The sequence below is a fragment of the Sus scrofa genome, chromosome 2 (genome assembly GCF_000003025.6).
Source record: "Sus scrofa isolate TJ Tabasco breed Duroc chromosome 2, Sscrofa11.1, whole genome shotgun sequence".
NCBI lineage: Eukaryota > Metazoa > Chordata > Mammalia > Artiodactyla > Suidae > Sus > Sus scrofa.
Genome location: NC_010444.4, coordinates 149,119,203 through 149,191,291, shown reverse-complemented (window position 1 = coordinate 149,191,291; position 72,089 = coordinate 149,119,203). Strand labels below are relative to the sequence as shown.

General features: G+C 42.1%; 2 protein-coding genes across 2 annotated transcripts; one reads left to right on the top strand and one right to left on the bottom strand.

The window, feature by feature from the left end:
- On the top strand, positions 39,754–53,423 carry C2H5orf46 (chromosome 2 C5orf46 homolog). The gene is made up of 4 exons (XM_003354349.2): positions 39,754–39,973; positions 44,296–44,431; positions 49,276–49,333; positions 52,721–53,423. The coding sequence occupies exons 1-3, from the start codon at positions 39,886–39,888 to the stop codon at positions 49,322–49,324; spliced, it is 273 nt and encodes a 90-aa protein (XP_003354397.2). The 5' UTR covers positions 39,754–39,885; the 3' UTR covers positions 49,325–49,333; positions 52,721–53,423.
- Positions 66,678–70,640, bottom strand: SCGB3A2 (secretoglobin family 3A member 2). Its single transcript, XM_003354348.3, has 3 exons — positions 70,489–70,640; positions 67,439–67,641; positions 66,678–67,090 (listed from the first exon to the last, which is right to left on the bottom strand). Exons 1-3 carry the CDS (start codon positions 70,541–70,543, stop codon positions 67,067–67,069), a joined length of 282 nt encoding a protein of 93 aa, XP_003354396.1. The 5' UTR covers positions 70,544–70,640; the 3' UTR covers positions 66,678–67,066.

Below are 72,089 nucleotides of genomic sequence, written 5' to 3'. Positions count from 1 at the left end.
ACTCAATCCGGTCAACAGACAGAAAACCGAATCAAAAAACTGGAAAGCAATATAAGAGACCTATGGGATAATATAAAGCGGGCCAATCTATGCATAATAGGAATTCCAGAAGGAGTAGAAAAAGATAAGGGGATGGAAAATATATTTGAAGAAATTATTGCTGGAAACTTTCCAAATCTAAAGGATACTGGGTTCAAGATACAAGAAGCACAGAGGGCCCCAAACAAACTGAACCCAAACAGACCCACACCAAGACACATCATAATAAAAATGGCAAAAGTTAGTGATAAAGAGAGGATCCTAAAGGCAGCAAGAGAAAAACAGAATGTTACCTACAAGGGAACCCCCATAAGAATATCAGCTGATTTCTCTACAGAAACACTACAGGCCAGGAGGGAATGGCAAGAGATATGTAAAGTGCTAAAAGGAAAAAATATGCAACCTAGAATACTCTATCCAGCAAGAATATCATTTAAAATAGAAGGGGAAAAATTTTTTTTTCCAACAAACAAAAACTTAAAGAATACAGCAACACAAAACCCAGGTTAAAGGAAATATTGAAAGGGCTTCTCTAAACCAAAAAGAAAGGAAGGAAAGGGAAGAAAAAAGAAAAGAAAAAAAAAAAGAAGAAGAAGAAGAGGAAGAACTAGGACTGAGGAAACCGCAATCAGAGAGCAGTCACTCAAATAAGCCAGCATACAGATTTAATCATGAACATGCTTCAAACAAAATAAAATTAAAAAGAAAAAAATAAAAAAGAGTCATCAAAACCATAAAATGTGGGTAAGGGATGTTAGGAAGTAAATAACCCTTTTTGTTTGTTTGTTTGTATGTTTCTCTTCTTTGTTTTATAGTAATGAAGTGTTTGAACTTACAGGACCATCAGGCTAAAACACACAATTATGGGAAGGGGTTATCATACTTAAAAAACAGGGCAACCACAAGCCAAAACCAAATATTACATTTGCAAAAAATGAAAAAAAAAATACACTCAAGCAGATAATAACAGGAGACCACCGAACCAAAAAAAAAAAAAAGAAAAAAGAAAAAGAAAGGAAGAATGGAGAACCATAGAATCAACTGGAACACGAGGTTCAAATGGCAATAAATAATCATCTATCAATTATCACCTTAAATGTCAATGGACTGAACGCCCCAATCAAAAGACACAGAGTGGCTGAGTGGATAAAAAGGCAAAAACCTTCAATATGCTGCCTACAAGAAACTCACCTTAGGACAAAAGATACATATAGATTGAAAGTGAAAGGGTGGGGAAAATATTTCACGCCAATAGACATGACAGAAAAGCAGGAGTCGCAACGCTCATATCAGACAAAATAGACTTTAAAACAAAAGACATAAAGAAAGACAAAGAAAGACACTATTTAATGATTAAGGGATCCATCCAAGGAGAGGATGTTACTATCATCAACATATATGCCCCAAATATAGGAGCACCCAGATACATACAACAAATATTAACAGACATAAAGGGAGATATTGATGAGAATACAATCATAGTAGGAGACCTAAATACCCCCCTCACATCAATGGACAGATCCTCTAGACAGAAAACCAATAAAGCAACAGAGATCCTAAAGGAAACAATAGAAAAGTTAGACTTAATTGATATCTTCAGGACACTACATCCAAAAAAATCAGAATACACATTCTTCTCAAATGCTCATGGAACATTCTCAAGAATCGACCACATATTGGGACACAAAGCTAACCTCAATAAATTTAGGAGCATATAAATTATCTCAAGTATCTTCTCTGACCACAATGCCATGAAATTAGAAACCAACCATGGGAAAAGCAGAGAGAAAAAACCTACTACATGGAAACTCAACAATATGCTACTAAAAAACCAATGGGTCAATGAGGAAATCAAGAAGGAAATTAAAAACTACCTTGAAACAAATGATAATGAAGACACAACTTCTCAAAATCTATGGGATGCTGCGAAAGCAGTGCTCAGAGGGAAATTTATAGCAATCCAGGCCTTTCTCAAAAAAGAAGAAAGATCCCAAATTGACAACTTAACCCTCCACCTAAATGAATTACAAAAAGAAGAACAAAAAAGTCCTAAAGTCAGCAGAAGGAAGGAAATTATAAAGATCAAAGAAGAAATCAATAAAATAGAGACTCAAAAAACAATAGAGAAAATGAATAAAACCAAGAGCTGGTTCTTTGAAAAGGTAAACAAAATTGACAAACCCCTGGCCAGACTCACTAAAAAGAGGAGAGAAAGAACCCAAATCACCAAAATTATAAATGAAAAAGGAGAAATCACAACGGATACAGCAGAAATACAAAAAACCATAAGAGAATACTATGAACAACTATATGGCAACAAGTTTGAGAATCTGGAAGAAGTGGACAATTTTCTAGAATCTTACAGCCTGCCAAAACTGAAACAAGTAGAAACAGACCAACTGAACAGACCGATCACTAGAAATGAAATTGAAGAGGTCATAAAATCACTCCCTACAAATAAAAGTCCAGGACCAGATGGCTTCACAGGTGAATTGTATCAAAAATATAAAGAGAAATTGGTGCCCATCCTCCTTAAACTCTTTCAAAAGGTTGAAGAAGAAGGAATACTCCCAAAGACATTCTATGATGCCACCATCACCCTCATTCCAAAACCAGACAGAGATACCACCAAAAAAGAAAACTATCGCCCAATATCATTGATGAATATAGATGCAAAAATTCTCAACAAAATCTTAGCCAACCGAATCCAAGAACATACCAAAAAAATTATACACCATGACCAGGTTGGGTTCATCCCAGGTTCACAAGGATGGTTCAACATACGCAAATCAATCAGCATCATACACCACATTAACAAAAAAAAAATTCAAAAATCATAGGATCATCTCAATAGACGCAGAAAAAGCATTTGACAAAGTCCAACATCCACTCATGATCAAGACCCTCGCCAAAGTGGGTATAGAGGGAACATTCCTGAATATAATCAAAGCCATTTATGATAAACCCACAGCAAATATAATACTCAATGGGGAAAAACTGAAAGCCTTCTCACTCAAATCTGGAACAAGACAGGGATGCCCACTCTCACCACTGCTCTTCAACATAGTTTTGGAAATCCTAGCCACAGCAGTTAGACAAACAAAAGAAATAAAAGGCATCCATATAGGAAGAGAAGAGATCAAACTGTCACTGTATGCAGACGACATGATACTATACATAGAAAACCCCAAGGACTCAACCCCAAAACTACTTGAACTGATTAATAAATTCAGCAAAGTAGCAGGATATAAGATTAACATTCAGAAGTCAGTTGCATTTCTGTATACCAGAAATGAAATATTAGAAAAGGAATACAAAAATATAATACCTTTTAAAATTGCACCTCACAAAATCAAATACCTCAGAATACACCTGACCAAGGAGGTAAAGGACCTATATGCCGAGAACTATAAAACTTTAATCAAAGAAATCAAAGAAGATGTAAAGAAATGGAAAGATATCCCATGTTCCTGGATTGGGAAAATCAATATTGTGAAAATGGCCATACTACCCAAAGCAATCTACAGATTCAATGCAATCCCTATCAAATTACCCAGGACATTTTTCACAGAACTAGAACAAACAATCCAAACATTTATATGGAACCAGAAAAGACCCAGATTCGCCAAAGCAATCCTGAGAAACAAAAACCAAGCAGGAGGCATAACTCTCCCAGACTTCAAGAAATACTACAAAGCCACAGTCATCAAAACAGTGTGGTACTGGTATCAAAACAGACAGACAGACCAATGGAACAGAACAGAGAACCTGGACATAAACCCTGACACCTATGGTCAATTAATCTTTGACAAGTGAGGCAAGAACATAAAATGGGAAAAGGAAAGTCTATTCAGCAAGCATTGCTGGGAAACCTGGACAGCAGCATGCAAAGCAATGAAACTAGAACACACTCTCACACCATGCACAAAAATAAACTCCAAATGGCTGAAAGACTTAAATATACGACAGGACACCATCAAACTCCTAGAAGAGAACATAGGCAAAACACTCTCTGACATCAACATCATGAATATTTTCTCAGGTCAGTCTCCCAAAGCAATAGAAATTAGAGCAAAAATAAACCCATGGGACCTCATCAAACTGAAAAGCTTTTGCACAGCAAAGGAAACCCAAAAGAAAACAAAAAGACAGCTTACAGAATGGGAGAAAATAGTTTCAAATGATGCAACCGACAGGGGCTTAATCTCTAGAATATATAAACAACTTATACAACCCAAGAGCAAAAAAGCCAATCAATCAATGGAAAAATGGGCAAAAGACCTGAATAGACATTTCTCCAAAGAAGATATACAGATGGCCAACAAACACATGAAACAATGCTCAACATCGCTGATTATAAGAGAAATGCAAATCAAAACTACCATGAGATACCACCTCACACCAGTCAGAATGGCCATCATTCATAAATCCACAAATAACAAGTGCTGGAGGGGCTGTGGAGAAAAGGGAACCCTCCTGCACTGCTGGTGGGAATGTAAACTGGTACAGCCACTATGGAGAACAGTTTGGAGATACCTTAGAAATCTATACATAGAACTTCCATATGACCCCGCAATCCCACTCTTGGGCATCTATCCGGACAAAACTCTACTTAAAAGAGACACATGCACCCGCATGTTCATTGCAGCACTATTCACAATAGCAAGGACATGGAAACAACCTAAATGTCCATCGACAGATGATTGGATTCGGAAGAAGTGGTATATACACACAATGGAATACTACTCAGCCATAAAAAAGAATGACATAATGCCATTTGCAGCAACATGGATGGAACTAGAGACTCTCATACTGAGTGAAATGAGCCAGAAAGACAAAGACAAATACCATATGATATCACTTATAACTGGAATCTAATATCCAGCACAAATGAACATCTCCTCAGAAAAGAAAATCATGGACTTGGAGAAGAGACTTGTGGCTGCCTGGTGGGAGGGGGAGGGAATGGGAGCGATCGGGAGCTTGGGCTTATCAGACACAACTTAGAATAGATTTACAAGGAGATCCTGCTGAATAGCACTGAGAACTTTGTCTAGATACTCATGTTGCAACAGAAGAAAGCCTGGGGGGAAAATTTAATTGTAATATACACATGTAAGGATAACCTGACCCCCTTGCTGTACAGTGGGAAAATTAAAAAAAATATTAAAAAAAAGCAATGAATCAATGTGTTAAAAAAGACTCAACAAAAACCTCATGTAAGTACAGCTGGGGACCAGAAGGGGGAGCTCTCACGCCCTGAGCAACAGCAGAGCCCGTGACCCAGAAGAAAGATGCCCTTCCCTGCAAAAGGTCAGTCAGTGTCTAACTGCATCACTTTGCTGTACAGCAGAAATGGACAGAACATTGTAAACCAACTCCAATAAAACATTTTTAATACAATAATTGCAAAAGAAGAAAAGCCATGGACTCTGTTTACTACAGGTCTCCCACCTCCCCTTTCCCCTCTTAAATCATTCTCTCCTTGCTGTGCACAGATTACAAGCAGCTTGTCAGCTGTGCTTGAGCCCCCCCCCCAGTGCAATCCTAATCCAAAATTAAACCAAATAAACCCACATTTGCTGGAGAAATAGCTGGTACGTATTTATTTATTTATTTATCTTTTTGTCTTTTCTAAGGCCGCTCCCGCGGCATATGGAGGTTCCCAGGCTAGGGGTCTAATCGGAGCTGTAGCCACTGGCCTACCCCAGAGCTACAGTAACGCCAGATCCGAGCTGCGTCTGCGACCTACACCACAGCTCAGGGCAACGCCGGATCCTTAACCCACTGAGCAAGGCAACCTCATGGTTCCTAGTTGGATTCGTTAACCACTGAGCCACGACAGGAACTCTGTCTATTTATTTTTGGCCAATATTTTGTTGGCACAAATGAGGATTTAGAGAAGACCCCCAGTGACTTCAGGACTAGTGAGAAACAAGTGTAACACCCACACTGAGCCCAGTGTTGCTCACTGCTTTTCTCCCCACCCCTGGAGTTGAAAGTTTCTCCTGGATCCAAGCTTCCCCTCTCCGCATTTTGAAGCCCCTCAGTTTTTTGAGGTCTTTTTAAACGTTTCCTCTTTCTAGTTAAGGCCTTGTTCTATGTGCAAGTGCTGAGTTGGCACTTCCATCTGATTTGAAATCAGAGTGTTCCAATTAGACTTGGTTCAGCCTTCGGGCCCTTCCTTTGGAACGAAGTCTCTTGTACAGAGACTGAGCTGAGAAGCATTCAGTGAGCTCCTCCAGGACCAGATGGGTGGGTCGCTTAGGAGTGGCTGGTATTAGGCCTACAGGATGATGCAGATACTTGAACTGTTTGAGCTGTAAGCTATCTAGGTGGCTTGAAATCGTTCTATTACTCTAGAGAAATCCTCTGAGGATGGGGCCCCCTCCTCTGTATTTTGAGGGCACTCCCCCTACGGGCACTTTAGCTGATTTTATGTTTAAAAACCACAGTCTTTCCTTACATGGGTTCCTGCCAAAATAGACGAAACTAACCAAAGGCAATTTAGACTATCAGTGGCCTTTAAGGGGAACTTTCGAAATCTCCAAACTTACTTTCCTTAAAACTAATTTGGACTACTGTAGCTCTCCAACTCCCCAAACCAGGCAGAATGTCTATTTCGATTTGTATGTTGAGGATTCCAAACAGTGTCAGGAGCCTCAAATTGTTTCTCTACCAAATGAGATGAACTGAGGCAAACACAGGTTTTGAAAGGGTGAAAGCGGCTCCAGAAGTTCGGGCTTCCCTCCACATCGTCTTTGTCCCTGGTTCCTCGTCCAGGGCCATCTTGTCTCTCTGCCCCACTCCTTGGGCTCAACACCCACCCCCCACCCGGGGCCTCTCTCCTCCTTTCCTTCTGGGCCATGCGCACCTGCACACCGTCTGTTTCCCCACACTCGTTCTCTCACCAAACCCCCCTTTTTCTCAGACACTTGGCTCAGTCTCTTTTCCTCTGAACTTCGCAGAATGCGTCCCTTTAAAATTAAGCATTCTGATGCCAACCACTGCGTTTGGAATGGAAAAGCAATGAGGTCCCACTGTATAGCACAGGATTCTACATCCAATTTCTTGGGATGGACCGCGAAGAAAAACTCAGAAAGGGAATGTGTTATATATGTATGACTGGGCTGTTTTGCTGTACGGCAGAAATGAGCACAACATTTTAAATCAACTGTACCTGAATTTAAAAAAATCAACTAAATATAAAATAAAATAAAATTAAGGTCTCAAAGGATCCAGAGGCTAGCTAACCTTTAATTTCTTCTTTTCCCTGGACTAAAGCTAAACAGTGAGCCACAGTCAAAGATTTTCCCCAGCATAACAGAAGAGCCTCAGAGACTTGCTGAGAAATTGAATAGTCACTCAAACTTGTCAGCTAGGTTTCCCAGCCTTCTATCAGCCATTTCCTATGCATGTCAGTTTTCAGCACAGGATGAAAAGTATGATGGAGAACATTCTGAAAGGGCTCTCCAATTACAACTGGGAGAACAACCCACTAATGTAGCTTATGATTAGGCTCAGGCAATGGCTGGGTGACTCCATCGGATAATTTTTAGGGCTCTTCCAAAGCCTCTTGATTGGAAGAAAATTCAGTCTTGCGTATACAAATCTGATGAATCTTGTCATGACTATTACAATAAACTTCAAATTATTTTAAAAGAGATTTCTGTTCTTCCTTCAGCTGTTGACTCCACCCAGGTAGTTTTCAACTCTGTGTTAAAATGGGTTATTTATGGGCTGAACGGGGGCCTCTCCCTTTTAGTCAAAAGAACAGGATGGAATGGGAAGCTATGTCTATTCTAGATTGAGTTAATCTGACACCCCAACTCTCTCACCCTGGATGAACCACCTCAGAGGAAGACAACGAAAATTCTGAATTGTCAAGTCCAGCAAATCCAAATCCCTAAACAAAACTGACATCTGCCTGGCTTCTCCTATTATTGCAAAGATCCAGGGCACTGGAAAAAAAAGGTTGTTATAAATTTAAGCCCTTCAGGTGGCTCCAGCCTTTCTAACATCCTCCCCATTTTAAATGATGGGGCTTCTCCTGTTTCTTCTTCCTAATCAGCTTGGAGAAAAATGTGTTTCCAGAATACGCATGCCTCTCTCCCCGTTTCGACACCAAAGCCACACTCCCTGTGCTCACCTCCGGGACAATAATGCAGTCCCTCCCCTGGAGTAAAATAACTCAGACACTGGGGGTCTCTAGGGACCCTCCAGGGGGTCCTGTCTCTGAACCTGTTTTCTTTGGTTTGGACCCTTGAGATACACATACCTTTCCTCTCTCATTCCTTTGGCTCCTCCATGTATCAGACCAAGACGTCTTCGAGAAGTATCATGCTGGAATTCCTCTCTCCCAAAATGGGGAAATCAAAGCAGCCCACCGGGTGAATTAAATGATGCTGTCTCATCTTTATTTGTTCCTTCTCTGACTGTACTGGAGTTGATTCTGGCAACACTGATCATGTCTGCTGAATCAGCTACTGCCTTTCTTACGTGCAAAGTCTCTGATGGTGGCGAAATTCACAGCACATCGTCCATCAAGGTTCACAGAGATCCCTCAAAATCTCCCCAGAATAAATCAATACCTGTAAGTGAAGATGCTCTCCAAAGCATAAAGCCCACAGGAGAGTATCACAGGGCTCATTACCTTTGGTACCGATCCCTGTGACACCCTGATAGCAATGATACAACCTAAGGGCCACAGGGGGAGGTCTGATCAGGACCTCTGAGCTATACTCAGCATGGTTATCCCTTGAGAGCCCTCTGTCCCTAACCTTTGTATGCTGTTACCATCCATTCCCACTGGGAGGAAACACCTTACTCTCACTGACGCAGGCGGCGCATCCACTGGTCTTTCTGTTGACAAAGCCAGTCAATACCTTTCTGCCCTCACTTGGGAGGAAAAACAGTGCACCTGGGCAGTAATGCCTCAAGGTTCTGTTGCAGATCCCGCTTGTTTCTCACCAACCCGGAGGCTGATTCAGATGAAATTAAATTCCCTAGCGCTTCTACCTTTTGCAAGAAGTGGATGATTTGTTTCTTCACTCTCATTCTCAAGCCGTCGCATGGAGACGGGATCTAGCAGCTGAAGCATTCAGCCCCGAAGGGACCTAAGCGCACCAAGGAAAGCTGCAGTTGGCCCAAACCCACGCTTGATGTTGACGGCACCTAGATCCAGCTCTCACGACCTCCTAAGTTCCCAAACCCCCAGACTAAGCACTGCCAGTGAGGTTTTCTCAGACTAGTTGGTTATGGCGGAAACTGGATTCCTAATTTCTCTCTGATGGCCAGACTTCAGTGTGTTTTACTAGAACATAACAGCACCAACCCAGCTTTATGGAAAGAACCAGATGACACAGCCTTTAAGGCTTTCAAGAGAGTTTGACGAGCCCACTGGCCCTTGGGCATGCCGATGATCCAATTCCATTTTTCCTTTTTGTATATAAAAAGAGAATGCCCTTGGGATACTCACCAACAAACGCGGGGGCCACCATCGCCCACAGCCAGCAATGGACCCTGTGGCATGTGCAAAACCCACTTGCCCTCCAGCCATCACTGCCGCTGCCCTTCGGTCAAGGCCACTGAGAAAATCGTTGTGTGATCTCCCTTAGCTGCTTTTGTACCTCATGCAGAAGAAGCCCTGCTAAACCCTGACCACGTTCAACATCCCTCAGCTCCTGTGAAGTCCTTCTCATTAACAGCTCTTCGCCTAACTCTTACACTTAAATAACACGAACCCCACTACTCTTCTTACCTCCGTCCCTGACAAAGTCCCTCTAAGTGTTTAACACCAACGGGTCACTTTTCACTCCTGATGATCATTTGCAGTCGATTCCTTTCTGTAACACTGACTTCTCAAGTTTCCTCGTGGTTCTTATTTAAAAGGTGACAATGGTCGTTATTGTGGTGGGTATGTTATTGCCAACTCCTTTTTTTTTTTTTTATTTTTATGTCCACAACCACAGCATGTAGAAGTGCCAGGACCAGGGAATTGTGAACTATGCTGCAGCTGCAGCAAAGCCAGATCCTTTAACCCACTGCCCCAGGCTGGGGATTGAACTCAAGTCTCCACAGTGATCTGGGCCATACAGCTGGATTCTTGATCCACTGTGCCACAGCAGGAACTCCTATTGCCACTCCTGTTCATGCTGCCAAGGCAGCAGCTTTACCTATGGCTACTTCAGCCACATAGGCTGAATTATATGCTTTTACATGGGCTTGCAATTTAGCTAAGTGCAAAACTGCCAGTATTTTACTGATAGCAGATATGATTGTGGAGCAGCTCAGGATTTTGGAATGTCATGGGAACAATATAGCTTCCATAACCCTAGGAGGAATAAAATTTAAAATGGCCCTTATGTTCAGGAATTAGTAGATGCCATACTTTTAGCTGTCACTTTAGTGATTATGAAGATTCAAGGCATTCTAAACTCAGATCTCTGGAAGCTAAAGGAAATCAGCTTACTGATGTGTCTGCTAAGGCTGCTGCTTCTAAAAGGACCAAGAGCAGCCAAATTTCTGAAATGGTCCAAAGCGCTATTTCCCCAAATGAAAATTTAGAAAAATAAACTAGAGAAAAGCCCAACAACTGGCCTAATGAAGAGAAAAAAACAAGAGTGGAAATTCAACAAGTTTTGATTTGATTCAAAGAGAAAGCTCTAGTTCAGATGAAGTAACACTGCAGTTGTACTGGAGACTCTAAAATCCTCATTTCCAAACTCTACATGCGTCAAGCCATTGGTCCACTGACGAAACAGCAGCCTTCGTGAACTGATGGGGAAACAGGAACAAGGTCACACAAAGGGCTTCCCTGCTTGTCTCCTTGTCCCAAGTACAACCCATGGAAGCCTGCTGGTGCCACTCGCCAGCATTTTATGCTGCCTAACGGACCATTCAAGGTCTGACAAGTGGACTTCCTCCGACTTCCTCCATCTTGTGAATATAAATACTTTAGTCATTGTCTGTACGTTTTCACACGAGCTCAAAGCCTTCCCTTTTGCAAACATCTCCTCTGTAGTTAAACCCCTCTTGGAAAAGATGACCCTGCCGGGAGAAGGCCTCCCACACTTGCTAGTGTTCAAGGAATCTGTTTTACTGGCAAAGGCGCTTCAACAAGTCTGCAGCCTTTGACTGGGCTTCTAACACTTTCACTGCACTTAACACCCACAGATCCTCTGGTTTAGTCGAACACACTGATGTCATTATTAAAACAAGTGGCAGCATTTGTAAAAGCCCTCCAACTACCTTGACCAGAAGCATTGCCTTCGGCCCGTCTAACCTTAGATCCGCCTCTTTTGGAAGTCATCAACTCTCACCCTTTGAGAGAGTCACAGGATGCCCAATGCACCTGGCTGCTGCCTCTTTGGACCCTCCAGTCAGGCAAGGTCTAACTGCTTCTAGTAAAAGTAACCATATTTTGGTAGAGCAGTCTTTTCACAGTGCACTTTCAGGAGACATCGTCACACCTTGCCACCTGGAGACCTCATCCTTGGGAAAAGACACCTCCAGAAGGAGTCCAGCCTCACTGGAAACACCCTTATCAGGTACTCCAACAACCCTCAAGCCTCCAAATTCCAGGAAAAAGACCCTTGAATTCACACGTTCAGAAAGCACAGAAGCCTGACTAGAACTGCCTATCAACTGGTGATCTGAGCTTAAAGATTCCTTGGAATTGAAGCAGACAGCACCTGATGAGACCACTTTCCCGAGATATCCAGACCAGGCCTAGCGACATGTGCCACCAAATATTTGACGATGCCGTAATGCTTCAGATGGTGTCCAAGGTCTTTGATCTTGATAACACGTGGATTTAGATTAAAAGTGCCCGAAATTTCTTCTTCCTCCCTCCTGGGGTTACTCACGTGTGATCTGAATACATTTCCAATCTCTGCACTTTCCCTCCAACATGAGATATTATGCCCCAGAAATGTTTTTCCCGGCATGAGAGAGAAAAGGCAACTGAAAATTGAAAACCTGACTATTGATCAGTGATGCTTTCAGAGAAAGATCTTGATCAAAAGGGAAAGATGTAAAAAAATAAATAAATAAACAAAAACATCAATTTGAAAGTGAGAAGACCAGAAAGGGGGCTCTCATGCTTGGCAACAGGAGCCCAAGAGGAAAAAGAAATCTCTTCTTTTTTCTTGCCAAGGACTCAGCCTATGAAAAAAGCCATGGACTTTTTGTTTGGGAAAAGCCTTCCCAACTTCCTTTCCTTAAAAGAGGGCTCCTTCCCTTGCTGTGCAGTGACTTCCAATGGCTCTAGTTGCAGATCCCAAGTTGTAATTCCCTGCTGTTCCCAAATAAACTCATTTTTGCTGGAGAAATAGCTGGCACTCTATTTATTTTCAGTCAACAGAGGATACTATTAAGACTGTGGCAAGACAACCTACCAAATGGGAAGAAACATTTGCCAATCGTACAGTCTATTCTTGTTGTTTGTGGTCCTCACATTCTAAAAGTCACTGCAAACACTGAATTAGCAAAAACTAAAACATTGCTCCTAGGTACAGACAGATAGACACAAAGAAAGCACAAGAGAGCGATAGTAAAATGTATATACATGAATGATGTATAAAGAGAAGGGATTATATATATGACATGTGCATATCCTTTCTTTCTATCTATATCCCTATCTACATAAAGAGAAAACAAAGTTCACAAGAGTTTAGTGATTTGCTGAAGGCCTAGCAATTCCACTCCTAGGTTATGCTCAAAAGAATTAAAAATAGGTATTCAAACGAAAACTGCAGCACTGCTTACAACAGCCAAAAGGTAGCAACAACCCAAATGTCCATCAGCAGGTGACAAGAAACCAAAGCGGTTTTACCCGTGCAATGGACATTATTCAGCCATGAAAAGGAAGAGTGTGTTGATGAACCTTGAAAACACCTGCTACGTGAAAGAAGGCAGACACAACAGACAAGCCATGTATTGTTCCACTTACGTGAAAGAGTCAGAAAGGGCAATCCACAGACACATAGCAGATTAGTGGCTGCCAGGGCCTGGGGCCAGGGGTGAGAACTGACTGCTTATGGGTAAAAAGCTTCTTTGGGGGTGATGAAAAGATTTTGGAACTAAATTGAGGTGAAGGTGTCACTACCTAAGTACCAAGTGGCATTGAGTTGTAGGGTTTTAAATGGTTAATGTTATATTAGGTGAACTTTGCCTCAATAAAAAGAAAATCTCCAAAAAATGCTGGAATTTAAACCAAAAGAAAAGATTTTTCTTTTTCTCAGGATGGCCACATCTGTGACATGTCAGCTCACAAAAAATCAAATGGATGTACACTGCCTGCCAAGTGGACAGAGAGACAGAGGAAGACAGTCTAGAAAGAAGAATGAAAGGAAGTCTGTAGGCAGGACCACCGATTTATGATGCACGGAGAAGACCGATGCCACTTCAGACCCTAGTTTCACGTCCGTCTTCTTCAGACTCCTCCTCATCCTAATAATCAACTCTTTTCTTTCTGTGTGTGTGTGTGTGTGTGTGTGTGTGTGTGTGTGTGCACGCGTGTGTGTTCTGGCCATGCACATGCAGCAGCTGGATGTGGGACCTCAGTTTCCAGACCAGGGATTAAACCCGGGCGTCAGCGGTGAGAGCATTGAATCCTAGCCACTAGACCACCAGGGAATTCCCTCTCCAGAGTTTTATTCTGCTGCTTGTAATGAAAAGCGTTTTATCTGAGGCACAAATCCAGCTGAAGGGTCATTTCTGCCATGAAGCCCACTGAGACCCAGAGAAATTATTGTATTTGAAATTTACCACAGACATGTTGACTCTTGACATTGAAAGTAACTTAATGGTTCCTCTCAGTGAGACACGACCCATATACAACCTCTATGTACTATCAGCTGCTTCTGTTTAAATTAGCCTATTAACGAATAGTTATTATTTCCAAGGGCACATCGTTCCAAATTTGGGCAACTCTGGCTGTTGGGCAATTACTCTCTGTAAATGGGCAGTCATGTATTTGCTTAAAATATTATAACATCTGGAGTCACCTGGAAAACAAACAAACAAAAACATGGCATCCTTCCCCTATGACAACTATTTAGCAATTGGAAGACAAAGACCAAACCACCACATCCCTTCCTCTTTCTTCCTTTGTGTGACACTCACACACACACACACACAGTCTTCTACCTCTAAATACTAGTTCCTTGCCCGCCCCTCTTGGAGCATGCTAGAACAACTACAATGACAGAGTGCAGCATCAGACATGGATTTGATTTCAACTCTGCCTTTCCTTAGATGTGTAACTCTGGTTTCATCGGTTACTCAGCATCTCAGTTCCCTCCGTGAATTGAGCACAAGAGTATTCCATACAAAGGACTGTTGTGAACAGTAAATAGAAGAGCTCAGCATCTGCCGTAGGTAGACTTTCAGTAAATGCTAGCTATCATTCTCTTATTAATAACATTGTTAATATTTACTCGCACAATTGCTCGTATCCAGCAGTCTAGTTGTATTTGATAACGCACTCAAGCTGTGACATACAAAGCCATCCTTTTAGGAATTCCCCGTGATTGTAACAACACCAGGTACCATAGGCTTGGTAGGTTACCCCTTTTACACGGAAACTGAAATAGAGGTTAATTAGTTTGCCCATATCACCCAGAAGAACAGGAATTCTAATCCAAGAATTGCGGCCCACGTGCTGTCGTAACATGCCAATTACATCAGCATAGCTCATTATTTATCCCCAAGGTGATGCTCCACCGTAAAGCATGGCTTCATCAGCTAAACAAACAAAATGTCCCAAGCAGGAGTTCCTGTTGTGGCACAGCGGAAACAAATCTGACTAATATCCATGAAGATGAGGGTTTTGTCCTGGGCCTCGCTCCATAGGTTAAGGGTCCAGCGTTGGCATGAGCTGTGGTGTAGGTCACAGGCATGGCTTGGATCCAGCTTTGCAGTGGCTGTGGTGTAGGCTGGCAGCTGTAGCTCCGATTAGATCCCTAGCCTGGGAACCTCCATAGGCTGTGGGTACGGCCCTAAAAAAAGGCTAAAAAAAAAAATAAAATGTCCGAAGCGAAAGGGCAAGCAACCCCAATGAGACTCCGTGGTGGAGTCTGTATTTGTAACAAAGACATTCTTCCTTCAAGTGCAAATCTTCAGCTGGGTTTTAAGGAGGATCAATCCGTGATGGGGGCTATAAATAATCTTACTGTACTGCGTACTTGAGAGTTCTTAGAAGACATCCTAAAAGTAAAATGAGGAATTCCCGTCGTGGCGCAGCAGAATCAAATCCAACTAGGAGCCATGAGGTTGTGGGTTTGATCCTGGTCTCACTCAGTGCGTTGGGGATCTGGCGTTGCCGTGAGTTGTGGTGTAGGTTGCAGCTGTGGCTAGGATCTGGAGTTGCTGCGGCTGTGGTGTAGGCTGGCAGCTGTAGCTCTGATTCGACCCCTAGCCTAGGAACTCCATGTGCTGCTGGTGTGGCCCTAAAAAAAAGTAAAATGACAAATAAGCTTAGATAGGTGGTTTAGTCAATAGCACAGATTTAGGGCAAAAGAGAGGCACTTAAATGCTGAACAAAATAAGAAATAAAAATTTATATTAACCCCAAAATAAGCAACGTCCTACAGCTAACTACTGAACAAAATAGGAAATAAAAATTGAACAAAATAAGAAATAAAAATTTATATTAACCCCAAAATAAGCAACGTCCTACAGCTAACTACTGAACAAAATAGGAAATAAAAATTGAACAAAATAAGAAATAAAAATTTATATTAATCCCAAAATAAGCAACGTCCTACAACTAACTACCCTATGTCTGGGCTCATTTCATAGGTTTCTCATTAATTCAGTAATTAATTAATTAATACCATTAACTCAGTAGTTCCCTTGGGGAGAAGAAGAGAAATTAATAAATTTAAATTCTGTATATATTAATTTATGTGTTCATTATCTTTCACCCTTTCCCTTTGTATTAAAGAAAATTCTACATTGTTCTATTTTTTCACTACACCTCAGTCTCTCCCCACCTTCAAAAGACAGAGTCAGCATGCTTTGGTTCTGCTTCTGGCCCATTTTGGACAAAGAACTGGCAACTCAGAGGAGAGATAAATGGAGAAATGAAGAGAGAAAAAGGCAAATACTTAGTTTAGAGCGTAAACTAGAGAAGAAGAGAGAAGAAGAAAAATGAAGGGTCACTAAGGCTCAGTTTTGTTCTGTTTTGTATTTTCACCAAGACGGATTTCATGGAGGTTTGGGAGGGAAGGTTTCAAGGCTTGTGGTAGCTGTAGACGCCGAGAAATGTGATGATTGGGATGGACGGGGCGGGGCTGTAGATGAACTGAGTGTGAATTACACCCTCTCTGGTGTTTGCCAAGAGATTCAAGCAAAGGTGGAACCACTTTAATGACTTTTGGACACCGAGCTTGGTTTCTTCGGAGATGAATGGACAGAGAACTGCAGCCAGCTGGAGTCCTCAGGTTTATTCTGGTTAGATCAACATTTGTCAGAGGCACCTACCTTGCTGGGAAGAGTGACTCTTGTCTCATTTGCTACTCTCTGCCCAAAGCAGAACTGGTTACACAAATCATTTTCAAAATACTGATAAACCAATACAAGGCAAATTATGCTCCCTTGCCATTTTCAAGTATGTAATAAATACAAATCCCTTACGTGCCTTCTGCTCTTTACAGTTTTCAAGCTTCGTTTTCATCTCATTTGAACTTCACAACATTCCTGGAAGGTGAGCAAGGCTCATCACCACTGTCTTATAAGATGAAGGAAAGGGGGTTCATGGATGTTGCAGGGCTTTCACAAGGGCGCACAGCCGGTGTGTGGGAAAACTGGACTTTAACTCTGATCTCTGGCTATAGGTCTACTGGGTTCCATGGGATGTCACCAGGCTGTTCCTCAGATCAGATGTCCTTCAAATATTATGTCATGGAGACTGCTGAGTATTTAGAGGGAAGATAATTTGGCTTCGAGCTTGAAGAACTTGGTTCTATCCTTCTATTTCTGTAATGTTGGATAAGTCATTTTTCCACTCCAAGCCTATGTTTATCAACTTGTTCATTCCTTTGTATTTAGAACTCCAAATTCTACACTAACGATGAAAATAGCTATTATTATTGAAGGCTTATGTAAGGTAGACCCTAATACATGTACATAGAGTCCATCTATTTAATCTTTACACCCTTGTAAGGTTTCAGAGAGGATAAAGAAATGTTCTCAGGGAGTTCCCGTCGTGGCGCAGTGGTTAATGAATCCAACTAGGAAACTAGGAACCATGAGGTTGTGGGTTCGATCCCTGGCCTTGCTCAGTGGGTTAAAGATCCCATGTTGCTGCGAGCTGTGGTGTAGGTGGCAGACGAGGCTCAGATCCTTCATTGTTGTGGCTCTGGTCTAGGCTGGCAGCTACAGCTCTGATTGGACCCCTAGCCTGGGAACCTCCACATGCCACGGGAGCGGCCCAAGAAAAGGCAAAAAGACAATGAATAAATAAATAAATAAATAAATAAATAAATAAATAAATAAATAAATAAATTAAAGCAAAAAAAAGAAAAGAAAAGAAAAGAAATGTTCTCAGACTTGTGGTTGCCAGAGGGGAGGTGGGGAGGGAGTGAGATGGACTGGGAGTTTGGGGTTGGTAAACTATTCATTTAGAATGGATAAACAATTGGTTCCTACTCAACAGCACAAGGAACTATGTACAATCTCTTGGGTTAGAATATGATGGAAGATAGTATGAAAGAAAAGAATGCGTATATATATATATGGGAAAAAAATAAACTTCCTCAGACTGGCAAGTAGCAGAATCAAGAATCTGAACACAAATTATTTTTTCCATGGTACCCTATAGCCTGTGGAATTATCAAATCTCTATGGTACTATGGTATAATTCATACAGCTTGTTGAATTATGAATTATCAAATCTCTAATTCATGGAGAAAAGTTCAACTCAATTAGCAATCAGTAATAAGTAAATTAAAATACAAATAAGTTCAAACTCTCTTAATTAAAGACAGTAAAAATGATCTATGGGGGATGCAGTAGGATGAGAATTTTTACACTGCTCTTGGCACTGTACATTATTAGTACAACACTGTCTTAAAAGTTTATATAAAGCATCACTTGCTGCAGAGACTGTCTTTTTCCCATTTTATAGTCTTGTCTTCTTTGTTAAACATTAACAGGTTGTAGGTGTTGGGATTTATTTCTGGGCTGTCCATTCTGTTCCATTGATCTGTACATCTGGTTTTGTACCAGTACCACACTGTCTTGATTACTGAAGCTATGTAATATTGTTTGAAGTCTGGGAGAGTTATGCCTCCTGCTTTTTTTTTTTTTCACCCCCCCTCAGGATTGCTTTGGCAATTCTGGGTCTTTTATGGTTCCACATAAATGTTTGGATTATTTGTTCTAGTTTTGTGAAAAATGTCATGGGAAATTTGACAGGGATCACATTAAATCTGCTGATTGCTTTGGGTAGTATGGCCATTTTAACAATATTAATTCTTCCAATCCAGGAGTATACAAACACCCTAAATGTCCATCAAAACATGAGTGGATTAAGAAGATGTGGTACATATATACAATGGAATTCTACTCAGCCACAAAAAAGAATGAAATGATGCCATTTGCAGCAACATGGATGCAACTAGAGATTCTCATATAAATGACATAAGTCAGAAAGAGAAAGACAAATACCATATGATACCATTTATATGTGGAGCCTAAAATATGGCACAAATGAATCTACCTACAAAACGGAAACAGATTCACAGACATAGAGAACAGACTTATGGTTGCCAAGGGGGAGGAGGGATGGAGTGGAATGGACTGGAAGTTTGGGGTTAGTAGATGCAAACTATTACATTTAGAATGGATAAGCAATGAGGTCCTCCTATACAGCACAAGGAACTATATCCAGTCTATTGGGATAGAACACGATGGAAGATGATATAAGAAAGGGGGTGTAAATATATACGTATGACTTGGTCACCTGGCTGTACAAAAATTGGCACAACATTGTAAATCAACTATAATCTAATAAAAACTGTTTTTAAAAAAATTTTTTACAGAGGTCTTGAGGAGGGTTTAGCCATGAATTTAGCTCAGATGGTCTCAACAACACATTTCTCTTTCCAGGCTGGGGCTTGCAAATGGCTGGAGCTCTGCGGATGGCAGGTGGAGAGACATTCCAAAGGAAGAGGAGAGGGCGTGGGGCCTCTGGTTGCCTGGGTCCAGCTCTCAGTTCAACCAGCAGTCATGTCCTCTCCATAACCTTGTCTCAATAATCCAGGTTTGGATCTGGGTTTACTTTTCTCAGAATCCAACTTCTTAAAAATCACACTGCATTGCACAGACAAGTAGGACTCTTGTGTGGCTCTTGCACCTGAGCCTCTGTCTTGAGTCTAAGTGTGTAGGAGAACTTCTTTGGATGGGACCAAGAGCCTCTCCTCCATTATTTCAGTGCCTTTTCTCCACACCCACTCCTCCTCTGTTGAATCCTCGTCCGAAACTGCTGCTGCAGCACCATCTGCTTCCTTTCCCACTGAACCAAACCAGGATCTACCTGCTTAGACAGTTTCTGTTCATCTGTACACCAGAGCTTGCTAAGAAATCCTCTTTTCTTCACATTGAAGCCTGGAAAATTTACGTAGGAGAAGAGACAGTCTCAAAATACCTGTTCAGACACGCTTTGGGCTTCATTCTGGATTGTGACCGTATTTTTGAAACCCGTACTCTAAGCAAGTGTGACAGGTTTGGGCACTTCATGTATGTCAGTATCCCAAGCATAGGACTCTCCAACTCCTTACACTGGGAGAGGAAGCCCAGCTTTCACTGAGGAAAATACTGTCTCCAGTTCAAACAAGAAGAGCACTAGAGTTCATCTCTAAACTTCATGGGTGCCAAGACCTGGTCCTCTCCTCACCCACAGACAAGTAGGCATTCCCAGCTCGGACATAATCCTCGCATTCCCGACGATGACAGAGCCACCAGGCTGATCTCACACCCTCTGACAGAGGCAGCAACTGAGGCCCAGAGACTTGCTCAACGTCAGACGACTCCTATGTACTGTGCTCCTCATTCTCTGCCCTTTTCTTAAACCTTGATGCCTCCTCTTGGGAAACTCCATAACCACTGGGAATGTCCTGACCAGCAGCTATAGAGGACTGCTCCTGGCAAAATCCTCCTTCTCTCCTGACTTTTCTAAGATAGAGCCACAAACTGAAGTGGTCATAAATGGCCTCCAAGAGTCAGTCTAACATGAGCCCAAATTACTGTGATGGGGAGAAAGAAAGAAAGAAAGAAAGAAAGAAAGAAAGAAAGAAAGAAAGAACAAATGACAAAGTGGGAGAAAGAAAGGGAGAGAGAGAGAGAGAAAGGGAGAGAAAGGGAAGGAGAAAGAAAGAAAGGAAAGAAAGGAAAGAAGGCAACAGGAAAGGAGGGAGGAAGGAAGGAAATCTTTGTCAATTAAGTGCCAGGAATGCTGGGTTATACCTACTTAAGTAGGTATTTTACTTAGAGCTTCTTGAAGCTTTTAATACAGTAAAAGTATACTGTGATCTCCTGACAGAGAATAAGTCCCCAAACTTCTTTGGTTACACGGATCTTTTATTATTATTATTATTATTATTGTCATTTTCTCCATGGAGAAGCACACATGCTTGGTGTTCTATGAAGCACACTTTGGGATATGCTATGTAGTCCACTATTCTTAGGATCCCACTGGCCATGTTCAGAAAACTGAAATGACTTAAGGCCTTGCAGCCTGCCTTCAAAAGAACGCATGATGATTTAGGAAATATTAAAAAAGAGAAAAGTCATGGCTTGTTTAACTGTGCGATCACACTCCTAAGAGCTGAAAAAGTATTTCTCACTGCCGCAGCCAAACATACTTAGAGGGAGTTGGTGGGAAAGACAGTGAACTCCAGCTCTGAAGAGGAAAAGGATGAGGACGATTGTAAACACGATGAAGATAAGGTGGAGGAAGGGCTGGTCCCCACCCGAAGAATATGAGGAAGAGGAGGAGGAGGCCGAGGGCAGGAAAACGAGGGCACGATGGAGCACGCTTAGAGTTGGGAAAGGGAGGAGAGGTCAGAGACCTCGAGGATCCAAAGACAGAAGAACTTCTGGATGCATGTTCTGCTGACTGTGGTGACAAGGCGAGAGTCTTCGAGGCAAAGAGAAAGGACAAAATATGAAGGATGAGAGAAAAAGATGACTATATCATTCTACTCCCGCCCCCCTCCCAGCAATATAATGGTCAGGACAGTTATTTCTGTAGAAAATGCAACACGTTACTTTTCATAGGAAGAATGTGTTTTTCTATTTTCACATTGTCTACATTCAAAATAAGCTTTATTAACTGGTCTCCTTTATATAAGGAGAAATTGTTTCATTGATCTCATTATCACATTCTCTAGAAATTTCTTCAGAAACTTAATTGTTCTCATTATCTTACTCTTGTTAGTCATTATTAGCCATCAATTAAAACAGGGCTTTAATATATGGTACACAGGTTTAATATGGTACATGTTTTCACAATGTTTTAAATATATTTTTAAAATAAATTAAAGTTGCTGTAGTATGAAAGGAAACATTAATGGAAAGTTAGCTATTTTCAAAACTTACCCAGAAATCTCTAGTTTAAAGGCTCTTGGTCTTTTGTTTGCTTTGGAGGGGAGGGGGTAAGAGTTATTAATTTGTAAAAATGTATGATGTCATTTATATGTGGAATCTTGAAAAAAAAGGTACAAATGAAGGTATTTGCAGAACAGAAATAGACTCACAGACTTTGAAAAACTTATGGTTACCAAAGGGAACAGGTCGGGGTGGGGGATGGACTGGGGTTTGGGCTTGGCAAGTGCACACTGACCAATATTCTCTGATGATCTAGTGGGGAAAGAGTCTGAAAGAGAGTGGATGTGTGCACATCTATAACTGCATCACCTTGTTGTACAGAAGAAATTACCACAACCTTGTGAATCAATCCTACTTCAATAAAATTTCAAAAAATGTTTATGTGTTTAATTGCTTTGGAGAGTTGAAGCAACAAAATAAAGATTCTAGCGTTCCTGTTGAGGCTCAGCAGATCAAGGATCAGGCATTGCTGCAAACTGTGGCAAAGGTCTCAGATGCACCTTGGATCCAGCATTGCAGTGGCTGTGGCCAAGGACTGTAGCTTCAATTCAATCCCTAGCCTGAGAACTTCCATATGCCATAGGCACAGCCATAAAAAAAAAAAAAAAAAAAAGAAAAGAAAAAAGAAAAAAAAAGGTTCTACTCGGCCATGTAGTTCATGGGTTTTCGCAGTCTTTGTATGACTATATATAGTTTGTATGTATACAGTTAAACTTCTCATTAATATCTCCTTAAAACTTTGTAGTTATTACTTTTTGTGGAACCATGATCTTTTTAGCTTGACTGAGGTGTAACTGACAGAACAAGATCATGTCTAAGGCATGCAACTTCATGATGCTACATGGATACACTGTGAAACCAGCACCACCATCAAATAAATAACATACCCATCATCTTACATAATTACCACTGTTTTCATACGTGGTGAGAGCACTTACGACCTACCCTCTCAGCACATTTAAAGTATACAATACGGAACTGTTCACTGCAGGCACAGTGCTATACATTAGATATCCAGAACTTACTCAAACTGCAGAGCTGAAAGTTTGTCCACCTTGACCAGTGTCCCCCCATTTTCCTTTGCCAACAGCCCCCGTTTTGTTCTCTGTTATGTGCATTAGGGATATTTGCTTACAGTTTTGCTTTCTTTTTGTGTCTTTGTCTGGTTTTGGTATAAGGGTGATAATGGTCTCATCAGTTAGCTTGGGAATGTTCCCCCCTTCTTCAATTTCTTGGAAAAATTTAAGAAGGATTCATATTAATGCTCTTTAAATGTTTGGTGGAATTCACCCATGAAGCCATTTAGTCCTGGATTTTTGTCCTTGTTGTTGTTGGAAGATTTTTGTTTACTGATCCAATCACCTTATTTGTTACTGGTCTATTCAGGCTTCCTACTTCTTCTTGATTGGGTTTTGATACATTGCATGTTTCCAGGAATGTATCCATTTCTTCTAGGTTATGGAGTTTATTGGTTTATATTTGTTTCTAGTAGTCTCTTATGATCCTTTTTATTTCTGAGGTGTCCTTTGCTATGCCATTCTTAAAAAAAAATTTGTTTATTGTTATTTCCCCAATACATTTTTTTTTCTACTGTACAGCATGGTGACCCAGTCAGTGTTGATTTCTGTGAATAAAGTAGGAGTATTTTATTGGCTCAGGTCATGAGTGAGTTGCCTTTTGAATTTTTTTCTTTTTGAAAAGAGGTTTTTTTTATATCAAATTAGAAAGTAGATGATAATCTCAGGCATCTCCGAGGAAGATTTCTTATATAGTTAGGAAATTGGTTTAGATGGATTTTACGGTCCACTGCAACAATAAGATTATGTGATTCAGTGATTTTATGATGGAGAGAAAAAATGCATGAAAACAAAAATGAAAAAAAAAAATCAGACTCACCATTCTTGGTTTTATCTATATGAGTCTCCTCTTTTTTTTTTTTCTAGCTAAGAGTTTATCCATTTTGTTTCCTTTTAAAAAAACCTCTTAGTTTTGTTGATTTGTTTCTATTTTTATTCTATTTTTAATTTATTTCTACTCAATTTTTCCCTTTTTCTGTCTTTGGTCTAGTTTGATCTATTTTGTTCCTTGAGGTTGAAGTCAGGTTGTCTATTTGAGATCCTTCTTCTTTTTTAAATGTTGGTGTCCATGACTCTAAACTTCCCTCTCAGTACTGCTCATGCGTATGTCACACCACTTCCAAAAATAATGGAGCAAAATGACAGTCTGACCGTGGCTCACCCTCACTCCACAAACATGGAGGGATCTCTGTTGTCAGCTGAATAGAGTTAATTCCTTAGAAAGGCATTTAAGCCTCTCCCTGATCTGATCCCCTAACCTATATTCTCAAGTTTAATTTCAAATACTTCCCATCCCACAGCCTCACTGCAAATTAACTCTTCCCCATCTCTGAGTATAAAACCCATCATGTTCCACCTGCTACCTGTGCCTGCTGTTTCCTCAACCACCCATGCCCTTTACCTGCCCACTCCCCCCTACTTCCAACCACACTTATAAATTATGCCCTTTGTCACTAATAATCCTTCAACTATCTTCACTCTGAAGGAATAGGGGCACCTTGGATCAAATTTTAAAAAAAAAGCAACAATGATGGAGAAAGCCTTTTAAAACATGACCTTGAGGAAGGTTTGAAGACGCTGGGAGGTTCGCCACCAAGGAGAGGATATTTAATGATGAAAGGCTGTTACAGGAAAGTCAATTGGACTCGATCCTCAGGCCTAGGAGCAAAAACTAGGGCCAATATTTGAGAATTAGAGGGAAGCATTTTACACCAAAACCATTAAGAACTATTCCACCAGTCCAAGTTGTCAAAAAGAAACAATAACAAATGCCTATCCGTTTTTAACATCCTCTGTGCCAGAGGCTGTGTTTGCTTTTCACATGTCATCATGCTTGCATCTCTTGACAAGTCTGACAGCTAAGTATTATAATCTCTATGTTAAAGATAGGAAAATTGAGGTTTATGGAATAAATCACACCTGGTCATCATGCATAATTACTTTAATACATTATTAGAGGATATTTGACAATGTTTTATTGAGATTTTTGCCTCTGTGTTTAAGAGGTATTGGTATATAATTTTTCTTTTTTGTAATGTCTTTCTTTTGATATTAGAATAATGCTGGTATCATAGAATTAGTTTGGAAATGTTTTCTGCTTATATTTTTTGGAAGCAACTGTGGAGAATTTCTTCAATGTTTCTGGTTAAATGGTTGGTAGAATTCACCAGTGGGGGCAGCAGGGGAGGGTACTCAGATTTAGAGAGCTTAAATAACTTGCCTGAGATATCACTGGTAGAGCAGCAACCAACCCTATTTCTATGTGACCTGAGAACCTGGAACCAAGCAGTATTCTGCAAAACCCCTGTCTCCCCCAAGTTCAGAGTCCCTTCCATGTCTGCACCTCTTCTTTGTAGAAAAGCTGTGATTTCCCAGGCCCCCCACATCACAAAAGAGTAGGCTAAAACAGTTAACAATTAGGAAGATAGAGTCACAGAATTTTTTGGTGTCTGACACACATTCCTGACTCATTTTATACACACTATACCTGCCAAAAGAGAGACAAAGCTAACTGCATGATGACCACACTGCAGCCATGACGTAACCTGCTCCATCCTGAGCAGTCCTGAGTCTATGGCCAGTACAATTTCAAGAACTGGCCTTAAGGAAGTGGCATTAACACTACTGTTCATAATAATCTATATTTTGGTGGGCATCAAAATAATTGTAGCCTTTTCTGCTGTAAATGTAAACAACCAACGAAAGCTGCGAGCAAAGAGATGCTACCCAGACCCACGGCAACGTCTTCCACTCTAGGAAGACAGTGCCCCATGTCAGCATCGAGAAGTTCCAGAAGATGGACCTTTGCCCCAACCACTTAGAAAGAGAATGATATTCTGACGAATGGGGGTTTTAAACAACTTTTGGCAGGAAAGAGCTCTCTGCAGGAGGCACCTTTTCTCCAGTCACTTTAGCAGAGATACCTTGTAACTAATCTTAACCAGGCACCCCCATGCTCTACTCATCTCTGGCCCCAGCACAACTTTCACATCTTTTGATCACACAATACCTTGTCTAACCTGTTGGTTCTTTCTGTAGATCTAAGAAGTAGAAATGAAGAAAAAGTAGTTAACAGATGATCAGCTCTCTTCCCTAGCTTCCCCTTCGGTCATCTTGAAAACAAACTGTGTGAACAAACTGTGTAAACAAGACAGCATCTAAGGAAAGATCACAGGAAGTGGACGAGTCTACACCCAGTGGGGTATGTGATGGCTCTAACCCTTATCTCAGTGATAAACTGAGATCACGTCCCCTTTTCCCTTTAAAAACTTTTGTGGCTGAGCAGAATCTTGAGAGTTGGTTTCTGGGGACACTGAGTCCGCCTTCTACCCAGATTGCTGGCTTTCTGACTAAACCATTTTCCATTTCTCTCAACACTTGCCTCTTGGGTGTTGATTTGCAAGCAGTGGGACCTGAGTTCAATAAAAACCCTATGCCATGGAGCAATCACTGTGTTGCCCAAAGAGCTACTGAACTGCCCCTCTTTAGACAAGTAAAAGCTGAGTCTGGGTGCACACCTGTAGGAACAGTAGAATGAGGCTCTAAGCACCTAAAGTGCTGAATGCCACCTTTGAGAATAATTATAGCCCTGACTTTAGCCTTTCCAATCACATGAAACTTTCAATCATTTTATAATATACAGTGACAGATTCAATGGGACATCTAAAACGGAAATGGCAGGATTAGCCAGAATAGAAGATGATTTTTCTCTTTCTCCTCGCTGTTCCAGGATTATGATGGCACATAAGTTCTGCTTCATATTAAAGTCCTTTCCAGGTCATGTATTTCTGAAATGGAGTGGGTCTGTCAACACCCGTGTTTCACAGATAACCAGCTCTGAGAGATGCCTGTCCTCATGAAATCTAGTTCCTTAAGTCTCTCACACCACGTAATGAAGCTCACCACCACAACACCAATGGCACTCCTCCTGCAAGTGGCCAAAGACCTCCTTGCCACTGGATTTATAAAATATCCCTACCCTTATCTTCCTTGATCTGTGAGCCACATCTGTGAGCCACAGCAGAACAGTTCCCCCTTCCATGAAGCTTCTCTTCACTTAGTTTCTGTAGCATCGAAATATCCTGTTTTCCTTCTTTCTGATAGCTTTTTCTACACTTCTCCTACAGGACCTTCATGCTTTTTGGGATCCCTGCATGGTGATATTTCTCAAGTTCCAGCATAAATACTTATCTAATCCCATCCACTGTCCTTGAATAGTGGCTTCTATGCTAACAGCTTTATTTTCCAGTGATGACTCTGAAAGTTTACTTTATATGAAGTCCCCTCTCCTGAGTATAGGTCAGAAAGCTTTTGGTGATCAAAGAGTCAATGCAAGAATGAATAAATAACTTTATGAGAAATAACCCAGTTCCCATATTTCAGACTAGAAACAAGTAAAATGCATTATTATCACTGGCTTTTGCATTAGCTAGAACTGAGTTCCAGTCTAAGCTCTCCCTTACTAGTAGCATGTAATCAGATTGGTGAATTAAAGTGCCTACACCTTAGTTTATCTCACTTTGTCTTTGTTATCATTAGCTTGGTTTTGGTTTTTTTTTTTTTTTCTTTTTAATAATATACCCATCCTGACCTACATTTCAGGAAGGGTAATTGTTATGAATGCATGAGTTCTCACATGGGAGAGAGCCTTAGAAATAGGGATTAGTCTTACTAAACTGTATGAACTATTCTATCAAGAAAGACAGAAAACTGGATGCCCAGCAGTGTCCAAGATAAATGGTTTGCTTTGCTTTGTTTATGACACTGCTCTGGGTAACTATTGATGGCAGCTGTTCATGGCTCATCCATAAATAGCTTGGTAAAGGAAGCACATGAAGTATAGAGGGTGGTGGCCAGATTAACTGCAGCCCTTGACATGCCCAACACACACCTACCTGTAATGTATGATAATGCCTCAGAACACGGGCCCAGCCCAGACCTCAATCAAAGTGCCCGATCTCAAAGATGAAGGGAATATAAAAACAACCAAAGAAATTGCCTCTTCAGTCATCAAAAAAGGCCCAGGCTAGAAGGCGTTTTATTCTAGTCATTATCCAATTCCACATTCTCTTTGGAAAAATGGAGAAACTTGGGCCCAGAGACAGGACAAACACGTTAGTTGCACAGCTGGAATACCTACCAATGTAAGTTGTCACCCCCTCTACACACTAGCTACTCAACCACAACCGTGCATAAGGCTATTTCTTTAATTTTCCTTATTTTGATATAATTTACCGACAGTGAAATATTAAGGTATAGTTTACACACAGTTTGAATTTACCTTTTTAACATGAAGTTCTGTGAGTTATACTAAACATAATAGTAATTATAAATACAACCATACGCATGACATAAAATGTCCATCACCTGGAAAATTCCCACATGCCTATTTATAGCAAGCCCTCCCCTCTCTGATCAATTCTTGGCAACCAGAGGTCTGTGTCCTGTACCTAAGGCCACAGAAATGAAATTAGAATTACGCAGTACACAGTTGCCTCTATCAGCAGATCATTCCTACTAGTTCTGAGTAGTCTTCCCTTACGTGGATATACCACAGTTGGTTTATCCATATTCACCAGTTGAGGGACATTGGATTCTCTCCAGGTTTGAGCTATGACCAATAAAGCCACTATAAACATTTATGTATTTTTTTTTGTATGAACTTAAGTATTCATTTCACTTGAGTTCTGAGGAGTGGGATTTCAGGGTCATATGGTTAAGCATGTAAGTTACTTTATAAGAAACTGAAAAAATCGTTTTCCCATTTTACATTCTTACCAGTGAGCTTGTTTTGCTTTTTTTCTTCATAGTGTCTTTTTATATGTGTGGATTGGGTTTTTGGTGTTATAGCTCAGGAATCTTTGTCTAACCCAAGAACAAAAAGATTTCCCTCTATATTTTTTCTAGAAATTTTAGAGTTTAAGCTTTTATATGTAAGTTTGTGACACATTTTGAATTAATTTTTATATATTGTACAAGGGATAGATGAGACTTTTTTCTTTTCTTTTCTTTTCTTTTTTTGATATGGATGTTCAATTTTCTCAGTATCCAGCACAGAAAAGACCACTGGATGACCGCTGCATCTTTGTTGAAGATCAATTGCCCATGTAAATGTGATTATATTTCTCAACTCTACTCTGTTCCGTGGACATGCCTATCCTTTCTTCAACAAATTATCTTAATTACTGAGCTTTATATAAGTCTTAAACTGAGCTGGAGTGACTCCTCAATTTTTTTCTTCTTTTTTCCAAAATTGCTTTGATCGTTTTGGTTCTTTGCCCTTTCATATAAATTTTAAAGTTGTTGTTTCAGTGTTCAGTTGTTTCACTTTGAGAAAAATTGCCATTTTAGCCATATTCAGTATTCCAATACAAGAACATAATAAGTCTACACAACCTATGGAATGGGATAAAATGGTTACAAATAATGCAACTGACCAGGGCTTAATCTCCAAATTATACAAATAACTCATACGACTCAACAACAACAGCAAAAAAAACAAGCGAATCAACAACTAGACAGAAGACCCAAATAGACATTTCTCCCAAAGGCATACTGATGGCCAGTAGGCACATGAAAAAGTGCTCAACACCACTAAGGTACCATTTCACACCGGTCAGAATGGCTGTCATTAACAAGTCTACCAATAACAAGCGCTGGAGAGGCTGCGGCGAAACGGGAACCCTCCTACGCTGTTTAAAGAAATGTAAATTGGTACGACCGCTGTGGAAAACAGTATGGAGGTACCTCAGAAAACTAAATATAGAACTACCACTTGACCTAGCAATCCCACTCCTGGGCATATAATCTGGATATTTCTTTTTTCAATAAAACTTTTATTGAAAAAGGTACATGCACCACTATGTTCACTGCAACACTATTCACAGTAGCCGAGACATGGAAACAAACTAAATGTCCATTGACAGATGAATGGATTAAGAAGATGTGGTACCTACACATACAATGGAATACTACTCAGCCATAAAAAAGAGTGAATGATGCCATTTGCAGCAACATGGATGCAACCAGAGATTATCATACTAAGTGAAGTAAGTCAGAAGGAGAAAGACAAATACCATATGGTATCACTTATATGTGGAATCTAACATATAGCATGAATGAATCCATCTACAAAACAGAAATAGACTCATAGAAATAGAAAACAGACTTGTGGTTGCCAAGGATTGAGGGGGAGGGAGTGGGTTGGACTGGGAATATGTGGTTAGTAGATGCTAATGATTATGTTTGGAATGGATAGACAATAAAGTCCTACTATATAGCATAGAGAGCTATATATTTAATTTCCTGGGATAGACCATGATAGAAAGTAATATTTAAAAAAGAATGTATATATATATATATATATATATATATATATATACACACACAACTGAGTAACTTCACTGTACAGCAGAAATTGACACAATACTGTATGTCAACTACACTTTAATAAAACATTTTTAAAGCTGTAAGACAATACAGAAAAGAATATAATGTCTACCTTGGTCATTTAAAAAATTTCAGCAAAACTGAATAGCTATCATCACACATAATATGCACATATTTTATTAGATTTATACCTAAGTCTTTATGTTTTTTGGTGCTATTGAAAAATGATGTATTTTAACTTCAATGTCTATGTATTCTTTTCAAGCACAGAAATATGCAATTGATTTATTTAATAAAAACATGTATCCATTTTAAGCACTTGTGCAAGAATGTTCACAGCAGCATTAGCCATAGATAAATAATGGAAACAACACGTATTTCCATAAGCTGATGAATGGATAAATAAAATTCATTATATCCATGTATTAGAATATTATTTGGTAATAAAAATGAATAAAATGTGATACATGCTGCAACACGAATAAACCTGGAAAATGTTATGCTAAATGAAAGGAACCAGGCACAAAAGGCAACATATTGTATGATTATCATTATATGAAATGCCTATTATAGGCAAATCTAGAGACTAAAAGCAGATTAAAGATTGGCTAGGGCTGAAGAGGAAGGTTCAGGGAGAGGTGAGGAGTGGCTGCTCATGGGTGTAGCTTTCTTTGCGGGGACAATGATGGAGTAATAAAATTGATTATGACAACTCCATGAATATACTCAAAGACTGAACTGTATACTTTAAATGGTTGAATTGTATGGTATGTCAATTTTACCTCAATAAGGCTCTTAAGTCATGGGGGAAGAGTTACCTCCTCTTTTGCATTCTGATGAGTCTTCTGTAGGTCTATTATTTGTTCACTAGAATTTACTAGTTGAAATTATCTGTTTACCTAGAGTTCCTTCTACTGAAAAGTTTTAAAGTGTAGATTTCACTCTTTAATATATACGGAATTATTCTAACTATTATTTGAATAGTTCCATACCTATTGAATAGTTCCATACTCTTTGAATCATCATTTTCAGTTTGTGGCAGGAATGAATTTATTTCATCTAAGTCATCACATCTTTGGGCAGAGAGTTTTTTATATAATTTCTTATTTTTAATAACTCTAGGATCTATAATGATATCCCTTCGTCAATCCTGGTATTAGTAATTTGCATCTGTAATCTCTCTCTGGCAAGTGTGACTAGATGTTTATCAATTTTATTACATTTTTCAAAGGGCCATATTCTGATTTTATTGATTTTTCTCTCTTTTTGATTTAATTGATTCATGCTTTTATCATTATTGCTATTTCGTCTGTTTGAATTTAACTTTCTCTTTTTCTAGTTGGTAGAAGCCAAAGTCATTCATTTTCCTCTCCTTTAATACAAATACTTAATGCTATATATTTGCTGCTAAGCATCGAATTAGCAGCTCCCACAAATTTTCATATATTTTTATCCAATTCAAAATACATTTCATTATCTGTTGGGACATTCTATTTAACCTATGGATTTTTAACTTTTAAAATTTAATTTCTAAATATTTAGAGACTTTTGATTTATCTGATTATTTGATTTATAATTTGAGCCCATTATAGTAAAAAGTATACTTTGTATTATCTCAATTCTCTTAAAAGGGTTAAGGCTTATTTAATGATCCAATAAAGCCTATCTTGAACAATATTTCCCTTCCAAACAAAAAAATATGTGTAGTCACTGTTTGGGGTATCATATTTCATAACGTAACTTAGGTCGATTTGGTTAATAGTGGTATTCAGGTTTTCTGCATCTTCCCTGATTTTCTGTCTTCTTGTTCTATCAAACAGTGAGAAACTAGTGTTGAAGCCTTCATCTACAACTGCGGATTTTTATATTTCTTCTTACTTGTCAGTTTTTGCTATATAGGTTTTGAGGCTCAGTTGTTAGTTGCATACACGTGTAGGACTGTTGCATCTTCTTAATGAAGTAATTCTTTTAAGATTATGCAATGGCTCTCTTTATCTCTCGTAATATTGTTTGTTTTGAATACTACATTTTCTGATATTAATATAACCTTCTAGATTTTTTTTTTAATTTTATGGCTGTACCCACAGCATATGGAAGTTCCTGGGCCAGGGATTGAACCCAAGCCACAGCTGCAGCAGACCAGGGATAGAACCTGCATCTCCATAGCCACTGCAGTTGGATTCTTAATCCCCTGCACCACAGTGGGAACTCCCCTGCGGGTTTCTTTTGAATACTGTTTGATAATACATGTTTTTGCATTCATTTATTCTCATCTATGTCTTTATATTTAAAGAGACTTTCTATATACAGTATTGTCTTGTCTGACAATCCTGTTTTATTTTGATTGGCTTATATTGCTTAAATTTAATATAATTATTAACATGCTTGTGTTAAAATCTGCAATGTTCTGAAATGTTTTATTTGGATTCCATCAATTCCTTCTTTTCCCTTCCTTTTTTCTGACTTTTGGATTAAATGAATATTCTTATAGATCTATTTTATCTTCATTATTGACTCAATAAATAGATAAACCTCCTTTAATCAATTTTTCTTCAATTGATAGTTACCTATTTATAATTTAAACTAGACTAATTTCTAGTCTACAAATCAATTCTGTATCCACTACCACATTTAATACCATAAAAATCTCATGATTTAAGTATTAATTTTCCATGTATCTGACATATATAAATTATATATATCAGGCATAGAAATTTTTACACTTTGAATTTAGTACTAGGGTCTTCATAATTAAGGGGAAAATCACTATATCCACATATTTAATTTATGCTTAATTTTTTTAAGTCCCCCTCATTCCATCTGATGTGCCAAAGGCATGACCAAGTGTCTCTTCTGGAATGTTGCCTCCACCCTCTGCCATAATTCCAGTTGCTAGAAAAACAAAAGCCACTAGACACTTAACTAACCTTCCTTGTTTATACCTGGTCTCTTGGTCTGAGCTTTGGCCCAGTGGGGCTTCTGAGTCATCTCCATCACTGGCCCCATTTATCCATCCGCACATTTAATGAGCATCCACTGAACACTCATTGCATTTATTCATCACTGTCTACTTGCTGGTCATGGCAGTAGGCAACAGGTATTTGAGGATAAATAAGGCATAGCCCATGCTTGAAGAACATGTAGCCTAATGAAACAGTAATTGGTGGAGCAATGCATACTCTAATGGAGGTGTGCGCCGTGTAAGCCCACAGAAGTGATTAATTCGGCCACGAATTAGGTCAGGGATGTGATCACAACGTGTTTCTGAAGGATGTGCTCTTTCGAGGTGACCTGGCGGGGGGTTGGATTGTCCTTGCAAAACCAACAGGGTGACGTGATAAGTAACAGTCTGGAGGCATGCCTAGCAAGGTGGGACAGGAAGTGAGGGGCTTCGAGGGTAGTGGGAGGTGAGAAGGCAAAGGAATAAAGCCACACTGTGCTCAGCTCTTTGTAGCAGGAGCTCGTGTGTGCGATACAAGCTTTGTAAGGCTGCCGCTCTTTGGTATCTTCATACTGAAGATGGCGAAGTGAGGTCTGGAGAGTATGACCAGCTTGCCAAAGCACACTGGCAGGAACTGGAAGGGTATGCTCTGATATAACGAAGAGAGTACCAATACTGATGCTTCCTAGCGGACAGAATATAAACAAGCAACGTGAGCATGCCAGGTAAACAGTAGCCCTCATGAGCTCAGAAATGGAATCCGGCCATCCATCTGCAGAACCTGTGCTCTAAGACTTATTCTACACAATGACTAAAATAGCACGAGACCTACTGACTACGAGTAAAATGAAGGGCTTTAGGTGTGTGCAATAAGGAGGCGTGGGAATGACTGGAGATGGGCAATGACAGAGGGTGTAAATACATCGAAGGTCTAGGAAGTGACGGTGGGAGATGGGGGAGCCCTGCATCAGGAAGACCAGATTGCTGCTGCCATAGTCAAGACAATGGCCCAAACTATGACACCTACTGTGGAAATGATGAGAATTCTGAAGGTCATCTGAAAGGAGAATTGATAGGACTTTGTGAGCGAATGGGTTTTGGGGTGAAAAAAGAGTCCAAGAAAACTTGCCTTTGGGTAATTGAATGGATGGCCATGTGCTTATCTGAGGCTGTGCTAGGGACCCAGAGCAGAGGGAAGATGGGTGCTGGTCTGCGATTTCTTACTCCCCCTGGCCTTTGCTGTTTCCTCTTCGCCCTCCCCGCCCCCGCCTTTGTTACTCCTTCCTAGCATATGCATGAATTAAAATGTATTGCAGGATTCAGTTAGCTCACTTTAATTTTCACTTGTAATATCAGCACTCAGGAATGTGAGGTTCATTCTTAGCAATACGCTTGGCTCCTCCATGCCTCTGTGCCTTTGCAGATGCCATTCCTCCTCAAGTGCCCTCTCCATTCCTCGCTGGTACCGTGCATACCTGCAAACACACTTTCCGAGGCCCCAAACAAATGATCCCTCCGGGATGGCCTCCCCAGGCAATGGGACCCCTCCCTGAGAGCCTTCCACGGCAATCTGTTCACGCTGCTATTAGCATGTCTCATATTTAAATTCAAGCTGTTTGCTTACAGGTTTGCCTCCTTAACAAAGGCGAGGTCAGGGATGGGTGTTTTGCACCGTGTTGTCCCTGGTGCCGAGCAGAACACCTGGCAAGTAGTGCAGGCTCCAGAAATGTCCATGGATAAGAAGTTAATACATTGATGGGTGGCATGAGGATTGAGTAAGTTATAAGGTGTGCATGGATGTTTAGGGTGACAAAGACTCGAGCCTCTCCCCAGCGTATGGATGCCATGGGAATGGGAGCCCTGCCTGCAGCCACCTGCATCTGTTCCAGGGCTGCTCTGCAACTCGATGTGGAGGTAACCAACAGTGAGCAAGGAGGTGCAGGATATGCTCATGGGAACGCAGGGGTGACCTATGCCCCAGAGGAGCTATTAGAGAGGACCTGGGGCTTTTTGTGACTTGCCCTTTCCATGAACGGTTTTAACTTCTCACACACTACCTTTGAATCGTTTCTTGTACCCTCCATAGTCCTGTCCTTTACTTTCTGATCTGAAGTTTTAGCTAAGAAAACACAGATGAGGGCCTCTCCAGGTGGGGCTACCTTATTAGCAAATCAAAGTACAGGCTCCCCAGTGTAGTTTAAATTTCAGCTAAACAAACAAGACTTCTTTTAGTAAAATACATCCTGTGAAATATGTGGGACAGACAGTATAAACTAAAAAAATTTACCCACTGTTTATCTGAAACCCAAATTGAATGAGGCATCCTGTATTTAATTCTGCAGCCCTGTCAGCTCACCTTCTGCCAAGGATTAAGAAGGTACTCTGGGAGTTCCCGTTGCGGCGCTGCAGAAAGGAATCCGACCAGGAACTGTGAGGTTGCGGGGTTGATCCCTGGCCTTGCTCAGTGGGTTAAGGATCCGGCATTGCCGTGAGCTGTGGTGTAGGTTGCAGATCTGGCTCAGAATCCCATGTTGCTGTGGCTGTGGCTCAGGCCGGCAGTTGAAGCTCGGATTCAACCCCTAGTCTGGGAACCTCCATAAGGCACTCTGTAGCCAGCACTTCGATGTGGGTCAAGGGGAAATCTAGAGACCGGTGGGGGAAGCAGAGCAGACACAGGTGAGTCTGTGCACAAACAGGCTGGTGACGGCAGGGTTCCTTGCCTGACCGAGGCTTTTCATCAGTAGAAGCTATGAACTTGTGCCGGTGCAAGGAAGGTAAAAGTCAAAAGCACACACTTGGAAGTCACACGTCCCTGAGTTCAAGTTCTTGCTCCACCTCATTTATGATTTGGGCAAATGACTTAACTTCCCCATCCTTGTATTCCCTTAGAGACAATTAGGATAATAATGGCAGCCTCCCAACAGCTTCGGTGACGTAGTCCATCTAGTTGGATACCAGGCCAGAGTTAGCAACAGTAGCCTATTAGACAATGACTTCTGCTATTATAGTCCCTAATGCTGCTTGCATGGCTAACTGTCACCCCTCCTTGGAACCATCCAAGGTAGAGTAGACAGGATAGAACAGGACAAGTCTACCATTTATTGTTCACTTAGTATATACAAGATACTGTACTGTTTGCACTTATTTTTCATCCAGTCCCCCTAACAACCCTGAGTGCTAACATCATTCCTATTGTGTAGACAGTGGATTCAAGGCATAAAGACACTGTGAAATATTTCCAAGATTCTAGAGATACATAGCTTTTAAGTAGCAATCCAAAACCCAAACCCAGTTCTATCTGATCCCAAAGCTTTTAAACACTAATAGACATATCGAAATCTTCCTATGAGATTTCCAACCCAGACTGCTAAGAAAGAACTCTGACGACCCTCAGATATGTATGGAAACGTTCACAGGAACGGAGGCATGCCATGTTCCTCTTACTCTCGTGCATCTTCTTACCCGACTAGAATGGCATCTGGGAGAAGGCCCTCATTTCCTCTTCCCAGCCTGGGTCAAACTGTCTTTCATAATCTGTGTCTCCTCTACCCAAAGTCAAATTCATTGGCTTCTGCCAATGAAGACAGAGGCACAACTTCTCAACTGCTAGGAACATGGCACACGTTAAAGGTTCTTTATCAGGGATTTTATCTGTTACATCCTATATCCTTAACATAGGGCAGATAAAGAGGCAGGAAGTTATGTCTCAGTTTTACAGGTGAGGAATCTGAGATTAATATGGTATCGCTCATTTGTCAGAGTCACACAGATGATATCTGATGGGAGTATTACGTGAGTCCACACTTCTCAAAATTACTTATTAACTCATTAATTCAGTATGTATTGATGGATACTTTCCTTTTTTCTTTGTCTTTTTAGGGCTGCATCCGTGGCATATGGAGGTTCCCAGGCTAAGGGTCAAACCAGAGCTGTAGCCGCCTGCCTACACCACAGCCCTAGCAACGTGGGATCCGAGCCACATCTGTGACCTACACCACAGCCCATGGCAATGCTGGGTCCTTAAACCACGGAGCTAGGCAGGGATCGAACCTGCATCCTCATGAACGTTAGTCAGATTCGTTTCTACTGAGCCACAACAGGAACTCCTGATGGGTATTTTCTGTTTAAGGTGTTATACTGGAAACCAGGGCTATCTCAGTGAACAACATAGACCAGATTTGAACATTTCTTGGGAAGACAGACATTAAATAATCAAACAAAAAATTAACATTTAAGGGCTAAGAAGGAAGAATACAGTGCATGAAAGATTCTAATAGAGGGATCTGAGTTGGCTTAGAGGGTCACAGGGGTCAACCAACAAAGAGATATTTTAGCTGAAATCTGAGGCTAAATGGAACCAACTGAGAGAAGAGAAGAACAACACAGCAAAAACAAGTGTCAGGCCTGGAGGTATTTCATTAAGTTCATCTAATGAGCCAGGGGCACTGAAAGGAATAGAAGCCAGCTATCTGACCTTGGGATGGTGCTGTTTCCTTGACACTGGACCACCAAGAGCTGCTGACATCGGGCGTGCCTGCGTACCCCATTTAGCTGCTATCTTTGAGAAGAGAGCAGGCTTCTCTCCGTTGTTCTATCCAGAGCCTTTGCTTGCCTGTACAGTGTTCTTGTGCTGAGTTAGAAAAATATGCCCCCTCTGGGGCTAGTAAGCCCTGAAGGCTCCAAGCTTGTGCAAAATTAAGGGTACTATTACCAAAGGGGGCAGATGGGGGATGCAGGGGAGGGACTGGGGGTGTGGGACTGCAGGTGCGTACTGAGGTCTATGGAATGATTGGCCAACGGGGACCTGCTGTACAGCACTGGGAACTCTCCCCAGGATGCTGTGATCATCTAGGTGGGAAAAGAGGCTGAGAGAGAAAGCGGGTGTGTGTATATGTAGGACTGAGTACTTTGCTGCAAAGTAGAAACGACCACAACCTTGCAAGCCAACTATACCTCAATAAAACTTAAAAAATAAAAGGTGCTGTTAGCCTTTCCCCAGGCAAACACAGCGACGGTCAGGGCCATGGCATCACTAACAGAGGGCACCTGGATGTTACGTCCCCACCCCTGCCCCCCAGGACAACACAGTGCTGGTCCCTGACGGCATAGAGCTAGCTTTCTGAAACCTCTCCCTTCCATGAACACTGTCCAATCCCAACCTTTGGTGCTGCAGAGACAGGACCAGGGCCTTTCTTGGGGGGGGTAGGTTGGAGAGGACTGGACGGGTCCCGGCAGAGCTTCCTGATGGCTTTTGATGCTAAATGAGGAGTGACAGGCCGTGTCCCAGCCTTGGTTCTCTGAGACCAGACCGGCTCATGTCACGCCTCAGGTAATTCCACCGTTTATGCAAAGGGCCCTCTGACACTCACAATGCATACGTTTTCATCAATTTCCTGTAATTTTAGGGACCACCCCAAGCCCTCACCCTAGGTGACTGCTTTATGACAGCATTACTCAGGATAACCAGCATCATCCAAACTTAAACCCAATTTTATCCCCTTGAAAGTTTGTATCCAAAGAGAAGGGTATTTTATACTTCGGATACATAACGGCCCCAATATTCCTGTACACTGGGTGCAATAATTTAATTTTTTCTCTTATTGAATGTTTGCTACATGCCTTGCGTAATGTATCTTCAACTCAAAAAGACAGGCTGGCTCTCCAGGAGCGTGTAGCCCACTGGTGGAGATATTGAAACAGGTACCTATTAGGTCCTTTAGAAGTACTGTTAGCTCAGCCTGGGAGAACAAGAATGACTTTGCCAAGGAAGTGAAATCAAAGCCGAGACCAATGCCAAGCCCGAGATTAGGCTCCTTAAAGATTCACAAGTGAATCAAGCACTCTGCCCTTAAGAGATCTAAAGGCTGAAGGAGAAGAGAGCTATTAAAGTAGTTAATTCCCAAACAACCGGTCAAGGCTGGTACATGGCACGTGATGGAGCAGCTCTCTGGAGTGGGGAGAATGGCTGTGAGGAGGTTGGACAGAAGGGGCATCTGAACCTGAGCCTGAGGAGTAAGTGGGAATGCATCCTGGGGAGGCAATGGGGAGCACGTCCCAGAAAAACACAGGGCACAGCCAAGGCATGTGGGTGTGTAAGGGCATGTCAAGTTGGGGACAAGTCACCAGCTCAGCGCTTGGGAGAGAAGCCGAGCACACAGGGAGGCGAATAGGTGCCACTTGCCAATCCGACTTGTTGCAATCTGCTTGGCCCTGAAGAGCAATTCTGCCTGACACCCATCCAACTGTCAACACTGGCAGTGGAACCACCTACAGAAGAATTATTCCAGCACCATTTAATATACATTAGAAACACCAACAAAAAAAAAAAAAAAAAAAAGGCGTTCCCGTCATGGTGCAGTGGTTAACGAATCCGACTAGGAACCATGAGGTTGCGGGTTCGGTCCCTGCCCTTGCTCCGTGGGTTAACGATCCGGCGTTGCCGTGAGCCGTGGTGTAGGTTGCAGACGTGGCTCGGATCCCGCGTTGCTGTGGCTCTGGCGTAGGCTGGTGGCTACAGCTCCGATTCAACCCCTAGCCTGGGAACCTCCATATGCCGCGGGAGCGGCCCAAGAAATAGCAACAACAACAACAAAAGACAAAAGACCAAAAAAAAAAAAAAGTAAGAAACACCAAAAGAGTTTTTCTTTCCCTATCTGAAAAATTCTTGGTTTGAAAGACAGGGCAGGGCTCATGAGCAGAGATCCAAGAGCAAGCTGTGCTGATATCTTATGCAACAACCTAAATTCCACAGCGGATGAGGTCACCTATAGATGCCGTATAAATGGAGCCAGGCTTCAGGTGCCTCTGAACCATTTATCCGCATCGATGCCCTCTGCTCCAGACATGGCCGTCTCAGTGCTTCGGCTGACAGCTTTTCTGGGACTGCTTATCCTAACCCTGACCTGCCAGGCGGGTAAGTACGTCAGACGGCAGTGCGCGCCGTGCGGTAGTGAGCCCGATTGCAAGAAGCCAGTGGTGCCGATCTACTGATCTGGAATCTACGGGGAGCGGGGGTGAGGGAGCTTTGGGCACCGCAGAAAAAGCACTGGACTGGGAGACAAGAGGCAGATCTCCTAACGAAAAGAAAGTAGGATTTTTATTCAAATCTTTCCTCAGGGACTGCATGGAATTTAGACTGATTTTGTTCTTACATCTTCATGTGATCTAGTGATGCTATGATATTATAAATTCCTTGAGCGCTGGGGATGTTTATGTTTTAATGATTATAACTAAGAATACACAAAGGTGAAGTCTGGAATAAGACTCCTAGGCACGGCTCCACTTCTTACCAGAAATGTGACTTTGGGCCCGGTATCTCACCTCTGTGGGCCTCACACTTAAAAGGGAGTTTCAAGAGGTAACTTTCTCATTTAGTGCTCATGGAGATTCCATAAAAGAGACAAAATACACTGGAAGAGTGTCTGGTCTACAGTAAGCACTCAATAAATACCGTTACTGTTGTCAGGTATGTTCTCATTGGATTCTCACAATCCTTTGAAGTAAACATGGACAGTTTCATCATGTCCCTTTTTGCAGGTAAACAAACCAAGACTGCAGAGGGAGAGTCACGTGAGCATAGACACAGGAAGTGGGCCCTGGGACTCAAACGCGAAGGCCTTCGATCCTTTCTTTTCTAAAGCATCTCCTTCTTTCATGTCTTTCCAAGCACACAGGGGACCACAAGGCAGCATATGCAGAATTAGTGAATTTTTGATTTGAGAAGACCATGAGCTCTTAACCCGTCTTCCTTCAGAATGATACGTCAGAAAACACACACAGTACAAATATTTACCATCAGAGCCTTTTGAGCTGTTCTAAATGAAACCTGGCAGAACTCACACGCTTGGCCACCTGCTCATCACCACCAAACACACTCCAACAGAGCTCCTTCAGGGAAGGCCTCAAAAGACGACAGGGTTCCATCTGCTCCTAAAGTAATCACCGTACTTATATCCTAAATGTAAAAGGATTTATATCCTAAATGTAAAACATATAAAGGTGAGATTTCTATCCTAGAGACCAGTCTCAGGTTTGGCTCTCGTAAACTTTGAAACTGGTTAAATCAGTTCAGTACTTTGAACCTCAGTTTCTTCATCTGGAAAATGGGATAAGTGTCAACTTTGCCAGGTCAAATGAACACGCTTTTTTAATCACTTGACGAACTGTAAAAACTGCATAAATATCAGCATTACTGTACTTTTTCAGAACTTAATGATTATACTGACCAAGAAACTCAGCTAGTTAATGTAAATAAAGGCTATCCCATGTGATATTTGAAAGGAGAAAATATTCAACTACTCGCCCTGATAACCTGTTTCTGGTATGTCACATTTCTTAATTTTTATTATTTTTTGCAACACTTTCAAATTTCCTAATATTTTAGCAGCACTTAACATTTTTCATGATTTCTTTATGCACAAAAGGAGAAAGCTACTAAGAGTCATTCTATCGCTATTATTATTATTAATAATAACAATACAGTGAGCATTTATTGTGGGCTTACCTTAGGCCTGGTACTGCACTAAGTAGTTTATATAATATAGATGTATGGATATAAGCATATGAAATACATATATGTAATATATATACACACACACAGTATTGTTCAGTCTTGACAGTGACACAAGGAGGAAATTGAGAGACAGAGTAATTAAATATTATTTATAAGGTCACACAGTGAAATTTTTGCTGGAAATATGTATGAAGTCAGCTACACAGGACTCTAAAGCATGACTGCCCACATGCTAATGCTTCTCATTATGTGAGCCGAGGGCTGGGGCCAAGGGTTTGAGCTTCACACATACTCCAATCCAGGGCTCCTTGCATGTTGAAACGTTAGCATTTACTGCCAAATTAAGATTCAAAGTTGATGAAATTAAAGTTGTAGAAGTAGACAAACAGGAACACAGAAAAAAAGAACTCACTTTTTATGCAAGGAATTTCTGGTTTGCCCCTGATAAAGGTCTCCAGGGAACAGCTGTTTGAAGTCAGTTCTATATGATTTAAGAAACATACTATATGGAATTTTATAAAAACTTAGGTTCAGACCCTGGCTCAGCCACTTTCTAGATGTGTGGTTTTGGGTGCGTCATTGAATTTCTCTGAGCATCTCTTTTCTCTTCTGTAAAACTGTCATATTATCCCTGAACTGAATAAGGATTAGATATGTGATGAAATTACAAACAAGCCTCCTCGTGCCTCCTCTTCCCATAATGATGTCAAACCAATTCCTGTCACCGTGGTTGCCCACTTTGGGTAAGGGGCATGTTTGTATATGTCCATTTTTGCTCTAACTCCTAACACATGCTACGTCCATGGTAGCAGGCTCAAAAACACTTCTTGAGTGAAAAAACCAACAACTGAGTGAATGAATACTTGGTAGGTAGTACCTTGATCTCAGAATTGTGGCGTTGCTATCAAATCTTTTATTATGCCCTCTAGTAAATAATTAATGTTTGCAGAATTGAAAGCCCTATTTTTTACTGAGCGTTTCTGTTTTAGGACACAATATACGTGCAAGTCTTCTAATTTGACAGCCTCCACACCAAAAGCTAATGACACCTCCTCTGTTCAGAGTTGCCAGGCCTATTGTCCACGAGTTGGGACTTGAATCAAATTTCATGTTGGGATTGACAGATAAAATGTAGGATGCTCAGTTAAAGCTGAATTGCAGATCAACAATAAATATTTTTTAACTGAAGTATTTCCTAAATATTCCCATTCTTATACTTAAAAAGTTTTGTTGTTTATCTGCAATTCAACTTTTTTTTTTTTTTGGTCTTTTGTCTATTTAAGGCCACATCTGTGGCATATGGAGGTTCCTAGGCTAGGGGTCTAATCGGAGCTGTAGCTGCTGGCCTACACCACAGCCACAGCAACACAGGATTCTAGATGCATCTGCAACCTACACCACAGCTCATGGCAACTCTGGATCCTTAACCCAGAGAGCGAGCGTAGGGATCAAACCCACATCCTCATGGAGGCTAGTGGAGTTTGTTAACCACTGAGCCATGACGGGAATGCCTCTGCAATTCAGCTTTAACTGGGCATCCTCCTGTATTTTATTTAGCAGATCTGCCAACACTACTCGTGAAGCTGCAGTAAAACTAAAGGACAAAGGTCCTACTTTATCTTAGCACCAGAGTCCAGAGCGGTGGCCGTTCGTACCTGCCAACTGCCCCTCTTCCATTGCTTTTAATCTTATGAACCAGTTGGACTACAAAGCAAAGCTAACCTCCCCCCAGGACCCTGCATGTCACCACCCTCACTCTCTGGATCCTTGGCCTCCTTCCAAAGGGCACTCGGTTAAATGTCAAGAGTAGGGGACCTGCAGTTACAGTCCCATCATCTCTTGTTACCTGTATCACCTTCTGCTAATTCACCTTCTCTGTCCAGTGAGCTAAAATCCACATACCCGCAAGACTGAGCAAGCTTAAAGTTACATTACACATGAGCCGTCGAATCATCATTTGCAGAGCTGTCGGATGATACGTACATGTGATAGAACTTCTCCTTGTCATCATAGTTAGTATATACTTTCAATCATGTAGCACATTTGTGGTTATATATCCTAACTTTTCCGTCCGACTATGCAGTTCATCCCAGAACACATACGAATCCCGATATTCATACCAGACAGACACGGAATTGAATTCTGTTTTTGCCACTTACCAACTCCAGGGCTCTGACCGGCTTCTAAACCTCTCTTGAGCTCCATCTCTTCATCTTGAGCTTGGGGTAATTATTTTGCCTCGCTCATAGGGTTGCTATGAGAATAAAATGAGATAATGCATGTAGATTACCTGTCACAGGTATGTGCTCAGCAAATGCTACCTATTCTTGCATCACCCTCACTACTGTCACTGCCACGGCCCCAGGGATACATAAGGAAAAAACGCTAAAACCAAGCATTCTGTATTTCAGCCCTGATATTTACTAGCTGCTGAACTTTGAACAAGTTATGTAACCTCCATGGGCTTAAGTTTTCTCATTTGGAAAGAGAACCGGTGTCTACCTAAGCATCAGTATCTGCTGGTTGGTCTGTTTGGTTTTAGGAATAAATTTCAGAGGGCACGTAAAGACATTAACCATGCCGGCATTAAATGGGCAATAAACACAATTATACGAGAAGAATTAGTGAGGGGGGTTCTAAGGCTCTAGGGCTCCCCACGGTGAAAGAAACTTGCCTTTCCTCCTGCTAAGAACCACCCCTGAGATTCTGTTCTGTTTTTTCAGATGTCAAGCCCGATGTCAAGCCCAGTGACTCGGGCAAGAACCCAGAGCCAGAGTTCCCCAAATTCCTCAACCTCTTGGGCTCGGAGATCATTGAGAACGCGGTGGAGTTCATTCTGCGCTCCGTGACAAGGACCTCGTAAGCTCTGAGACAAACATGCTTTTGTCCGGTTTGCTGTTGGTCCTGACCGCATGGCATTAGAAGGATGAGAAGGAAAATCGCATGCATGCCATGCACTATTTTAACAGAAGAGCGTGGCTTACCTTAAAATAAATGTGCCTCTGGATGAATTTCCCTGAACTCTTGAACATTCCCCCAAGGAATTCTTTGGAACAAAGGGTTCCATAAAACAGTTTTTATTTCAGGACCAAGTAGGGAGGAAGAAGAACAGAGGCTCATTAGAAAGCCAGGTTCTCGCCCTGATGAGGTGCTACATCCCAGGTGATCTGGGCTAGGTCCTGGCTGAGCACCTCAGTTTATTCATCTGTAAAGATGAAGGGATTAAAGGACCCCCCACCCAATGCAGACACTGTAGTTGTTGGTGAAACTGGTGGGTAGCTATGTGCTCAGTCGTGAGCAGTGTGATGAGTCTGGCCTTTATTTTCTAGTTTGAGTTCACCGTCATGGCTAATCTCTCCTCTGAGACAATGGAGAGAAGGTCTCCACTGAGGGTTTGCTTTGATCACGAAGGATTTGCCTTGAAGGCAGAACACACAGAATTTTCCCAGCGTTTTCAACCTGCTTCCAGCTCCTGTGCCCAACTCCAAGTACATCCTGTGCAAGTTGACACAGCTCTGATTTCTGCTTCCACTTTGCCCTTCATTCTCCTGACATTAAGCTCCCCAGTTACAGCTCTCCAGGGTCTGACTCATTCTGAATTTCTAGCTGCTTTCAGTCTTCACTTCTCTGAGCCTCTGCTCTCCAATTCTCTCCATCACAGCCCCCTAAGCAGAGTTGAAAAAAGCGTGGCCTCTTACTCACCAGCCTCCTAATCGCCCAGAGACCTGCTACATGATGCAACCCATCCTGAACCATCCTGGGGCAAGGATACCGCTAGGCTTTTCAACAAGCTGTCAGGTGATTCTAATATACAACAGATTTTTGAAAGCCCTTGATTGGATGCTCTGGGCTACATGGCTGGGCCTTAAAGGGCCATATACCCTTTAAATTTGTATTCATATTTGTGTAGATGCGAATTTTTGTATTTGTCTAGGGAAAGTGCTTATGACTTCATAAATAGATTCTCCAAAATGTCTATGGCCAGTAACAGATTCAAGCCACTTCTATATGGAAGTTATCCGGGGTGATTTTGTCATCTCTGATGTACTTTAATCAATATATTACTGTCATGTGAATGGGCAGGATTCTGCTACAATCATCATGAACCAACTGTTATAACTCACAGATGTTTATTGTGTATTTTAGTTTATCCTATCGTGGTTGCTTTGGCAACTGTTGCGCTGCCATGATTGTTAGTGTAAACAAGGAGAAAACTGATAAACAGATAAAAGTAACAGGGATTCCTGATGTGGCTCAGCAGGTTAAGGACCTGACATTGTGTCTTTGAAGATGCTGGTTTGATCCCTAGCCTCGCTCAATGCATTAAAGAGCTGGTTTTGCCACAAGCTGCCACTTAGGTGGCGGAGGTGGCTCAGACCCTGAGTTGCTGTCTTAATGGCATAGGCCGGCAGCTGCAGCTCCAATTCAACCCCTAGCCCAGGAACTTCTATATGCCACAGGTGTGGCCATAAAAAAGGGAAAAAGAAAGAGTAACACTCATTATGTACAAAATACATATTAGACGCCAGTTGAATTCATACTGTTACAAATGACAACAATGCTGATGCAAAGAATTAGAACAATAATAACGCTTTGGATTTCTTCCCTAGGAAATTCCTCAGATATAAAATACCACTTGTTTTCTCTGTTATCTCTGAAAGTTGACTATCTGAAATACTAAGGAATGACTGGGTTCGGAAATGGCCCCTCTTTTACCCTCTTTCCCTCATTATATTCTGAGGGAAATGTAATTTTTTTTCTGTTCTGGTAACTTACAATGGTCTCAGGTGCTCTGCTCTTGCTTTAAATGCTGCAAATGCTCTTTGGCCTAAAATGCTTTTTTCCCCCTCATTAGCTACTGCTATGTTCTGCCTTTCATCTAAAAGTCACCTCCTCTTTAGAAAACAATTCTATAACCACTCTTATTAATTAATTCTTCCATTCCCTGGTTATTCTCTATCACTTTGCCTTGTTACCAATGTCATTATAACATATATCACCATCTCAAACGATTTATTTACTTTAATTGTGTAACTATATGAAAGTAGAGACCAGATGTATCTAACTCATTGATATAGCATAGTTCCAAGTCATTAGGCACTCAGTAGAGTTACTGAATTAATTAAATAAGGAAGGGGATCTTAGAGTTCACATCTGAAGCCCACTTACCCCAACTGACGGAGGCATCTTGAGGGAACTTTGTTGAAAGACACAGCGGTTCTTGCTCAAGGGAACAGACCTAGTTGGCCTCCCTCTGGCCAAGAAAAGACCCTAAGTATAACAGAGGATGGGAAGTGTGAAGAGACTATCAAGAGGTATTCCTAAGAACTTAATATGTGCTTGGCGTTCCCATTGTGGAGCAGCGGAAATGAACCTGACTAGCAAACATGAGGTTGTGGGTTCGATCCCTGGCCTCTCTTATCTTAGCGGGTTAAGGATCTGGGGTTGCTGTGGCTGTGGCTTAGGACAGCTACAGCTTACAGCTATAGCTCTGATTCGACTCCTAGCCTGGGAAAGGAAGTGGTGCAGGAATTGTGAAAGAAAAAAAAAAAAAATCCAGGCTGTAAACCCTATATCCTCAAAGAATTTGCAGCCCTTATTGTATAAGATGACATGAGAAATGCAATGATGTCCAAAATGCTAAATGAGGTAAATGCCAGCCAAACATAGAGTTAATGTCTACGGAAAGGAGCTGTCACTGGGACCAGGATGCTTAGGAGAGGGCTGATGGCAAAGGTGAGACGCAATTTGAGTCTTAAAAGACTCGACGAGATTTGATTAGAAAGGGAGAAAGACAGGAGTGATGGAACTTCCTAAAGATACGTTGCTTTATTTAGTCCTATGTATCTGATGCCTGAGTACTGTGTCAAGCACACAATAAATTCTGGATATGTGCTTTCACGGCAGTGAATAGACTGGCTTGCTCCCTTCACTTACCTTCTGGATGACTTTGGAGCTATATGATCTGCCTTTTGGTCACCATTGTTCTAAAAAATATCCATGTTATTAATTCCTTGGACCCTTTGAGAAGCCTCCGGTTCTTGGGAATTTCACTGCAACCCCCTGGAGTTTCCATGGTCTGACATGTTCTTTGTTCTCTCCTTACCTCAAGACTTTCTTGCGCATGCTTTTGATTTGACTTTTCTTCAGGCATCTGCCCCTTAAACATCATTGCTCCTCAAAACTCCAAATGCATAGCCCACCTGATTTTTAACATCACAGCTTCCACATTCAGAATTGTACTTACATGGTGATGTGCTTCAAATTCAAATGTCTATTGCTCTCTTTTTTCCCCCGGAGCTATAGCTGAAATAACCCATTGGTTATTAAAACCCTACCTAGGTTTTCCATCAATACCTCAAATTCGGCTGGTCTAAATTCAAGGCCATCCTCTCACAAACCTGCTCCTCTTCCCTTGTCCTTATCTTAATAAATCACATGCCCCATCCACCCAGAATCTAGATACCTCAGGTCTTTGATTCTCCCTGCTCCTCACCCCCTCCATTCAGTCACTAAATATTCTACCTCCAAGGGATTTTTTTCTTATACTATTCCCTTTCTTCAACTCCACTGACAAGTTGGTCCAGCTGAGCCCTTCATCACCTCTTTCCAAAGCTCTTCTCATTAGATCTATCATTAGTTTCACTGTTCCTGCCTCTCCCCACTCCAGTCCACCCCTAACCTATTAACAGAGCTGTGTAACAAAAGCAAATTTGCTCCCGTCACTGGCACTCCATTGCCCACAAATTCAGGGCACATGCATTCTGCTGATGATAAAAGTCTTCCCTGGTACTAATATAGCTTTCAATCATAGCTCTTACTTCAGAAGCCAAACACCTGATGCCCCAGTGTCAAGTAATTTCCGTTTCAGAGCAGGTCATGGTTGTTTAAACCTGCAGTTATCTTTACATATGATTTTTTCTCTGTCTCTAGTGCCTGACCCCCAAACCCCAACTCCATTATGTTCATCTGCTAGATCTAATAATTTTATAAAGTCCAATCCAAAGACACACCCCTACAAGTATAAAATTCAGATATTCAGACACTGGGATTTCATAATGCTTTGCAGGATCCTCCATAACGGCTTTTCATCCCTTGTTATTTTAAATTATTTGCATCTGAATGCCTCTTTTTTCTCCACTAGTGTAGAACCACCTCACAGACCACTTTAGTCATCTTTTATTTTCTCAACAGCTGCTCCACACCCAATCCTTGAAGAGGGCAGTGGGCTCTGGCATTAATTCATGATTCTGGAGACCAAAGTTTTAGACTTTGCCTTGCAATGCACCAGCCATCTGATTGGGACGGGTTGTTTAATCTCTTTAGCTCCAAAGTTTTTTTTTTCAAGGATTAAAAATTTTATTTATCCATTAAACAAATATTTATTAATCCATACTACAAGCCAGGCATTGTTCTAGGTGCTAAAGATATATTATGGAACAAATATATCAAAATATCTGTCTTCATAGAGTTTATATAGGAATATACACCAAACTAATAGACATGTTGACAGATTTAAAGAGATAATTACACACAAATGGCTTGTCAAATATGAACTATAATGGAAATCTTAGACCTTATTACTTTATCACTTAGGAAAACCTAGAGAAGAAAAATATTACAAGTATTACAAGATACCCTAGTGATCGTTCTAATATTCTTGTTCAGTCTAAATCATAATTCATTTTTTCTTTTTTTTCAAGAGGATTTGTGGAACTTGATGATAAACGAGGAGAACATGCAGCAAAGTGACTTCCCCAGGTGATTTTAACTTAAAAATTTACAACCAAAAGAATAGTATATTGACCAAAGGAAAAAGGGTCTGTCTGATTTATTTAATGAATTGGGGCACCTGCATCTACCCAAAAGTAGAAGAGTTGTAATTTGGGGGCAGGTTCTTTTTTCTTGAGGTCATCTTTTAAGATTGATTTTAAATAGATGTATTTTTAATATCTTAAAGTCATTGACTGAATACGATTCTCTTAAGCCCGATCGTGGAGGAGGGGGAAACAGGCTCGCACTGGGAGTTAGGGGACCTGGTCCTGCCACAACCCTGCTTGGAACTTGATTTCTGCAATTTCAACCTGAGAAAGAAGGGGCTTGAACGCACTAAAATCCAAAGACCCATGAAATCATGGAATTAGTTACTCCGGAGAAGAGCGGGGTCTGCAGAACCCAATTCCAGGAGAAAGGACTTGTGAGCTCTCTAAACCTGCACAGTTAGATTTATGGGCAAACAGTCTGGTCTGAGTGCCCAGAGACACCTGCTGTTTCCTTATCCAGTTCTCTCCTGAGAATGGCGATCAAAATATAAGTACAAAATGTCAGACCTGGGAAAGTAGTTCTGTAAGTAACTAGCATGAACTTCGTCCTTAAGTCTGTTTTAGGCGTTCAACTAAGCACTGTGTATACGTAGTACCTAAGTTAATTCTAACATTCCCTGTGGAAAATAGGTATTGTTCTTCTTAAAAGTTATATATAAGGAATTCAAGGCTCAGGGAGTTTAATGACTGTGGCCAAGTTTGGCATCTAATTTTGAGCCACCTGATTGCAGAGTCTGTGCTCTACCACTCAGCCATAGAACTATTGGTGCAGAGAAGAGAGTGGAGGAGACAGTAGAGTGATTAAGCTATGTGGTCCTTGACATGCTCCAGGCGCCCACAGAAAGAAAACACTACTCCTTTGGTTAGTTGAGCTACCTCATAAGCATCTCCAAGAAGCACGGCCTTTCCCAGCTTCTATCTTGTATCTGGTCTGAGAGTGTGCCTTTTCCCTCTTGGCTCCATTTCATAGGAAGGGAGAGATCAGCTTATGCTTACCATCATATTACCCTGGCCCTTAGCCCACCCTTTCCCACAAGCTTCTAAGGATGGAAATCAGGCTTGGGCGTTGGAATCAAGATATGCCCAACCCAGACACACCTGAATCTCACCCTCAAGCCATCGAAGCTTTTCAAAACACTTTGTTACGTATGCATTTTTCCATTCACATCTTCTCAGGGAAAGCCTACTTCTTATTGCAGGTCTCCTGACCCTTTGCCTTCATTCAGGCTGGTGGTACACACCTTACCCGGGCTCATTGGTGCCCACACCCTAGAGGTTCAGGGCATGAGACCTTCCAACAGGCAACAGCAAAGTTTAGAAAGAGCAAAAGGCATGGAGAAGATGTAAATTCAACGTCTACCTTGGCCTCTTATGGCTTATGTGACTGTGCAGAGGTCAGTGGGTCTCCCCGAGTGTCCCTTTACTCCTTATTAATATTTAAAATGTTAGAAACTTAATTGTTCCAGACATTAATGCTGGAATTTTTAAACTAAATATAAAAATCTTTGAGTGGATCCATGAACCCACTGAAGATGCCCTAAAGGCAGCAAGGACTGGCTCTGTCTAGGGTACGAAACACTTGGACTAGAGAGAAGGAAGCCTTGAAGGCAGAGATTAAATTTTGGTTTGATCAAGAGTGTCTCTTTATACCCCAGTGACTAGTAATTTAATAAACTGTTTTAAAAGTTGCATTTGTAGGATAATCACCTCATCTAATCAAAAGCACGTCATCACTTTAGAATGAATTAGCAATTCCCAGAAATGCCTCTCTCTCCAGTATAGAAAGTGTGGCCACAGTTCTAGGTATTTGCTAAATTAAGATAGGTAGATAAAGAGGTCGATATATAAATATCCCATCTTCCTCCTAGAAAATGTCTCTTCTCTGCATAGTTAATGCTTATCTAATCCACACCTACTATGTGTCAGACTCTGCCAATGCTGTCAAGGAGGATAACACTGTACCACCACTAAGAAGTTTCTAGTTGGGACAATCACAGTGCCCCCAGGACCGTGCAGGGCAATAGTAAGTTACATGTAGAAGTGCCGTGGACACGGCTTGGATAAAAGATGCTAAAGGAAGACCTGGAGGCAGGTGTCGGCATCAACGTGCTTCATCAGGAAGGTGAATCTCTGCATATGCAGTCTCAGATGATGAGCCTCAGTGGCAAGTTCTCCAAAACAGATCATCCAAGAATTAATCCCCCAATTAATCGGAGATTCTCCCAACCTCTGCTCGCTCACAGTGGCATGATTTCTTGATGTTAATAGACTTACAATCTTAACTCCTAAGGTGCTGCATTTCTTGAAATCATGAGGATTCAAGTCTTCAGTGTCTTAAGTCATTTGACATCCTAAAGTAACTTTCTTATGTTAAAATAAGAATCTGATGAACCTCACTAGACTATTAAGATTGTTGGAGAATGGAGTTCCTGTCATGGCGCAGTGGTTAACAAATCTGACTAGGAACCATGAGGTTGCGGGTTCCATCCCTGGCCTTGCTCCGTGGGTTAAGGATCTGGCATTGCCATGAGCTGTGGTGTGTCGCAGATGTGGCTCAGTTCCCTGAGTTGCTGTGGCTGTGGCGTAGGCTGGTGACTACAGCTCTGATTGGACCCTAGCCTGGGAACCTCCATATGCCGTGGGTGCAGCCCCAGAAAAGGCAAAAAGACAAAATGCACACACAAACACACACACACACACACACAGATTGTCAGAGAAGTAAAAGATGAAAAGGCACTTGGTGAATTCTAAATATCTCTACACATTTTGTGAATTAAGGGAGAGTGTACTTGGACACGCTTGATGACATGTTTTGACTTGCGGGTCCCTGCTTAGTGAGGGAGCTAGGACTAAATACATTTAGTAAGAAATCCTCACGTAGCTAAGGAGCAAAACTGCAGATGGGGTTGACATCACTCTATCCATCTCATGAAGTCTGATGGGAAATGTTGCTTTTAGAATTTAGAGCAAGAAAAAAAATGTGCCTTTCCCTAAGAATAGCTTCCTCTTTTTCTGATCATAAGATTTATGCAGCTTGGTTTATTTCATTTATTTATTTTTCCTGTCTACTCAGAAACTCAAAGTGAAACTGATGACTCAATTTGTCCCAGTGTTTACTATATGCGCCGTCTCCCTCCATCCCTCTTGTAGATTCTTGTCTCATTTATCTTGCATTCTCATTTTGTTGTTGTTGCCTCTTTCCTCAAATAAACTGCTGAGGCATAAAAATGTTGAAGAAAAGATGAAAACATCTTTATGTTTTTATTAAGCCTTAAGCCTTCCCTAGCTGATAATTGTTTTCTTCTCTCTGGTTTGTGTTTCTAAGGACACACCTACAGGGCTCCAGAGTAAGCCAAGGGCAGCCAAATCCTGCTTTTCCGGTTCTTCTGTTTTACCAGTTCTCCAGCACAGAGGCCTCTCAAATCAGCTCCCAGCAAGTTCTTAGAATCAATGAGCTCCTTAGCAAGTTCAGGCCCTGGCTTCAACCAAACACAGCTTGTTTTGAACATCCTGACTGCATTGCTGCTTCTACAAGTCAGAATCAATGTGTCTCCTTTGCGGTCACATAGCCTAGTTCATTACGAAGATTTTTGTTAATGGGAGTAAACTTTCCTGAGTATGTTTAAGGTTTTTAATGATGCAAAAATATGAAACTTATAAAAATTATTATTATCCAGAATAATGGAAGGACATTTCAAGCTAAGAGAACCCAAATTCAGGTAACATGACAAGTCCAAAGTCACAGAACCAGTAAATGGCAGAAAGAGGACTTGAACCTGACTCCAAAGAACAAGCTCTGAACCCCTAAAAATGTACGAAGTTTCAGAGTTGAAAGTTTCTAAAATCCTTTGTGGAAAAGTCTTTCAAAAAATCTGAGCCCACTCTCTTGGGCTAGTAAATTGAAAATTGACCTTTTCTTTCTTTCTTTCTTTCTTTTTCTTTCTTTCTTTCTTTCTTTCTTTCTTTCTTTCTTTCTTTCTTTCTTTCTTTCTTCCTTCCTTCCTTCTTCCTTCCTTCCTGTCTTTCTTTCTTTCTTTCTTTCTTTCTTTCTTTCTTTCTTTCTTTCTTTCTTTCTTTCTTTCTTTTTCTTTCTACAAGGTTATTGCTGTTCCACCGTCTTTACTGTTCTCACGGATGAGCAGAGTGCCCTTGAGGACACTTGAAAAGGGTGGATGGACCAGTCCTTGACAGTCTAGTGCAGCCTTTTCACTTCTCCCACCCCCTTGCCACACGGACCTGGGTCACCAGGGGCCATCAGTGCAGTTCTTGGTCACGGAGGACTGAACCATTGTTGAACCTGACCCAGCTGAGGCAGGAAGGTTCTCACAGAATGCCCTAAAGTGGACGGTATTACAGGACTGAACTCATAAAGCACAATGACAATATGGCAGTGGTCTAGTCCAGAATAAAACACTATGTGCTTCTGCTACTGAGTTCTCCAGGGTTGTCCTGGTCCTACCCTTCCCGGAGAACTTCTCTGAAAACAATTCCAGCGTATTGTCAACAGATCTTGTGTTTGTCTTCCTACTTGTACACACTAAGCCAGGATAGGCTTGCCTTCCACACAAAGAACTCTTAATCATGAAGATATCTAAGCAAAGAGTGCATACCTACTAAATACTGAAATATACATATGACTTCCTACAATCAATTTATATAACCCAGAGACGTCCAGTTCCTTGTTATTCCTAACTTCACTGAAATAGAATTGACATACAGCACTGTGTAAATTCACGATGTACACCTGAGGCTCTGATGTGCTTAGACATTGCAAAATGATTGCCGCAACGAGGTTAGTTAACGATTCACCCCACAGGTTACCATTATTGTCACAAGGGGAATTTCTAAGGCTTACTTTCTTAGCCACTGTCAAGTGCACGGTACAGTATGAACTAGGGTCCCCGTGCTGTACACTGGATGCCTAACTTACTCATCTTCTCCCTGGAAGTTTGTAAACTTTAGCAAGCTCGGCCAGTTCTCCCACCTCTTCCTCTGCCCCTGGCAACCACCAACCTCCTACTCTGATGACTTCCATTTTTTCTAGGATTCACATGTAAGTGAGGTCATATAATATTTGTCTTTCACTGTCTATTTTCCTTCACTTAAGGAAAGCCTAATGTCCTCACCATTTATTTATTTTGTTGCAAATGGCAGGGTTTCCTTCTTTTTAAGGTTGAATAATATTCCATTGTTTGTGTATGTACCACATCTTCTTTATCCCTTCATCCACTGGCAGGCACGGGTTGTTTTCATGTCTTGTCTGTTGGAATTAATGCTGCGTTGAACATGGAGATGCAGGTATCTCTTTGAGATAGTGATTTTATTTCCTTTAGAAAATAGAAGTAGGGCTGCTGGTCACAGGTAGTTCTACTTTTATTTTTTTAGGAAATGGTTTTCATTATGGCTGCACCATTTTACCTTCCCACCAACAGTGTACAGGGGTTTCCTTTTCTCCATATCCTTGCTAGCACTTGTTATCTCGCATATTTGATAGTAGTCATTTTAGCAGGTGCGAGATGATATTTCCTTATGACCTTGATTTGCATTTCCCTGATGACCAAGGATGTTGAGCACCTTGTATGTCAGCCATTTGTATGTCTTCTTCGGAAAAAAATGTCTATTCAGGTCCTTTTCCCATTTTTTTAATAAAAAAAAAATTGCTATTGAGCAGCATGAGTTCTTTTTATTTTAGAAGGTAATCCCTCACCATATATATGATTTGCAAATCTTTACTCCCATTCCAATGGTTATCTTTTTATCATGTTGATCATTTCAATACTGTGCTAATTTTAAACATCATATCCTTTTCACCAAAGTTACCTAAGATTTCTGTGATATTCAGCATCTGACATGCAGACTGATTCTTCCAAACAGATGTACCCAAACACCTCTTCAGATCCTGAGGGTCTAATTTGTGCCTGGGAAATATATTTTCTATAAGTCCAGTAATCAGTGTACTCCCTATGTGAGGGAGACATGCCCTTTCAGAGCGTCTGTCTTTATCATCATCCATTTGTTGTACAATTTGAAACCATTCTCTCTTGTTGGTAAAAGAGCAAAACACAGCACAACAAAATGAAGAACAACAACAACAAAGCAGGTACTAAATTGGTCCTGGATTTGGTGCACTGCAAAGAAATATCTAAGATGTCCTGTGACCTATGGAAATTTTGAAGCTTCCCAATTGCTTGACGAGGCACGTTTCCTCTTCCTACCCCTTGTTACCTCTCTTCCCGCCGTCCAATAGGACCCCTCTCTGCAGATGGCAGGGACACCTGTTTTTGAAGAGATAGAATCTCTTGCATCTTCATGGTGTTTCTCTTTTATGATCCCTTCACCCTATCATCTCACTGTCATCCTGCAATTGCAGTCCAGTGGCTGAAACCTGGTCAGGCAGTATTTTCTCCACATGAAGACAAGAAACCTGAGGTTCAGGGAAGCTAATCAACCTCACGTCTAAGATAGAAGAGCGGATGGAGCCTGAGTGGGAGGGTGGTCTAAGCTCCAGCACAGCTCTGCTGTCCTGTGATGCCCTGAGGATATAATCCACAGCATCACATCCCAACGTCCCTACCGTGACGCCAGCACTCGAGGGAACTTACGGCTTGCACTTCGTAGAAATGCTAAGCAGAAAGAGTGCTTCTCTTAAAATGTCAACTGTGTCAACTGCTTCTGCTACTTCCCATCTCACTCTGAGCAAAAGCCATATTTTATATCTTTCTTTCAGGGGTGGCTGAGAACCTGCCTGAACTACCCGTGTCACGATGCTTCTGCTGCCACTTTCGCCTTTGTTTCCCCCCCCCCGCCCCCGCTCTGGCCCCCCCGGGGCCCTGGCTGTTCTATAACATGCCAGCCATGTGCTTTCCTCAGAGCCTTGCATTTACTCTATCTGTTGTCTAAAATGCGTTCTCCCAGACGGCCATGTGGCTTGCTTCCTCTGTTCTTTAAACCTATTCTTGGGGATCACCTTCGCCATGAGACTTTGTTGGGTGTTCTGCTGAGAAGTGCACCATCTGACCCCCCATCTCTTGCCCCTTTGGGCGGCCGTATTTTGCTCCATAGCACTCAACGATTAGCATAGTGTTAAATTTTTTTAATTGATTTTGTTCTTTTTTATGCACCCTCAGCAGACTGTAAGCTCCATGAGGCAGTGATTTAATTTCTTTTGCTCAATATTCCTGGAACTATAGAGAACAGCTAGAGCAGAAACTCAGAGAATAACTGGCCACTAAATATTTGCTGTGTTCTGTATTAAGTAAGAAATTGAAATCGTAAAATTTCTACCCAGCACAAGAGAGTAAGGATGCAAAGCTGGTCCATAGTTCTTGACTTCAAGGAGCTCACAGTCTTGATGCATATTCTCAATTAACCATGCTCAGCATGGTGTTGTATAACCAAGGCACAGAACCAGGGTAGCCATTCACGCTCCCTTGGAAGAGCTGGGAAGACTTCTCAGGGGAATGATATTGGAGCTATATCTAGACAGAGAGAAAGGATTTGGAGACAAGGAGAAAGTGGATGAACAATCATTAAACACAGGGGACAACTTAAACCAAAGCTCAGACTGTGACAATGCTTGGCGTTCAACGGTGGCCCTTCCAAACTACCTAAGTTGGTTAAAAAATAGATATCTTTGGGTCATTACCCATGTTTAGACCTCCAGAAATGTCACATCATTTAATCCTCACTTCAGGAATTCGATATTAGTATTCACTTTTGAAATTATGCAATTGAGAACCTGGAAGTTTAAGGAAACTGCCCGAAATCACTCACATCACTTACACTGGAGCCTGAACTTGAAGACAAATCTGTGTGAGTCTAAAGCTCCTGGTTTTCACTTTACACAGGTTTTTTTTTTTTGGTCAAGTTCAGGCTCCAGCAGTAGGGTTTGCTTTTTTTTTTTTTTTTTTTTTTTTGTCAGAAACTTTCAAAATGTAGCAATTCCCTAACTGGCCCAAATTGACACCCTATGGACAAAAATTAGCTTAGATCTATATCTCACAAGGTATGAGTAAATTTTTACTTTACTGAGGCATAACTGATGTATAATAAACTGCGCATATTTCAAGTATACAATCTGAAGAGTTTTTACAGTGTATACACCCACAAAACCACCACTACCATCAAGATAATGAATACATCCACTACTCTCGAAGGTTCTCTCTCGCCATTTGTAGCTCATTCCTCCCTCTACCACCCCCTCTTCCAGCCACAATCAACCACAGATGTGCTTTTGGATAACCATAGATTAGCTTGCATTTTATAGCATTCTGAGATTGACTTAGTTGTCCTTAGTGGTCCCATACCATGTTTTTAGTTCTGTCTCAGGCACCGAGACAACACTTACCACAACTAGTTGGCTTATGTGGGAGGAAGCCAAAATGCATTATTGATGTACTTCTAGCTCCAGGAAATATGTGAGGGATTCAGGGAGACTTCCAGCTTTTCAGTACGAGCTTCTTACCAAGGGGGATAGAGAATGGAGTGTTGGGACTTAAAGCCAGACTAATTGTAGAAAACCTTGAGGGTAAACTAGTCAGATTCATTTCCCCTGCACCACAGTGGGAGCTCCTAATCATAAACTACTTATTGAAGGAGTTCCCACTGTGGCTCAGCAGAAACAAACCCAACTAGTATCCATTAGGACGTGGGTTTGATCCCTGGCCTTGCTCAATGGGTTAAGGGTCTGGTGTTGCCGTGAGCTACAGTGTGGGTCGCAGATGCAGCTCGGATCTGATGGTGGTATGGCTTTGACTTAGGCCAGAAGCTGAAGTTCTGACTTGACCCCTAGCCTGGGAACTTCCATATGCTATGGGTGTGGCCTTAAAAAAATACTTCCTGAAATTATTACTGTGCTCCATGTACTATGCTAGGTACTGGACGCTTCCCTCTTGGAGTCACAGAGTGGGAGAGACAAATAATGACCACACTTTGACACATAAGTAAAGAAGTGTATTTGAGAGACATGCTCTGGAAGGAAGGAACATGATTCTAACCAATGTTTCTCACCTGGATGGAGGGAGGGTTTCCTAAGATAGGGAGATCTGAGCTGTGATCTGGAAAAATGAAAAAAAAAAAAAATGACGTGTAGGAAATGAGAAAAAATTCAGCAGACGCAAACTAAGGGGAAGCACTTACAAGTGAACAGAATTCGCAACAGCCCTGCATCAGGCTCCTCCGGTTCCAGAAGGTCAAGGTGTCTGGGAAACGAAGGCAGCAAAGGAGGAAAGCCCCTGCTCAGCCTATAGGACCTCGTGGGCGTGGTCAGGAGTTCATCCTTAACCCTAAGAGCAACGGAAAGCCACCAAAGGATTTTAAGCATGAGGATGAGAATGATCATCAGTATATGTTGAAAGGATCCTTTGGCTGCTGTGAGGACCAGACTGAAGGGTCAGAGTGGAAACCGGAAGCCTGCTAGGAAGCTCGTACAGGAGCTGAGAGACACTTGGATGAGGCCGTGTCAGTGCAGGTGAACGCGAAAGGAATCAAGAGGGTATTAGGAGATGAGGCGGATAGGACGGAAGAGGGGCTGAGTTGGAAATGATGTGTCAGGGAAAGGGATAAAAAAATGACTCCCAGGTGTCTGGCTAATAAAACCGGACATGTGGTGGTGCCATTCATGGAGATGGCGAGACTGGATACAAAACTGCCCATGACTCTTCTGGCTCCTAGGATAGAACCCGTGCCGTTACCATGACATCCGACACATGGTTTCACCTCTGTCTGCCTGTCCTCATCTCGCAACCCTTGCTCCTTCGCGTGGGTTTCAGCCGCACAGATGCTCTTTCAGTTCTTTGAAGAAACCAAGTTCTCCTGGCCCTCAGGATATCGGCATACTCAGGAACTTCAAGCCAGAATATTCCTTGGCCAAGATGAGTTCTTTCCGAACTCAAGTCCCAACTCAAATGACCCTGCCAAACAGAGGGCATCCTTGACTCGGAATAAAAGAGAACCTCTTGTCATTATTACCATTCTTAAAAACCCTATTCCTTTCTTGTACTGTTCTGGTCATTATTCACTGATTGATTGATTTACTTAGTCTTTTGTCTTATTAGGGCCTCACCCATGGCATATGGAGGTTCCCAGGCTAGGGGTCCAATCGGAGCTGTAAGCCTCCAGCCTACACCACAGCCACAGCAACTCGGGATCCAAGCCTCGTCTGCAACCTACACCACAGCTCATGGCAATGCCAGATTCTTAACTCCCTGAGCGAGCCCAGGGATCGAACCCACATCCTCATGGACCCTAGTCAGGTTGGTTAACCACTGAGCCACGAATGGAACTCCTGGTGGTAATTTACAATCATCTATTTACCTGTATTTACTTGCCCGGCTTCTGTGTCTCTCTTTACACTGCAAAATCTGTGAGACCATGTTTGTGTTATCACTGTGTGCTCAATTTTTGGCAAAGATACCATAAACAGTATTCAATCACCACTTGCTGAATTTAAAATATAAAGAGTTTATAGAGAGAACCTCATTAATAAGCAACAATTGTTACCATGACTATTAGTCATATTAGTGGCTACAATTATTTAATCAGGAAGCAAGTTCTCATCTGACCAAGACACACACCTGGCTGGTGGCAAAGACTGCACTTTTTAAAAACGCTCAAAATAAAGCCAGAAGTAGTTAATAGAAAGAAGGAGCATCAGATAATTTTCCCCTAGTTGTGTTTCCCACAGAAAAATTGAACACAATAGAAGGTGCTGATGGAGTTCCCGTCATGGCGCAGTGGTTAACGAATCCGACTAGGAACCATGAGGCTGAGGGTTCGATCCCTGGCTTCGCTCAGTGAGTTAAAGATCCAGCGTTGCCCTGACCTGTGGTGTAGGTCGCAGACGTGGCTCGGATCTGGCGTTGCTGTGGCTGTGGTGTAGGCCAGCAGCTACAGCTCCGATTAGGCCCCTAGCCTAGGAACTTCCATATGCTGCAGGAAGGCTCTAGAAAAGGCAAAAAGTGAAAACGTCAAAAAAAAAAAAAAAAAAAAAAGAAGGTGCTGATATTTCTCATTATTTATCTTGAATAGATATGTAAATAAAATGTTTTAAAGGCTAACAACCTGTGAGCACCCCCTGCTGTCTTTTATCTGCTTCAACAGCCTTCAAGCTTTCCAACTGGTTCTTTTTCATAATCTGTCTGTATTATTTGACTTAAAGATCAAGGCCAGAAATAATATGATTCATACAATGCATCTACAGACCCTCCCATACATCAAGCCAAAAAAAGGGATTTATTGCTTTCTTGGGCAGAGCAGTCATAGCCTAAGCATCGTCTTGTGTCTCTAATCCATCTTTGTGGCTAGATCTTCTCAGATTTCAGCAACCCCAGATCCCAACTGCTCTTTTAAGTGGAAATTTGTGAGTAGGTAAACACCAAAAAATTCTTTCCACTACATTTCTACCTCCAAGAGTTTTCTGTTGGGATAAGTACAAAAATAAATGTAAATGCATGGATGTTTACTGTAGAGCTTTTGATAATAACAAAAAAATACACTAGAAACAATTTAAATATTCACATAGATGTCAGTTTTTTGTTTTTTGGTTTTTGTTTTTTTTTTATCTTTTTGCCTTTTCTAGGGCCGCTCCCATGGCATATGGAGGTTCCCAGGCTAGAGGTCCAATCAGAGCTGTAGCCGCTGGCCTACACCAGAGCCACAGCAATGGGGCATCCTAGCTGAGTCTTCGACCCACACCACAGCTCACAGCAACACCAGACCCTTAACCCACTGAGCAAGGCCAGGGATCGAACCTGCAATCTCATGGTTCCTAGTCGGATTCATTAACCACCAAGCCACGACGGGAACTCCAGATGTCAGTTTAAATAAGGTATCCTTACTCATATATGAATGCTTCTAAATGTGCAGAAAATATTTTGAAAAATCACATAGAACTGTTAACAGGTTTCATTGTGGGATTTAAGGAAGAAAGGAATAAAGTTACATATGTGGTTATATGCATATATCATTACATACATAATTATACGTACTATATATCATATAGTTATATGGCTTATGTCAAGTTGCATATGACATATATTTCCATATTCAGATTATTTTCATAATGTTGTAAATTAAACGCTGTATGTTTTGATAATCATAGCATCACATCTCAGAGTTGTGAGAAATAACAGATCTCACAAATTTTCTCCTGTTTTCCCAAATGGCAATATCTTGCCAAACTATGTTATATCAAAACCAGTATATTGATGTTGATATGGACAAGATACAAAGCCTTTCCATCACCATAAAATTCTCTCCCGGGGCCCTTATACGACACAGTCCCTTCCCTCCTACCCCCATGCCCACCTTAGGTCTTAGAATTACAAACATATTTTCCTTTCCTATAATTTAATCATTTTGAGAATGTTTATGTCTATAGGAATGGGATTATACAGTAGTTAACTTTGGGAGACTGACTTTTTTCACTTAGCCTCATTCTCTGAAGATGCACACAGGCTGTCACGTGCATCACGTCAGGTGGTTCAACCACTCATTCACTGAAAGACAACTGAGAAGTTTCGAGGCTTTGATGATTACTTGTGTACTGATTTTTGCATACACATAAATTTCATTTCTCTCAACAAATGCCTAGGAGTACAATTGCTGGGTTGGGAGTTCCCATCGTGGCTCATTGGTTAACGAATCCAACTAGGAACCATGAGGTTGTGGGTTCGATCCCTGGCCTCACTCAGTGGGTTAAGGATCCGGCATCGCCATGAGCTGTGGTGTAGGTCGCAGATGCAGCTAGGATCCCGTGTTGCTGTGGCTGTGGTGCAGGCCAGCAGCTACAGCTCCGATTCAACCCCTAGCCTGGGAACCTCCATATGCCTCAGGAGTGGCCCTAGAAAAGACAAAAAGACAAAAAGACAAAAAAAAAAAAAAAAAAGCAATTGCTGGGCTGTATGTTTACTTTTTAAAGAAATTGTCATAATATTTTTCCAGAATAGCTGTACCATTCATATTCACAGCAGCAATGTATGAGTGATCCAATTTTTCTATATTCTTGCCGGCATTTGGAGTTATCACCTTGATAATAATTTTATCAGCTTCTGCCAGTATTTAGCATTGGCCTCTATCTATGTTCCCAAACAGAGTCTGTCCTCTAATTCCTTCTTAACTGAATCATTCCCCCTGATATACTCTCAGGAAGAAACCTCCAGCCCCAGTAGATTGCCGTGTTACATCTATTACACAAAGCCTGGGGACACAGAACTCTTCCGCCTTGAACGAAGGCAGAATCATCCTCAAATATGTAAAATGCAGCAAGCTGGGAGCAATAGTCATGAATAGCTTGACACGATGACTGATGGGAGAGAGCAAAAGGGTCAACCCCACAAGATAAACTTAAGAGAAAGAAATCCACACATTAAATAAACACAAACTCAGTGCACACCACCTACAGGCTCTGTGCTGTATGCTGAGGCTACAGACACAAATAAGTTGAGTAACCTACCCTTTGGGCTTCACAGACTAGAGAGTTTGAAACAATTATGCAAATCAGTATGTCTCATTCTGGGCTATGAATATGTCTGTCGGTTTATCATAGTGTCTGACTTTTTTTCAATCAGCATGAAAAAAACTGTCAATGAGTTCGAAGCTGGGGAATGACTCAATAGTATTCTAAGAAACCTCTTTGCTGCTGTGTAACGGCTGGATCAGAAAAGATCAGCTTTGGGAAGACAGAGGTCATTTGGGAGATTAGCACAAGTCGTCTGATGAGAAATGACAAGGTTTGGGGAAAAGCAGTAGCAGGAGTGATGATGAAAAAATGTACATGATAAATAGGAAAAAGGCTTATATCTAATAGGAGTCTCTTACCAACCAGAAAGTGAGGCTGAGAAGAGGGGATACTTAGACTAATTCCCAAGTTTCTGGCGCACATAATGAGAAAAATAGTGCTACATGATGAGACAAGAAATTAGAACGCCGGAGGAGTTCCTGCTGTGGCACAGCAGGTTAAGAATCTGACTGCAGCGGCTCAGGTCACTGTGGAGGCGCAGGTTCAATCCCCAGCCCGATGCAGTGGTAAAGGATCTGGCATTGCCACAGCTGGGGCAGAGGTTGCAGCTGTGGCTTAGAATTGATCCCCAGCCTGGGAACTTCCATACGCTGTGGGTGCAGCCAAAAAAGAAAAAAAAATTGGAACACCAGGGTGTGTTTTGAAAGACACGCAAGCAGTCTAGGTAGACGTCTGTTAAGCGGAACATTAAAAAAAGGGCATCTATTGGAGATAACTTACAGATAATTCGGTCACTTCTTCTCAAAGAAAAACTATAGGTTGCAGCTGTAGGTTTTAGAGTTCCTAGCATGGAGATCATATTGACAGCTATGGGAACACGAGAGGGCCCAGTGAAGGCTGTATACACAGTGAGGACAGAAGAGGAATCAAGTTTAGAATCTTTGGAGGCATCAACATTCAGAGAAGTCAGGAAAATAAGGGCTTTTTAAAGAAACTGAGAAATAATTGTCAAATAGCAAGAAGGATGCTAGAAGTGGGAGGAGAGATAATCAGGCTGAGCCAAAAATTACACGTAGCCTGATGGTACCTCAGGCGGCAATTACGTAGAAGTAGTCGAGTCATACGGCAAATTCCACTATGTTCACCCATATTTGCAGCATTGCATATGCCCTTCCTACCCAAGTCAGGCATGGTTATGTGACTTGCTTTGGTCAGTGAAATAGGACAGGACAATTTCCAAGGAGAAGATTCAAAAATTAGCCCGTGGTTCCCTGAGTTCTCCTTCTCCATGTGCCATGAGGATCAAAAATACTCCAGACAAAAACTGTTTCATCAGTTCTGGGTCACAGAATCCAGGCAACATGGACAGAGGTGTAGCCAACTCAGGACAGCCACCACGTATGAGAAAGAATTTAAAGTGCTATGGATGTAAGCCCCTGAGATGTGGAGTTATTTATTACCACAACTGGGCATTTCGTGTCTACTCTTAATAGATTCGGGTAAAACAAGAAAGGAAAACAGCAAGTTTCATAAAGTTCAATAATTTTAGTTGTAAAAAAGCACAAGGGGAGTTCCCGTCGTGGCGCAGTGGTTAACCAATCCGACTAGGAACCATGAGGTTGCGGGTTCGGTTCCTGCCCTTGCTCAGTGGGTTAAGGATCCGGCGTGGCCATGAGCTGTGGCATAGGTCGCATACGCGGCTCGGATCCTGCGTTACTGTGGCTCTGGCGTAGGCCGGTGGCTACGGCTCCGATTCGACCCCTAGCCTGGGAACGTCCATATGCCGCTGGAGCAGCCCAAGAAATGGCAAAAAGACAAAAAAAAAAAAAAAAAAAAAAAAAAAAAAAAAAAAAAAAAAAAAACGCACAAGGGTTAGGAAATGTCAGGAATCCAAGACATGGAGGCAACCTAAACATCCATCAACAGATGAATGGATAAAGAAGATGTGGTACATAGACACAATGGAATACTACTCAGCCATAAAAAAGAATGGAATAATGCTTTTGCCGCAACATGGGTGGGCCTACAGACTATCGTGTTAAGTGAAATAAGTCAGAAAGGGAAAGGTAAATACCGTATGATATTACTTAAATGTGGAATCTAAAATATAACACAAACGAGCATATCTACAAAACAGAAATAGACCACAGACATGGAGAACAGACTTGTGGTTGCCAAGGGTGGGTGGTGGAGGGATAGACTGGGAATTTGGGGTTAGGAGATGCAAACTACTATGTATAGAATGGACAAAAAACAAGGTCCTAGCTGTATAGACAGGAAACTATATCAGTATCCTGTGATAAACCACAATGGAAAAGAATACAAAAAAGCATTATATAATTCAATCACTTTGCTGAACAGCAGAATTTAACGCAACCTTGTAAATCAACTCTACTTCGATAAAATAAATTTAAAGAAAAAATAAATGGCAGGAATCAAGATAATCCTCACAGAGGAGATGACAGGACCCAATCATGAAACAGAAACTATTTGAATGCTAGAACAGGGGGAATGTAATGCACAGAATTGATTCGGTAGATGATAGAGGACTTTAAAGAAAATCACTTATGTGATGGTGAGGCCATCTAGAAGCTGGTAAGAGCAGGAAGCCAGGGTGAACCTCAGCTGCAAAGGATATGAAGAGATGCACAACCAGAGTCCAGGGACAGGAGTTACCTGGCAAAATCTGGCACCAGTGCAAACCTACCCAGCAGGACCTGGTGGTTCAGACACAGTGCAAGCACTTCCAGAGACTTGTCCCAAGTGGCCAGGGAGAGGAGGTGACACCCTGGCTTCCCCCTTTTCTCACCTCCTGTTTCCTCCCTGGGTCTCCTGGGCTGAATGCAGTCCGAATGTCCACTGACCGGGGGCCTGAGTAAGGCAACGTGTGGGGGCCAGCGTCACATCCCCTTCCTGCCCCCAGCATGGAGCAGAGGTGGAAGCATGAGGAATGGATCCCAGCCCAAGCCCAAGCCTGGGGGCAGACATTCTAAGCGGAAGAAACTGGATTCTTCCTGAAGGCATAAAGGCATTAGCAGCAAAGAGATGTAGTTATCTTCTCAGCGAGGCTGGGGCTGGAGCGCAGGTGAAGAAAAGAATACGGATGAGCCTGGACACGTCAGCAAAGGCTGGGGCGGCAAAGTCCTTATATGGACCGTGCCAAGGTGCTGGACACCTGTTTTAGAGGTGGTCCTACAGAGCCAGAATTACGTCTTGGGAAAGGTGATTCTGGAGTCGCTGTGCACGGTAACAGTGGGGAAAGAAAAGAATCGTTCAGACCCCATCCGCCAGAGAATGAGGCAAACTTGGTGGAAGGATCTGTGAAGCTCTGGCCGCCCTAACATAACTACACACCTAACAGAAACTCACCTTCGGGCAGTGGAGACGCCAGGCTACTGAGGCCTGTCGGACCTTAGTCTTGTCAGACAATACTTTGAATATTTGATTTTATTTCCTGTTTTTAAGTTTCTTCATGCTAGGTGAAATACATCAGGCAGAGAAAGACAAATACCGGAGGATACCACGTATTGGTGGAGTTGGAAAAATACCGTGAAGTCGTGAATACACAAAAAGAAGCAGACTCGCATATGCAGTGAACAAACCAGTGGTTACTCGTGGGGAGAGGGGAAGGGGAGGGGGAACATTGGGGTACGGGGTTAATAGATACAACGTCTAGGTACCAAAGAAGCTACCAGGATATTCTGTACAACACAAGGCAATGTGGTCAGCATCTTATCCTAACGGTAAACGGAGTAGAACCTTTAAAAAACTGTGACTCCCTGCACTGTACACCTGTAATGGATGATACTGTACACCAGCTATATTTCAATTTCAAAATGTTTTTAATTTTTTGAGAAGCAGGGGAGAAGGAATGTGAGGAGTCTGGAAACACGGTCGGGTAAAGGACAGCCGAAGAAAATGGAGGAGGTCAAGTCAGAGGCAGGAAGGAAAGAAAGATCCCCTCTCACTGAAATGCGAGCTGTCTCTGTCACAACAGGCAATCTAGAGCCTGTGACCCGGGGAAAAGGTGATCGAGGGAGGCCCCCTGGACACAGCCCCCCACCCCGACTCCAAATAAACACAGGACAAGCTGAGGTGGGTTCATTGCTCTGTTCATTCTTCCGGGGGTCACTGCACGTTAGGGTGGACGGGGCCAGGAGGAGGGAAACGTCAGCTCCCTCCCTCCCTCCTCGGCTCTTGCTTTATTCAGCGTCACACCAAGTATGAGAGAGCCTCCTGAAACCCAAAGGGACAATCGTCACGATAAGAGCACGTCATTAGCACATTTCCAAAAACAGTCACGATCCTACCTCTAAGGACAAGGACACAAAAGCTCTGAGCGACGATGTCCCACCCAGAACCACAGAGCGGGAAGGGCCGACACGTCACACCAGACACAAGCCTCTCTCCTTCACAGATGCCGCGCTTTCCCTGAGATCCCAGCGCATGCACAGTGTGTATGAGTACAGTCGGCAAGGGGGACAGAGGCTCCTGGAGAAGAAGGAGGCGGGGGGGCGGGAGGGGGGGGGCCCTTCAGGTGACTCAGTCCCATCCTTCGGGGAGGGAGCCCCAAGCTGCAGTTACCAGCAGTTTCTTCACAGCCTCCGAGGCTTCTGGGCCCAGCTCATCCACACACTTCTTCAGCCCTTCCACCAGGTGCTCAACAGAAATGCCCAGAGTTTTCAGAAGAAGCTTTAATGGGTCCATGAAGGGGAGCACGTTGTCCAGAGGTAAAGGTAAGGCCTTGTCGACAGGAAGGGGCAAACGGTTGAAGAGGAAGGCCATAGCTGCCGAGCAAAAGAGACCCCAAGTCAAATCTCACCACCTCCCACTCTGTCCATCAGCAACTCCATCCCAGCCCCACTCATCTTAATGTCCAATGAAACTTCTGCTTTAGGGCCTGTGCACCTGCTGTTGCGTCTGCCTGGAACTCCTCCGCCAGAAGGATGCATGTCTGTCTTCCTCGCCTTATATGGTCTCTCCCCAAATGTTGCCTTCTCAGAGCGTGTCTAAGATGGTATCACCTCTCACCTCCGTCTTTTTTACTTTTCTTACCCTTACCTAAAATATTAATTCTTTCTTTCTTTATTTTGCCTTCATCCTCTCACTAGCATGTAGGCTCTGCGAGAATGAGGAATTAGGGTTTTCCTCACTGTGTACCCCATGCCTAGAAGACACCGTGGCATACACAAAGCACTCGAGAGATACTGGCGGTTGGCTGGACAGGCATGGACTTTGCACAAGTTTGAAACCAAAGGGGAAGGTGCCACAATGAACCATCACCTGGAGACATGAATGGACCCAACCACAGCCCAAGAAACTGCTCCCACCCAATCCAACTCAAAGCTACAAATACAAGCGTGGACTCTAAGCCAGTTGTTGTGGATATGAAGGTGGAGAAAACAAGCCCTTCCACTGGGAATGCACAGTCTGGTGGACAGAAAGATGTGTATGCCACAGCACAGCATGTCCTACGTGAATATCATGGACAAAACTCTATGGAAACAAACACCAAAGGAGGGATGATTAAAATCTAACGTGGGAGAACGTTGCAGGAATCTTCCCAGAATAGATGCTGCCGGAAGTGTGTCTTGAGGTAAAGCTAGGATCAGAGGGAAAGAAGGGGAGCAGAATTTTTAAAAGGAACAATATTAATTAAGGCACTGACATATACAGATATAGATATAAATATCTGTAGATAGATAGATAGATAGATATCTTTTTAGGGCCACACCCACGGCATATGGAGGTTCCCAGGCTAGGGGTCCAATCAGAGCTGAAGCCTCCAGCCCACACCACAGCCACAGCAACACCGGATCTGAGGCAGGTCTGTGACCTAAACCACAGATCAAGGCAACGCCAGATCCTTAACCCTCTACGCAAGGCCAGGGATTAAACCCGCATCCTCATGGATACCAGTTGGGTTCGTTAACCACTGAACCATGTGGAATGTTAAGACGAAAGTGCACACAGGGTATTGACAGCTTCTGCCAAATTCCAGGGGGTGCGCTGAGGAGACATAGAGAAGGTAAGGCTGCAACTTGCTTGAGGTCAGATTTTCAAAGCCTTGAACGCCCTAAGAATGAGGTTGAGATTTTTTTCCCAAGGGTGACGGGGAGCTAGACTCCTATATGGGACAACTGCATTTTACATCTTCAGCTTTAGAAAGAGAACTTTTACACAGAAGATGTTAGAGAATGGAAAAAATGCCTATGATACACATTTTTACAAAATGCTTTTGTGCATATATATAAATACACACGTGCATAAACACACATGTGAGACATGTACCCTCCTGCTAGCCGAGACCCTGCCAGTTCTTCATTTTGCTTCATTTTATTTCCCCATTCAAACTATAAGATAGAGCTTGTACTCCTATTTTCCCTCCAAAATTCTCCCCCAGAATGGGGATATTTATTTCCTTCCACCCATCTCTCTTCTGCCACCTCTGCCCAGGTGTCTCCAGACACTCAAGAAAAACAAAGTGGCCAAAAATTGGTGAATTTTTAAATTGGTTCAAGTATTCAAAAAAAATCATGTGCCAAATTTACACATGTAGGCATGGGCATCACAGTTTCTCATGATTTGTCTCCCTACTTCTTATTTTCAACACTTTGATGAGTCTGGTTTCTATTTTCTGAGCGAGCAGAGGTTCTTATGATGGATTTTGCAGGTGCACCCAAAGACATCTTCCCTCCAAACAGAAAGGACCAGTCCCAGTCTCCTCCAAGGAGCCAGCTTCTCTACCCTGTCTAGAAATGGAATTGTTCACCCCTTGGTACTCCCACAGAGCTCATCCGTAGTGTCGATGTGTGTTACAGTAGTCTGCTACTGCAGTGACTCCTGCAGAAGTCTTATCTTCTCTGCCAGACTCTAAGAACCTTTAGAACAATATCTACATCTGATTGAGGTCAGAATCTTCCAGCCCATATCCAGTACCCAACTGGTTGTAGCTATTCAATAAAATACCCATTGATTGTGTGAACAGATACATGTAGCTATATCTCAAGAGAACCTACACGATAGAAAGAATAACTTTGTTTTGTTTCAGAAGCACAAAAGAAAGAAGATACAAAATCAGATCTTGACTCAAAATTGAGGAAAATTCATGGTAGCCAATATTCAGTAATGAAGGGTGTTTTTTGACCCTCAGTGGGAGCTGGCTAACTTCTCATGCAGGATACACCAGAAACAGTACTTGTATTGGGTTAGCACTTAGAGCTGGGGTGGGGAGAGGGGGGCATCTGAAATCCTCTCCAATCTTTTTTTTTTTTTTTTGTCTTTTTAGGCACATGGCACATGGAGGTTCCCAGGCTAGGGGTTGAATCAGAGTTGTAGCTGCCAGCCTACACCACAGCCACAGCAACACCAGACCTGATCTGTGTCTATGACTTACACCATAGCTCACAGCAACCCCAGATCCTTAACCCACTGAGAAAGATCAGGGATTGAACCGGTGTCCTCATGGATACTAGTTGGGCTCACTATCCCTGAGCCATGATGGGAACTCTCTTCCAATCTCCTCACTCTATGGCTCTAAACCTCCGCCGTAATCCCCCTGGGTGCCTAGGCTTACTAGTTGTTCTCCTGTTAATGGACAAGTAGAGAAACATCACCTGTTCCCAGATACTTACCAGAGTAACTGCACATGCCGATGGTCACCAGCAGGAACACAGTGACCAGCTTCATGACACGTTATTTGTGATCTTTACTTGGAGTTTAAAATTTAACTGGAAACCCTAGGAATCCGAGGGGCCAGTGGTTCCCTTGCCGTCCCAAGTGTGGCACCTGCTTTTGCACACACACATATTTATACACCTACCAAGGACCTGCGTGTCAGTCACTACCACTTGACTCTCCCCAGGCAAGAAAAGCATGAAGATCGTGTTTCCTCACTAAACAAATTGGAGGGTTTTTTTCCCATTGTCCCTCCTGTTCCCATGAGAAACAAAGCGCTCTCAAGAACCTCTTACACAAGCTCTTACACAGAGGTGCTGGTGGGAAGTGAAGCACTAACAGCCCTTCTCCTGGAACAACTCTGCAAAGAAGGGAAGGTTTGTTTTGTGATTCAAGGGAGTGGCATTTCTGTTGCTTTCCTCCAGCTTGCAATTCATTTAAAGTTTGGAGAATGCCTTTCCTGACAAGCTGCCCCCCCGGTAGACGGATCCCCAGGTCCCTTCAGCCTGAAAGAGCACAGACTGGGCTTAATGGCATTGAGTGCCATGTTTCTCAGAATTTACCTCTGCGCCCTCCCTGCTCACACATCTACTACGGCAAGTAGTCTTTTACCTTTTTGACCGTCTCTCACTTATTTGGGGAGCAGCCAGGGTCATGCCTTCTCTGGGTTCTCCTGTAGAATAATAGGCTCAAGGTCTAAAATCAAAGAGCCTCTTTTAAAACCTGGGATTCAATATTGACCTTAGTGTCATCTTGGATTCGTTATTTTTTATCTATAGTGTTCTTCTCCTCTTCTAAAATGGGACATTTAGCAGTTCCCGTTGTAGTGCAGCAGACACGAATCTGACCAGAATCCATAAGGATGAGAATTTGATCCCTGGCCTTGCCCAGTGGGTTGGTCAGGGATCCAGCGTTGCCATGAGCTGTGGTGTAGGTCGCAGATGCGGCTTGGATCCTGTGTGATGTGGCTGTGGCGTAGGCCGGCAGCTGTGGCTCCAATTCGACCCCTAGCCTGGGAACCTCCATGTGCTAAAAAAAAAAAGCAAATAAAATAAAATGGGGCATTTAATAGCTAACAGCCAGATAGCCCCAAAGGTGTATGACTCTGTGAGGGGAAAAAAAAATTTTTTACAAGACACCATCTATATAAACAATTTGGGTTTATATGCATCTCAGAATCCCTCTGGCAGTCCAATCTCTGGTTATCACGCAAGAGAAATTCTGTGCTGGCCACAGAAACGACCTGCTTGTGAGGCTGCCTTCGCAGAACCATGACTCAGCCATGGGGCTCCGGGATGACCCAATTTCTAAGCCCACGTCCTAGAGTTCCCTGGGGTATCTGGTGCAGGAAAGAGAAAGAAGGAGCCTTGAAGGGAAGACATGGGAATAAGGTCCAGGTGGGTGCCAGCAGCAGCTAAGGGCTCCCTAACCAGATGACATCACTGGCCCCAGCCACTCCCATCCCTGAAAAGATCCTCAGAATGTTTTGAGGAAGATACATCAAGGCATAGTCTCCTTAGGTACGAGGCCAGGGGTTGGGGCCCCAATGAAGGTGTGG

Bases quoted from the DNA above. Each gene is read 5' to 3' on its own strand.
- C2H5orf46 (XM_003354349.2), top strand. From the start codon at position 39,886: ATGCCCTCTGCTCCAGACATGGCCGTCTCAGTGCTTCGGCTGACAGCT. The intron at 39,974-44,295 runs GTAAGTACGTCA...CTGTTTTTTCAG, and splicing joins AACCCTGACCTGCCAGGCGG to ATGTCAAGCCCGATGTCAAG. The intron at 44,432-49,275 runs GTAAGCTCTGAG...TTTTTTTTCAAG, and splicing joins CGCTCCGTGACAAGGACCTC to AGGATTTGTGGAACTTGATG.
- SCGB3A2 (XM_003354348.3), bottom strand. From the start codon at position 70,543: ATGAAGCTGGTCACTGTGTTCCTGCTGGTGACCATCGGCATGTGCAGT. The intron at 67,642-70,488 runs GTAAGTATCTGG...TTTGCTCGGCAG, and splicing joins CGGCATGTGCAGTTACTCTG to CTATGGCCTTCCTCTTCAAC. The intron at 67,091-67,438 runs GTAACTGCAGCT...TTTGGGTTTCAG, and splicing joins AGGCTGTGAAGAAACTGCTG to GAGGCTCTCTCATACTTGGT.